We start from the raw sequence: 72,089 nt of genomic DNA, 5'->3' as shown, positions 1-72,089 counted from the left end.
TTCAATGGAGGCTGAAATTCTATAAAATTTAATCACCAACTATCCAGAAAATAGCTATGAAATATGTTATAGTTTTTATTCATGTGTCCATTTGTATCTGAGAGCCTTAGCTTCTTCAGAAGAGAATATTCTTGTTAAAATACTTTTTTGTTCTTTTATGTTACTATTGATGTTCAGAGATTAGTTTAAGAAGTATATATTGACCACTAAGAACGTGCCAGCCACCATTCTAGATCCTGAGGATAAATTGCCAACCAAATAAGATACATTTGCTGATCTCCTGGGGCTTACAAGCTGGGTCAGACGAGAAATAAACAATTTTATAATATGTCCCAGGGTGACAAATGCTGTGAATAAAATTGAAGCAAGGTGGGGTTATAGAGAATTGTAGGAATGCGGTTAACTGGGTGGTCATGGAGACTGTCTGATAAGATGACTCATGGAAGTGAGGAAGTGAACTGCGGGGATGTGGGAGAAAGAGATCTCAGTGAGAGGGAATAGAGAGTGCAAAGGTCCTGAGGCAGCAGCATGCTGGGGTTTTAGAGAAATAGCAATTAGGCCAATTTGGCTGAAAAAGCCTAAGAGAGGAGAGTGACTGAGGTAAGTTGCATATACCTGTCTGATCTGGCAATTTGAGAGCAATCAGCTCTTTTCAAGCCAAAAGAGATTTTGGAGCATTATCCCAAATCAATCAACTTCATTTCCTATGCTGTATGCAAATTATGCAGCTGATACCAAAAATGCTATTAAGAGGACAATTTGCATTCCTGTCAGTAGCAGTAAACTCTTTATATGCTGTCTGGAATGTTACGTTGACTGCACACTTGGGCAAGTCAAAAAGAAAACGCATGCACTGTTAAATGGTGCCCTCTTTCTCTCTTTTAGGAGAGCCCTCTTGCCCCTCTCCCATCGTTATGTTGGAATTTAGAAACACGTTTCCATCAGGCCAAGGCTCAGGGCAGGGTAGAGGTTAGGGATGTAAAACTGAGTTGCAAGCCTCTTTTTTTTTTTTTAAGATTGGCACCTGAGCTAACAACTGTTGCCAATCTTCTCTTTTTTTTTTTTTTTTTTTTGCTTTTTCTCCCCAAATCCCCCCAGTACATAGTTGTATATTTTAGTTGTGGGTCCTTCTAGTTGTGGCATGTGGGACGCCGTCTCACCGTGGCCTGATGAGGCGTGCCATGTCCACGCCCAAGATCCGAACTGGTGAAACCCTGGGCTGCCAAAGTGGAACGTGCAAACTTAACTCTTTATTTTTAAATATGGGATAGTCCTTTGAATTCGGTGAACTCTCTCTTATTTCATATATTGAATTCCTAGAGAGTACTTTTCAACACAAGGTAAAATGTTTAGGAATACTTTGGATAATACTGACTGAGAGAGGGCAAGTTTGTGTCACGTGTCTGTCGCTGCTGAAAATCTTGGGAGGTCCATGGTTTCCCTCAGCCCAGCCTTCTTTCAGCATCTAGAATCTGTCAAGTCACTAGTGTCACAGGGCCTTTGCACGTGCTGGTATTTTCTGCTTTAGATGGACATTGGGGTGACTTGGGCGGCCCAGATCACACTCGGACACGTTAAATCAGGATCTCTGGGGCGGGATCTAGGCATTGTTTACTTTTCAAAGCTCCCCAGGGGATTCCAATTGGCACCAAGCCTGGGACCCACTGTTTCAGCCTTCTGTTTCTCAGCCCCTTCCCACTGCCACACCCCATCTACTCATCTTCGACTTCCTTGCTTAGCAATCCTTCCTCAGAGACACATTCCCTGACATCCTCCTACCTCATCCCCGAGTCGGATCCCCCTGTTGAACTTGTATATTCCCTCTGGAAACTCTTATCCCAATAGTTATTTTATATTTCTTTGTGACATTATTTGTTTAATATTTTTCTTCTCCAAACTCTTTTTAAAGTCATCTTTAAAAGACTTGGTTAGGGGCCAGCCTGGTGGTGCAGCAGTTAAGTGCATGAGTTCTGCTTTGGCAGCCTGGGGTTCAGTGGTTCGGATCCTGGGTGCGGACATGGCACCGCTTGGCAAGCCATGCTGTAGTAGGCGTCCCACATATAAAGTAGAGGAAGATGGGCACGGATGTTAGCTCAGGGCCAGTCTTCCTCAGCAAAAAAGGGGAGGATTGGCAGCAGATGTTAGCTCAGGGCTAATCTTCCTCAAAAAAAAAAAAAAAAGACTTGTTTACTATGACACCCAGCACTTGCATCCTGGAGTCTTAAAGCCAAGAATGATGACAAGTCAGTGTTAAATTCTTATCCTACTGTTCTTTTTTTGGATTAGTCAAATGACCTCTGTAAACACACCAAACTAGTTCTGATTAAGGTCATTTCAGGCAAATTTATCTTCTCCCAAATAAGACTGTGATTCAAGCTTAAGTAATTGAGAGGGCACCCTGAAACATGAGATGCAGTGAAAGCATCTAAGTACTAAGCAAGTGCTTATTTTCTGCCAAACGATCTTTGTGAAAAAGACCCTTGCCTTGTGTGCAGGAAAACACACGGTGTTTAAAAAACGTGTGATCTCCTACTCTTGACTATGAGTTTCATGAGGTAAGTGACTATTTTTGATTTTGCTTACCATTAAATAAATCCCCGGGGCCCAGCACCTGGCACCCAGTAAACATTCAACAACTATTTGTTGAATGGGTGAACTGGAAAGAAGTAAATGACTCTGGGGGTTATTTTATTTTTCAGTTGATTCCAATTCAGCTGAGAAAACAGTGATTCTCATTCCTGGCTAAATATTAGCATCACTTAGAATGGGAGGTGTTGAACCTCCTAGAACCCAACGCAGACCAACTGAAAAACCAGAATCTTGGAGGTTGGGACATTGCTGTATTAGTTTTCTATTTCACGTAACACATTACCTGCTTCGTTACCAGGTTAATTCAGCAGCTTACAACAATGCAAATTTATTATCTTACAATTTCTGTAGGTCAGAAGTTCTGGCAGATAGTCGCTGTATTCTCTGCTCATGGTCTCACCAAGCTGAAATCAATTTGTTGGCCAGGGCTGTGTTCTCTCCGGGGCTCTTGATTCTTGTCCAAGTTCACTGGTTGTGGGCAGGATTCATTTCCTTGTGGTTATAGGACTGAGCTCCCTGTCATCTTCCTAGCTTTTGGCTGGGGATCACTCTCAGTTTCAGGAGGCCCCTCTGAGGTCCTTGTCACCTGGCCCCTCCATCTCAACAATGGAGCCCCTCCTTGGTGTCAAACCCCCTTCATGATTCGAATCTCTCTGACTTCCCTCTTCTGTCACCAGCTGGACAGCACTCTTTGCTTTTGGGCTTGAGTGATTAGGTCAGGCCTACCCAGATAATCTCCCTTTCTTCCTTTAGTTTTATTTTTGCTTCTCAAATTTTTTCATTGTGATTTAATTGGCATATAACATTGGTCACTTTAAGGTGTACGATGTATTAATTTGCCTCATTTATGTTGCAGTATGATTGGTACAGTAGCATTAGCTAGCAGATAATTTCCCCTCCTTAAAATCAGTTGTGCTCTATATAACATAACCTAATCATGGAAATGAAAGCCATCCAACTCACAGTCCTGGGGGTTATTCAGGGTGTGTAAACTGGGGATGGGGTGCAGGAAATTTTGGGGCCATCTTAGAATTCTGCCTATCACAGCTGATATTAGACAACTCCCTAGCTGATCACGAGAACCCCTGGACTAAATGTGTCAAATATTTCAAAGGGTAATGTATTAAGTAACCTTCAAACACAGTAATTTTGTAAAGAAATACATCTTCTAGCCATAAAAAAAAATCTCACCAGTCAGGAGACATTGATAGAATTTCTAATGATGGGGTAGCAGAGATTTACTTACGGCCCACTGTGTGTCTCAGTAGAAACACTGCATGAGAGAAGCCCTGCATGTGGGATTTGCATTGTACCGGTTCTGAAATCTAGTGTAGCTGTCAGGGTTCCACCCAGAAACAGGGCTCACCCAGGTGGTTCAGGTGAAGAGGCACTGGTGGGAAGACTAATTACAGAGACGTGGCAGGGCTGAGGGAACAACCAAGGGATGGAGACGCACGTGGAGACTAGCAAGAGGGGGAGGTCCTTAGCACGAGTGGGAGGAGTTGGTGTCTCTGGAGTCCATGGAGAGCTGGAAGCGTGGAGGAAGCTGTAGATGGGGGAAATGCAGCTACTGTCAAAGACCACATGCAGAAGCAGGAAGGGAGCAGGAAGAAATCCTCTGACCTTTCTCACATCCCATCCTCTCATCTGCTGTTACTCATTAGTGTCCTGACCCAAGTGGAAGCCAGGCAGCAAGTGGATCTAGGAGAGGCTGTCCAGAGGAAGAGACCTGCTAGAATACCAAGCAGGGGAGAGAGCGGGAGAAGGGAACTGGCATAGGCAAAGGGAGACTAACCATCACGTCTTGAAAATGATATATTTTTGCGGCTTGGGGAAAATTTTTTTGAAAATTAACAAGTGACATAACATGGGAATTCTTCATGCCCTATAAAATAATTTACCAAAGTGGTTTCCTATGTAGGTGGGAATTGCCAATTAAATCACTTACTCATCAGTCCTGGGCCCAGGGTTGCCCCTTCCTTTTATTATTAACTTTTCCAGGTCCATGTAGATTAGCCATCAGGAAAAGAGGTTGGCATAGAATAGCGGGCAGGAAAGGGAAGTTGGAGATGTATGTTTTTATTTTCGAGATCCATGATATACATGCCATTAAAATAGTATAAGCACAAAGTTATCATGCTAATAGAATGAGTAATTTTATTGATAAATTAGGACATTCCTTGGTGATATATCTCACACATATGCATAATATGCATAATCTCTTGATTTGTGTGAGTAAAACGAAGATAAAATATTTTTAGCAGACATAGACCTTTAAAATCTTTGTTAATTCCTGATTTTTGTGGAGATTTATAGCATAGACAAATTTTGAATCTTTTTACAGCATATTTCTGATTGTTTTTCTTTTAAACCAGAAAACTATCTAGGCAGCTGCCTGGTATTGTCTGCTTAGATGTTGTCCTAAATTTTATACCTTCTCTCTCTTTCTTATTTTCACTCCCCCTTCTCCCTACCTACAAGTGTGTTTGTGTGTAGTTTATCTCTCAGGTGTTGTAAAAACAATCTTAAGCATACTCCACTATCACTTTAAATTCCCTAGTTGCATATTATTGATATAACATTAATAAGTAATAATTAATATTCAAATGAAAAATTTTAAATATGTAAATTCAAGAATCCTGCCTGACTAAACCTTTTAGTCCTATCTGTTACTAAGAAAAACTCATAAAATAAAGTTAAAAAGCATTGAAATGACAGGAAAGAATTATAACAGGAGAAGGGATGATCAGCAGAACGAAGATGCCGACACATTTCTGGAAGACAGACCGTAGCTGTAATTATGCCAATGAGTGATTGGAATGAGCTCAGGAGAAGTTGGTAGCTGAGTATGGAGTTCTTCATGCTGCAGCCAGTGAAATCAGCGGATATGGGGAGCGGAACTGAGAGAAGGGACAGAAAGTAGGGGGCCAGCTGATTTCTTTGCTAAATGGCTTATAGAATAGCCTCTCCAGGCCTCTTTCATCATCCTTTGAGTGCAGTTGCAGAACACATTCCCAGGATAAAAGCAGGGAGATACTCTCTAAAGAGAAGTTCTAGGCAGAGCCTGGGCATCCAGGACACGGGTTAGCTCTCTAGATTAGGACTCATCTTATGTCATTTGGCGGAGGGGCACAGCTTCCTGCCTGCTCTCTTCTCAGGGAGTGAAAGAGAAGCCTGCCAGTTGACACCCTTATTGACATACAGAGATTTTACACTGAGTCCTCTCCTTTAGTGTAGAAGTTGATAAGGACTGAGCGCACCCAAGCCAGCCGCTGATGTCATTAACCTAGTCCTTCCACAATTGATCACTGGATAACCAACATTTCCAGGTATTTGAAGAAAATGGCAACACAAAGGAGAAAGAACAAGATGAACAAAGAGACCAATAGACTCAAGGGGATACATAAATAACTTAGGAAAAGAGATGTAAACTTACGTTTAAGATCCTCAGAGGTACTTGAGATGCCATTGTACCCACAAAGAGAGAAACATCCTTAGATTGAATCCATAATTGAATAAATTAAATTGGTTACTAAAATATTTAATGAAGAAGGAAAAAAACTCCTTCAGTCAAAGATACCTTCTCCAGAAAATTCTTCCTGATATTTAAGGAAGAAATATTATATGTTTTACACAGACTTTTCCAAAGAGTAGTAAAAGAGGAAACATTTTGCAACTCATTTACCAGACCAGCATAACTTTGATAACAAAATCTGGAAGTCATGTTCCAAGCAAAGAAAAATAACAAGGCAATATCTTACACGGAAATAGATGAAAAAAAATCCTTTAAAAATAGCAAACAATATATATCAATATATAAAAAGGATCGTGACCTAGTTGAGTTTATTCCAGAAATACAAGGTTGGTTAAACACTAAAAAATCAATCAGTGTGTTCTAGCTCACTAACAGACATGGGAAAAAATTATATAGTCACCTCAACAGATGCAGAAAAAGAAGTTCATAGATTTCACTCATTTTATCATTTATGACCAAAAAAAAAAAATCCTTAGAAAACTAGGAATGAAAGGAAGTTTTCTTTCTTTTTTTTTTTTATTAAGGTTATAAAAGTTAACATCCTTGTGAAATTACAGTTGTACATTATTATTAGTCATGTTGTAGGTACACCACTTCACCCCTAGTTCCCTCCCCCCACCCCCCTTTCCCCTGGCAACCACCGATCAGTTCTCTTTGTCCATATGTTAACTACCACCTATGAGTGGAGGCATACAGAGTTCATCTTTCTCTGTCTGGCTTATTTCACTCAACATAATACTCTCAAGGTCTATCCATGTTGTTGCGAATGGGATGATTTTGTCCTTTTTTATGGCTAAGTAGTATTCCATTGTATATATATACCACAACTTCTTTATCCAATCATCAGTTGCTGGGCACTTAGGTTGGTTCCATGACTTAGCTATTGTGAATAATGCTGCAATGAAGATAGGGGTGCATGGAACTTCTGGAATTGGTGATTTCAGGTTCTTAGGATATATACCCAGTAGTGGGATGCCTGGGTCATAAGGTATTTCTATTCTTAACTTTTTGAGGAATCTCCATACTGTTTTCCATAGTGGCTGCACAAGTTTGCATTCCCACCAACAGTGTATGAGGGTTCCCTGAAAGGAAGTTTTCTTAATCTAAACCTGAGTATCTAGGGAAAAAAACCCCAAGATCAGAATTGGGACAAGAATGTCTGATATCATCCCATACTTTTAATCTTGTAAAAGATGTTCTACCCACTGCAATAAGACAAAAACAAACAAATAAATATTGTTCAAATTGGAAAGAAGAAATAAAACTGTTGTTATTTGGAGACAACGTGATTTGATTGTTTTGTTTATGTAGAAAATCTAAAGGAATCTTCAGAAACAATATTTAATTTGGTCAATGGATATAAGATGATCATTAAAATCATTGTATCCTGTATAACAGCAAATATTTAGAATATAATTAAAGACATGATACTGTTTATCAAATGAATAGCATACATCTTATAAAAATGTGCAGGGCCTCTAACTAGAAAATTATAAGATATTGTTAAAAAGTAGGAAAATGAAAATACATAACAATACCATTTTCATGAAAAGGAAGGGTTTATATTGTTAAGGTGTCAATTCTGCTCAAATGTATCTGTATATTCAATAAAATTCCAATCAAAATCATAGCAGGTTATTTTGTAGAAATTGGCACACTAATTCTAAAATTTATATGGAAAATGTGAAGGATCAAGAATAATCAAAACTATATTAAAAATATCGAGTTGGAAGACCTACACTACCAAATCTACCTACACTCTCAGTTTAAAGCTACTATAAATTAAGAACGAGTGGCGTGGTGCCAGGATTAACTAAGAGGACAATGAAATACAACAGAATCCAGAAACAGGCCTATGTACTAATGGCTACTTGATTTATGACAAAGTTGGCATTGCAACCCAGAAGCAAAAGACTTTTTTCCCTTAAATAAATAGTATTGGGTCAATTGGATATCATATGGAAAATTTGAATCTTGACCCCTACTTTTTACAAAAATAGCTTCCAGCTCATTGTAGGTCAAAATGTGAATGGTAAAAGAACAAAAGTTCTAGAAAACAACAGAATATCTTCATGACCTAAGCGTAAGAAACTTAAAGAGCACAGAAAAAGTGCTAACCATATAGGAAAAGATTGATGAAGTCAATTATTTCTGTTCATTGAAACATTATTAAAAGAATACAAAAGGCAAGCCAAAGAATGGGAGAAGATAATTGCCACACATATAACCAACTGCAAGCTCCTATGCAGAATATGCAAGGGGCTCCTACAAGTCAATTAAAAAAATACAATCAACCCAATGAGAAAATTGGCAAATGACTTGACCAGGCATATAACAAATGGCCAACACAGATATCAAAAACATACCCAATTAAAATTTGAAAAACAAAATGCCACTACAATCAGTCAGAATAGCTACAGTTAAACAGACAGACGCCACCAAGTGATGGCGAAGATTTAGAGGAGCTAGAGCTCTCACACGTTGCTGGTAAGAATGACATTGGCACAACTGCCTTGGAAAATGGTTGGTAAGATCTTCTAAAACTTAATGTAATCACAATCTATGATCCTAGATGGAGTAAATAGAACACAAAAGAAATGTTAATATATGTGCACCAAACAAAAATGTCCTTAACAACTTTATTTATAATAGCCAAAGACTGGAAAATACCCAAATGTGTATAAACCTTATAAAGGATAAGTTTTTATATATCCATAAGATGAAATATTATTCATAAATTGAATACATCACCTCTATAAGCAGCAACGTGGGTAAATTTCACAAACCTAATGTTGAGTGACAGGAGCCAGTCACAAAAGAATATAGTATTTTGTTTCTATTTATATGAATTTCAGAAACAAGCAAAATGATTAAAGTATTAGGAATTAGGATAATGATGCCTTATGGGAAGGAGGAGGGAGTAATTGAAAATGGGACACAAAGGGGCTTCTGGGGAACAGATAGTGTTTTATTTCTTGACTAGTGTTGTGATTATACTTTTGTGATCACTTTGAGATAATTTATCAAGCTATAATTTGTCCACTTTTCTGTATGCATATTATACCTAATTAAAAATTTTTAAATAAACACAACTGCATTGCATACTAAAGATTACAAATTGGAGTGGCATTAAAATTCTCACATCAGCACCCTTGTATGTTAAAAGATGGTGTAATTATGCCTTAAAAATTCTGAGGGGAAAATAAACGGGAGCCTAGAAATCTAAGAAATAAAAGCTATATTCATTTATGTAAGGATTCATCAAATTTACCTCTTATATACCATTTCTAAAAGAATCTAGGAGAATTCAAAGCCCGTAGGAAGCAATAGAACTAACCCAGGAGAACAATAAAAAGAAATAAGAAGACAGCTGTGCTTATGGCCTGGAATCATTTTATATCATCCAGCAAGTAGTATGATAAGGAAAGTGGATGCCTTAAGGAATGTAATAAAATACAAATACGTAGTCTCTTTCCAACAACAAGAAATGCAATATAATTTTTCAAGGGATTTATAAAGTTGTATGAGAAAATCATCTTACAAATGTGAAGCAACCCCAAATATGTCGTTACAATGAACAAATGATGGAATGTAATAGAATGCATTTCACCTTGATGTTTGAAATATTCTCCATCAAGTGACTCAGGTTAAGAAATGCAAGACTTCCTCTTTGCGAATTCAATCACAACACTGATTTCTGTGTGATCATCATGTTTTTAGTATTGTTCATTTGTTCATGATTTCCGGAACCAGACTGTGGGCACAACACTTTATTATAAATAGAGGTCAGAATATAAATGCTACGCAACCCTGTCACAGCAATGCAATGCTTGGCAGATTCTGACAAGTGGTCGAGGTAGAGGCTGAGAGAGCCAAGGGGAAAGATGTCAGAACATTAAATTCCCCATCTTGTATGGTGAGAAATTGAGAGCTACAGCTTAAAGCTGATGGGTCTAGAATAGAGATTTTAATATATGATTTAAAATTTCTGAAAATGTGATCAACAAACATAGAAGGAGGAACACAAAGTAGATGGGAGAGATATAGAGAAAATAAGCGAAATATTTCTTGTGTCAGCATGGAGCCTGAACAGACACTGCTGAGTGTTGATAAACCCAGACATAAGGGTGCAAACGTTTTACTTAGTATTACCTCCAAAGGTCTAAGGGGAGAACTACAGAAAAATTATTGTTTGCAAGGAGTGGGGATGAAGGGTTAGCAAAGACATGAAGGAAGAGTCTTTTCCCCCTTACGTTTTCATTCTACATGCTTGTGTTAGATCCATTAAAATAATTACTGATGAAAGTTCTCAGTTAGGGGCTGGTCCTGTGGCCAAGTGGGTTAAGTTCGCATGCTCCACTTCGGAGGCCCAGGGTTCACCGGTTTGGATCCTGGGTGTGGACCTAGCACCACTCATCAAGCCATGCTGTGGTGGGGTCCCACATAGAAGAACTAGAATGACCTATAACTAGGATGTACAACTATGTACTGGGGATTTGGGGAGAAAAAAAAAGAGGAAGATTGGTAACAGATGTTAGCTAAGGGCCAATCTTCAAAAAAAGGGAAGGCATTTCCTTAAGAAAAAAAAAAAAGATCCAGTCCAGGAGTAGCAGAAATGTTTAAATGGTAGTCCATATACAGAACTCCTGATTAGAAGCCCCATGCTAAAGATATTATTTTGGTACCACTATGAAATGGCCCTTGTTTTGCTTTCTGTGGTACATTGCAAAATTAGCCACATGTTTTGCATCGCTTTCCATCTCAAGGTAGATTTTTCCCTTCCCCTGGAATCTGGCTGGCCCTGTGACTTGCTTTGGCTAATGAAATAGTAGCAAACGTGATACAAGAGGCTTAGGAAGTACTTGTAAATTGGGGCTTGCCTCTCTTGCTACTTCTGGATCCTGAGACTTGTGTGTGGAGCACTCTGGGCAGGCTGCTGAATGATGAGAAGCACGTGGTCCCCAAGAGCTGACGGACCTCCAGGATGTGAGTGAGGCTGTGCTAGATTATGTAGCTGGCAGCCGACCTGCTTGCTTGCTGTAGTTTTCTGAGTGAGCCTGGCCAAGGCCAGTCGAACGATCCAAGATCAGATGAACTGTCCAGCAGACCCAAAGAACTGTGAGCTAAGCAAGTGGTCATTGTTTTATGTTGTGGAGTGTTTGTTATGTAGTAAAAGCTAATTGATATACTTCCCATATATAGGGGCATTTTGACTACTACCATTTCATATGAAGTTTGTGAATATTAACAAGATTATAATGGATAAGATCCTTGAGATATGGCCAGAAAATAAAATTTAGTGAATCTTTTGATTAATAGTGTATATTTAATAATATACGTTTAAGTGGGTGATGAGTTTTTCAGTACACAAAATTTATGTGACTCTCTCTTCATTGTACTATGTCTGCTGGTAAAAATATTCTTGCTGAAAACTTTCTCACCTATTATGTTAGCATAAATCTGCCAGTCTGGCCAGGTAATTCTTTACAATGTCTTGAACATCACACCTGCCTTGAGATACACCAGAACAAAAAAGGACTGGGTAACTGAACTGAGATTAAAGACTAGGTTTTGTCAACTGTGAAATTCTCAAAGGAGCAGTAGTTAGGACATTCAGTTCTCCAAGTAGCAGAGCAAAGGAGTTGCTGAGCAACATTCAAAAAAGTCAATGAATAGTTCCAAGAACTTTCACATTTTCAGAGATAGTGAAAATTGGATTTCTTTAGGAAGTAATCCAAAAGTCCTTAAAAGTTTAGGATTGAGGCATTATCTATGTGTTTTAAAGGACTATCAAATTAAAGAAAACTCTAATGGAAAAATTTAACAATGTAGATTCACTGCCATTCAAAACTTCTAGATTAGGTTATTTAGACTTTCCACAATCAGTTCAAGGTCAAAATTACATCGAGGTGCCAAGACCATTCAATGGGGAAAGAATAGTCTTCAACAAATGGAGTTTATTTTTTATTTTTATTTTTTTTCTTTAAAGATTGGCACTAAGCTAACATCTGTCACCAATCTTCTTGTTCTTTTTTTTTCTTTCTTCTTCTCCCCAGAGTCCCCCCAGTACATAGTTGTATATTCTAGTTGTGAGTGCCTCTGGTTGCACTATGTGGGATGCTGCCTCAGCATGGCCTGATGAATGGTACCATGTCTGCGCCCAGGATCCGAACCTGTGAAACCCTGGGCCACCGAAGCAGAGCATGCAAACTTAACCATTCGGCCATGGGGCCAGCCCCAACAAATGGAGTTTAGACAACTGAATATCTACATGCAAAAGAATGATTTGGACCCCTTCTATATACCACATACAAAAAGTTAATTCAAAATGGATTGCAGACCTAAATGTAAGGGCTAAAACTATTAAACTCTTACAAGAAAATATAGGAATAAGTCTTTTTGACTTTGGATTAGACAAAGTCTTCTCAAATTTGACATCAAAAGCACAGTTGCCAAAAGAAAAAGATAAATTAGGCTTCATCAAAATTAAAAATTTTGTCCCTCAAAGGATACCGTCAAGAAAGTGAAAAGACACCATGTGGAATCTGACAAAGAGTTACTGCATCGCCCAGCAATTCCACTCCTAGGTATATACGTCAAAGAAATGAAAACATATGTCCACACAAAAACTTGTATAACAATATTCATGGGAGCATTATTCCTAATAGTCAAAAAGTAGAAACAACCCAAATGTCCATCAACTGATGAATGGATAAATAAAATGTGGCATATCCATATCATGTAATATTATTTGGCCATAAAAAGGAATCAGGATACATGACATAACATGGATGAACCTTGAAAACATACTAAGTGAAAGAAGCCGGTGAAGAAGGTCATACATTGTATGATTCATTTATACGCAATGTCCAGAAGAGGCAAATGCATAGAGACAGAAAACAGATTAGTGGCTTGCTAGGGGCTGGTGGGAGGAGAGAGCAGGGAATGACTGCTAATGGGTATGAGGTTTCCTTTTGGGCTGATGAAAATATTCTAACATTAGGTTGTGGTGACAGCTGCACAACTCTGTGGATATACTTAAATCCACTGAATTGTTTACTTTAAATTTGCAAATTTTATGGTATGTGAATTATATATCGAAGAAACTGTTATGTTTTAAAAATTGTATCGGATGACTTATCTTGACCTCATGTGGATCAATTATCTAAACTTTAAAGTCCTTTACCAAATAAAAAGAGATTTGAGGGATTTTGACATTTAACAGACATTAAAGGAATCCTTAATTTTGAGTCTATGTTTGTTTAAAAATCTAGATATAATAAAGTCAGATATGTTAACTCAGGACAAACTTATTGAATACTGAGAAGAAAGTATTTGGTATTCTTTCCTTGGTCAAAACAATTGTGATGCTGTTCTGAGTCTGACATTAAATATTCCATATCTGGGTTGTGCGAGCTATTATTTAAGAGAAGCATCAAGATAAATTTTGAGGATTTAAAAAATATCAGATGTAAGTGAAAACAAAATAAAAAGTGGTGTTTTTTTGGAAGTTCTTTTTTCCCAAACACATTCATGTGAAAAACACATGCTAATATTTCATTTTTGTTTCTTCCTTTAGCTTGCCAAAGAAGCAGGCAAGGTGTGATATTTTAATCATCTGTGTTGCTTTAATATTCTAGTGACATGTTTTTCTGCTCTAAGTTCTGGAGTCATTTCTCGAGCAGACGCTATGAGAAAAAATGAGAGAAACTTTTATCTTGTTTTGCGTGCGAAACTCATCAGATGAATTGATAAATACTTAATAAAAATATTTTATGGGAAGGGAGTGGGTGTTGAGGAGAGAGAACTGAAATCAAATTACTCATTATTTTTAGAGTAAAATAACATTCATTTAAAAATACAATCAGTGCCAGATTGTCTTCAAATTACTATTATATATCTAGATTAACTCCTAATTTATGTTTGTTAATTTTTTTCCCTCCTACATTGTAAACTTCCCAAAGTCAAGTCAGAAGTAACTAGTTTATTACCCAAATTATCAGCAAAAGACAGAGAGTACTTAATAGTAGTGACAATGGCCACTTGAATCCTGCGTTAGATAAAGCACTCATACTTGGTCTTCAAAGCATTGTCAGGGGGAGGCATGTACGATTATTTCTCACTGTAGATGAAGAAATGGAGCCTCATCCAGAACAAATTATTCAGTAGATTATTTCTGTAAAATAAACGTGTAGTGAGGACTCAAATCCAAGTCATTTGCTGAATTACTTATTGAGCAATTGAATAGTAGGCCTATACTAGTGACTGGCCTACACGATGATAGATGTTTCCATGGGCATGCTTTCCAACTCACTCAAAACACTGGAAATTGGTATATGAACAGGTAAAGGTAAGTTTCCTGGGGAAATTGAACGTCTCCAGTGCCTTCTAAACACATCTAGTCAGGTGTGCAAGTGCCAATTGACTCCCTATTCATGACCCCAGAGTCTTTGTCTCATGATAGAGCTGAAAGTTTTCTCCTAAATTTCATTCTCCTGGATTCTGCTCCATCCATGCTCTCCAGCCTATGGCCGGCTTGTCCCATTTTTTTTAAGAAAACATCTTCTGCTTTGTGAACCAAAATCTCTCTCTGTTACTTCCACTCATTGGCCCTGTGCACAACCTCCAGAGCTGCAAAGATCAAGTCTGTTCCCTCCTTTTCATGAGTAAATGTTCAAAGATAGCTTTTATGGGTGCTCCTTTAGATAACTCCTTTCCTACGCTAAATAGAATGTTTTTTCATTGTTTTGATACATTGCACAATAGATGAGCGCTGTCTATGTGACACCATCCTGGGATAGCTGTCTTTGTGCCAGTATCGTTCTACATATTTGGATTGAGTTGACTCTACCACCAGATCTGCTTTCCTCAGCCTGGCTAAGCAGTGACTTCCTTCCTCCTAGGTGTAGGGATGGAATTGAATCCAAGCCAGGTCAATAGAAACCAATTCTGAGCCTTCTGTTGCAACTATTAGGAAAAAAAGAAGCTTACTTACTACTGGTGTTGCAAAGCAAAGATGATGAAATGTAATCCCAGGGCTGCTAGGAGTTAACACCTGCAGAGACTGCCTGAGGGTGAAGCCCACACAGAGGAAAGTTGTCCCGAGAGACAGAGAGATGGAGAGAGATTGAGGCCATCATATGAATCCCTAGACCATGCCCCACCTAAAGCCAGATACACCTCAACTTTTCATATACATGAGCCAATAAAGTCCCGTTTTAAGAATAAGATCATTTGATTTGCATTCTGTGAATTGCCTCCAAAATCCAAATTTCTGGATTCATCACCATCTTTGTCACTATTATGAACATCCTTGGCTAAGATACTGGGTATGAATGACGCATCCAACTAATACCCACATTATTAACATAACAAATAATATATGAATAGAAGGTGGGGATTTTAATAGGGGATGAGATTGGATAAGCATTTTGGAGGTAGCCTTTGAAGGCCTTGACTAGCATACTAAAGATTTTAGACTTTATTTTATACACAAAGCATCCCATTAAAGCTTTTTGAAGAGAGGAGCGACATGATGCAACCTGTGTTCTTCTGCTTAAAATAACAGCCCCTGGAGGCAGAGGGAGAGCTCTTTTGAAGAACAAGAGGCTTGAAGTCCAGAAAGAAGTTATTCAGACAATGGAGCAGAGAAGCTGGGAAAAGATGAATCTGGTCTGTAGCACTTTAAAGAAAGAAATAATGGAAATACTGGTAAAAGTTGCAGAATTTCGCAACTGGCTAGTCATGGGAATAATCAAATAAAAGGTGTGGTTCTGAGCCAGAGTCTTTTTCAAAATTTCCTTTTCTTCTCTGTACTATATTATTCCCCTCATTGGTACTTTCTAAAACTTCAACTTATTTGTATTTAAGAAAATTATAGAGCCTAGTTTTATGTTCTTCACTGAATTACTTTTCAGGGCACTATTGTTAAAGTAAGTTTCGATTTTGTATTATACCTATGCTTTAATTTCTAGTTATATTTGTAAGTAATCTGAACTTTTTTATTTTATTGAATTATATTCCAATTTTCTTTTTGGCCTGATATTATGATTAATTATTTTCTAGGAACTGTTGCTAAATAAAAAGCCACCAGAAATGAGGCGTCATTCAACACTACATTTCATTTTGTTCATGGATTTCCTCAGTCAGGAATTCAGACAAATCACAGCAAGAATGGCTTGTTTATGCTGCCTGATGTCTGCAGCCTCAGCTAGGAAGACTGTGGCTGGCATGACTTGAATGTCTGGGGGTTGTCATTGTCTAGTGGCTTCCAGAACGTAGGGAGAGAGGACTAGGAGCTGGGCTGGGATGGCTTGAAGGCTGTGCTTCGCTCGGATTTTTGACTTGAACATGTACACATAACCTCTCCAAATGGCTTGGGCTTCTTCGCAACATGGAGACACGGATTCTGAGATGTGGCATGCAAAGAGAAGCAGTTAGAGAATGAGCATGCAAAGAGACACAGGTGGAAGCTGCAAGGTTTTAATGGCCTAGTCTCAGAAATCACATAGCATCACTTCTACTACTCTGTTAGTTAAAGCAGTCGCAAAACCACCTGGATTCAAATTGAGTGGACAGAGACCCTACCTCAATGTGAAGAGTGCCAAGGAATGTGCAACCATGTTTAAAAATTGACACAGCATTCATAGACGTTTTTTGAGTACTTGCAAAGTTGAGCTTTCTGATTGTAATAAGTAAAATCAGCATATGTCTGTAACCTCTATTGCACAATTTATCACATTAACAAACTTTATATTTTCATCTGTCAGATCAATAATGATAAAATAAAAGTCAATTATAGTTAACAATTTTGTAGATTATGTAATTTTAATCAATTCTTGCTTAATGTAGTTTGTTACTCAACTTCATTATTAACTATTCAGTTATAAACATTGCCTCTATCCTCCCATTCATTCATTCAACAAATATTTACTTTATATCTACTGCATGCCAAGTATTCTTAGAGAGCAGCGGTCTGCAAACTATGAGCCATGGGCCAAATCTGACTTGCTGCCAGCTCCTGTATGGCTTCTGAACTAAGAAAGGTTCTTATATTTGTAAGTGCTTGAAAAAGAAATCAAAAGAAGACTAATATTTGTGACACTTGAAAATTATATGAAATTTAAGTTTCAGGGTCCATAAATCTTTATTAGAATATAGCCTTGCTGGTGTATTCGTTTATGTATTGTCCGTGACTATTTTTGAATAGTTGTAACAGAGACTATACGGCCCACAAAGCTGAAAATGTTTACTATTTGGTCGATTACAGAAGACATTCATCGATACTTCTAGGGTATACAGTATTGACAAAACGTATAGAAATCCTCACTTGCTGGAGCTTATATTTTGGTGAGGAAATTTAATGATACACATACCACATATAAATAAAATACATAGTGTGCTAACTAATGCCAAGAAGGAAAAGAAGGAGGGAAGGGGGCTATGCAACCTCAAGACGGGACTGATGTTTCGGGCAGCATGGCTGGGGACAGTCTCACCACAATGGTGAGTCTTCCGTGAACAGCTGAAGGAGAAGCCTTAGGAAAGAGCCTTCCAGGCACATGGAACAGCCAGTGCAAAGAATTCCAATGTGTCTGGGAGTGAAAGGGAGGGTAAGTCATAGAAGATGAAGCCAGATGGGTGAAATCAGGTATAGATGAGTCAGGAGATTTAGGATCCTAGTAGATCACAGAAAGCAGCCATGCTTTTATTCATGAGGTCCAGGGTTTGAGGACAGAATGGCCTCATCTCAATGAAGTTTTAGCAGGATTGCTCTGTGAACAAATATGTTTCCTTTGCATTGTGATCTGTTATTATCATCTCTTCTTATTTCTTTTTATTTGAGGTGGATTGATTCACATTGACCTATGTCTTTACTTTTAGCGTTACTTTATTTTTTCGCCCTAAGTATATCTAAGTGTATGTCTTGTAAGCTGCATATTATTGATTTTTAAATAATTTTGAGTCGTGTTAGAGAGCAATGTAAACTGTTTTACAAGTATTATAACAATTGTTGCTCTTGATCTAACATTTTATCATTTAATTTTCCTTCAAAATAATTATTTTATTTGTGATTTCTAATCTATGTTTACCCAATTAGTGAAAGAAAAACACTTTGGCAGGTAGGGATTTTTTTCCTCTTGGAGTTTTAAGTACCTCTTACTTCTCCATTCCCCTTTGTAGAAGATTACCTTATTGTTACCAATTATTGCTGCCCCTACCAGAGAGGGTGTTGTTCCATCCCACACTGATGCAAGATCAACCAGATGAAGTTCACCAGTACTGAGAGGAAGATCTAAGAGCCATCTCATGGGTCCACCATTGATCGTCTCCCTCTTTCAAGGGGCTGGACATTCCAGATCAGAGGTTCTCTTTCAGCTTGGATCCCAGACTGACGAACCACAGTTTGACCCACAATGCTATGCAAAAAGAAAGCCTTTATTGTGTAAGCCACTGAGATGTTTGGGTTGTTAGCTACTGTAGCATAACTAGCCTAAGCTGATTGATACAGAAATTAGTACTGGAATTAGGTTACACTAATTATGCTCATTTCCCATTATCATTAAGCCCTACATCTACAATCTCCTTTTCTCCCATGGCTCCCCTTCAATCACTACTTCCAAATTCTGAGTATGTTTGGCATCACATTCCACTTCACTATTCAATTATTACCATTTAATTATCTGGCTTCCATTTCTAGTATTTCAAATGATGTTTATTTAACCAGGCTATATTATTTCTTTTTTTCTAACTTGCCTCAGGACAGATGTTTAAATTTTCTCGAAATTCCCTTTTTATAAAAGCTTAAAAATAGAAGGTAATATATATACATACACACACACTATATATATATAATATGTTTATATATATATACACACTATATATATACACACACACTATATATATACACACACACTATATATATATATAATATGTTTATTTTTTATTTTCATGTAAAACTTAATTTTAGGTTAGTTTTAAAATTCTGTTATTTCTTTTACATTAACTAGTGATTTTTTTCTGATTTCCTTCCTGGATTATTCTACCCTGTCTACCACCAATTCATCTCTGCAATAAATACTCTAACAACCTTGATGGCTGGTTTTCCTTATATAAGGCAAGACACCTTATGTAAAAATTTCTTTCTTCCTTTATATAAGGGAGAGAAAGCCACCCTGGAGCTCCCCACAATCATTCCTTGTGTGGGGAGACTTGCTTGGCCTCGTGCGGGTCTATCGATTTCTCAGCTGCCTCTTAGAAACTCCCCTACGAGACAATTCCACCAGCTCCCTTTTCAAAATGGCTGAGACGCTGTGGATTCCTGGCTCTGGGCAGCTTTAAAAAAGTGCCATCAGGTGAGTCTTAATTCTCTTTATCTGCTTGTACTTAAGAATCTTCTAAGGCTTGTGCGCAGCCTGGCCCATCAGAATCAGGTCAGGATGGTGGAGCAGTCCTGAGCCCCAAGAGCTCAGAGGAGGAGCTCAGTGGAGGACTCAGTGGTAAGTGGAGTCTGGAGGTGCAGGCAGATGAGGAGTCAGTGCTAGAAATATTACGTGGCAGAGAAAGGAAAGACCATGGTGCAACCGAAGCAGCATTCTGGTTCTTGAAGGGATGTGGTATTTTGGCTGCCACTTAATTTGAGTACCAGGCCTAGATTAAAAAGAAAACAGAATAAACACAGCAAAACAAACAAACCAAAGCAATTAATTTGGCTGGTAGTCAGTGATGGAGCAAGAAGGTGAAGAATGTAATAAAATAACTGTCAATAAGGTACAATATAGGTACATATTTGCAGATGAATAAGGAAAGAACTAAACTATACCTGAGTATATTAGTTTCTTGGGGCTGCTATAACAAAGTAAAACAGAGTGCCTTATAACAACAAAAATTTACCATTTCACAATTCTGGAGACTAGAAGTCTGAAGTCAAGCTATCAACAAGGTTGGTTGCTTTCTGGGGCTCTGAGGGAGCTCTGTTCCATGCCTCTCTCCTTGCGTCTGGTGGTTGCTGGCAATCTTTGGCGTTGCTTGGCTTGCAGATGAAGCAGCACTCCAGTCTCTGCCTCTGTATTCACATGGCGTTCTCCTCTGTGTGTGCCTCTGTCCAAATTTCCCTCTCCTCGCAAGGATTCTGGTTGTTGGATTAGGCCCACGCTAATCAATATGACCTCATCTTAACTTGGTTATAGCAAAGTTATAGTAAAGACCATAATTCCAAATAAGGTCATGTTCCAGGGGTTGGGACTTGAACATATGGTTTTGGGGGACACAATTCAAATTACGACACCAAAGCACAGGTGTGTAGCCAGATATGTAGCTACTTTTTCAAATTCTTTCAAGTCTCACATGTAGATCATGATTACCACAATATGTGGGGCCAAAAAGAACCCACATGCGGGGCCCAGCTCTAAAAGTTAGGCAGGGAAGAGTGGAAAGGAAGACTAGCAAATCATGAGAAAACGAACAGACAGCACCAGAAACTCTTAGAATGAGCAGGGTATACAAGTGAAGGATGGAAAACTGAAAACAAACAAACAAACAAACACAAAACTGTGATAACTGCTGTGTTTTAGACTGCACGGTTGTCCTCGATTCTGCACCCCTCCTTGCATCCACACACTGCCATGGCTTCGTAAGCTGAGTATATTTCCCAGCCCCTTGACTTTCGGCTGTCCCACCTGTTTTGCTTCAGCCAATGGAATGGGCATGATGCATGTCAATTCCAAATCATATGAAACCTTGAGTGTTTCTGATTCTCCCTCAGCCTCTATCATTCCCCTGAAAAGAAGTCTGCTGGGACAAGGAGAAGGAAAAGCATATCAAGTAGAGCTGCACCAGCTTCTGCACAGACATGGAGTGAAAGGCAGAGCCACCCTGATCCCACAGCCTGAAGTAGAGTTGTCCCCCAGCTGAAGATTCTCTGTGAATATCTGAGAGAATAAAAAACTATCGTTTTAAGACACTGAGTTTTGGATGTTTTTTTATGTGGCGTTATCATGCCAATACTTAAGTGATACAACAGCCATGGCATGAAACTTCAAAAGTATTTTTTTCAGTTTCTGGAATGCTTGCAATTGTTTTTAAAGGACTATTATAAATAAGACACTCTCATAATTACCCAAGGATGTACAGATGTGCTGACTTAAGGGTTAGTACTTCACATAGCTGCAGTAGAGTGGCAATATTAAAGTACGAAATTCTGGGAAAGAAGGAAAATTAGTAGGGCATGTCCATTTGGACAAAGTGCTGAGCATTAAAACCAAGGGAAAAAGGCTGAAGGTTTTTTTTTAGATACTCATCAGTTATCTTGGGCTGCTATAATGAAATACCATAGACTGGCGGCTTAAACAGCAGAAATTTATTTCTCACAGTTCTGGAGGCTGGAAAGTCCAAGATCAAGGTTTATACGGGTTTTGGCATGTGATGACAACTCTCTCCCTGGCTTGCAGATGGCACCTTCTTGCTGTGTCCTCACATGATGGAGAGACACATTTCTTGTATCGCTTCCTCTTTTATAAGGACACCAGTTTTGTGGAGTCAAGACTCTACTCTTATGACTCCCTTTAGCCTCAATCACCTCCTCATAGGCTCTGTCTCCAATATATACATGAGAGGGGTTAGGGGTTCAACACATGACTTTGTGGGGACACAATTCAGTTCATAGATATTCTTTAATTAGGGCTCATGTTTCTACACTCTGCTCAGGTAATAAAGTATAGAAGAGAACCAGCTAATAGTAATAATAATAGTTCCTTACATTGGCATGATACTGTATATTTTTCACTACTTTATTTCCATAATTAATGTTTGATGATGGCAAATAGTTATTACCCTTACTGTATAAATGAGGAAGCTTAAATATTTTATAAAATGAGGAAAAAAAGTGATTTTCTTGAAGTATAAGAATTATGATGACTCAAGGGCAGGAACCTAGAAAGTCTGAGAACTCATCACCAATATTTTTTTACAACGGTAGTCTTTAAGATCAGAGAAAAAAATTAAAATTACATAAACCACTCCCACCTTGGATATTAGATTTGAGAAGGCTCTCATTTTGCAGATCATCTACAAAATCCATCATTTTAGAGAGAAGGATAATGAAGTGCAAAGTTCCATTGGCTTGTTCTCAGTCACATGTCTATGGAATTTGTCTCCATCTCCCCCAGCACAGAGCCTCCAGCGCAGACATCTTGAGCAGATATAAAGGTAGAGATAGCTATTGCTAAACTGTCAATTTTCACTTGTAAATTAGACAGGATAAAATAGCGTCAACTGAAGATTAGTAATGAGTTCACATTTTAATGGAGACTGGCAGGTTAACGAATGTTGAAATAAAATATGAAGAAGTACTGTAGACATATGGCAGTGGGAATAACAAAGTCAAGACTAACTAAAATCTGCTCATATCCAGATTTCTTCTGAAGTTGGACAGTTATCGATTAAATGTACTAACTGTATATTGTCCATTCATTTCTTTGTACATTGGAAACAACTTCTTCCAGGGAGAAAAACTAAAGTGTGAAAAAATAGGGAAAATATCTGGAAGAAAGAAATTTCGAGAATAAAAAAAAATCCTCACAGGGACTATCCTCTCCTAATTTATAATCTTAGAGAAATTAAATATTTTTATACATTTAAATCCTCATAATTTTTACCCATGTTACTATACTTAGGAAATTATTAGGTAGTGTTCTGTAAAAGAGGAAATGACACAAGAGACGTATGATCCAAGAAGGAAGGACTGTGACACACAAGAGTAGTGAGTGGAAGCCCAAGAATGAAGAAAAGTCCCAGATGACAGGTCAAGAAAAACCATATTTGAATTGGAGGAAAAAGACAATAGCTCTAGAAGAAAAGTCTCTATGGGGGAAAAATAAGTAATTGTTAGATTATCTATTATGATATGCCACTTGGAGTAAAGAAAACTTCTGAGAGGTATATGAGAGAGCTAATGAAATATTTGGAAAAGTAATGAGGATAGCTACATAGGTAACTATGTATGGTAGAGTAATGGCTTTGTGTGTGTGTGTGTGAGAGGAAGATTGGCCCTGAGCTAACATCTGCTGCCAATGTTCCTCTTTTTGCTTGAGGAAGATTGTCCCTGAGCTAACATCAGTGCCAATCTTCCTCTGCTTTGCATATGGGATGCTGCTACAGCATGGCTTGATGAGTGGTGTGTAGGTCCTCATCTGGGATCTCAACACATGAACCCTGGGCAACCAAAGTGGAGTGCATGAACTTAACCACTACACCACTGGGCCGGCTGCAATGGCAATTATTAATTCCAGGAAAACCAAAAAGTTGTAAAAGGAAGGACATGTGATTATAATATAATAATTGGTTTAGTGAATAACATTTACTTAGGTATAATGAAATAAACAGATGTCATTGATTAATTGTAAGTGTCAGGTAACTATATTAGGAGTATGGGGGAAATGGTTTTAAAATACTTTGTTAGTAATCTATTGCTGCATAACAAATGACCCCAAAACTTTGTGGTTTAAAATAACAAACATTTATTCTCCTCACACTCCCTGTGGATCAAGAATTTGGTAGCAGCTCAGCTGGATGGTTCTGGCTCAGGGTCTCTGATGAGATTATGGTCCAGATGTTGGCTGGGGCAGCAGTCATCCGAAGACTTGGCTGGGGTGGGAGGAAATGCTTCCAAGCTCACTCACATGGCACCTGGCAGGATGCTTCAGTTCCTCAATGGATGTTGGACAGGTGCCTCAGATCCTCACCATTTGAGCCTCTTCTCACAACATGGCAGCTAGCTTCTCTTAGTGCAAGTGATAAGAGAGAGACAGAGACAGAGGAGAGACCGTGACAGAAGCCATGTTACTTTTCTATGACCTCATCTCCCAAGTCAAACACAGTCACTTCTGCTTTATTCCATTTGTCAGAAGGGAGTTACAAATTCCAGCCCACATTCGAGAGAAGGAGGATCAAGCCAAGCAAAGAGTATCAGGGAATTTATGGACATATTTTTAAATCCACATAAGAACTTTTATAAATTATAGAGTGTCAAAAGATATACTCTAAATTTGATTAATCGAAAAAGTAGCATAAGCATTTTATTTGTATGAAAGTAAGTACTATTAAAAAACAGCTAAAAGAAGTAAAAGTGGTTGTCTTTGGGGAGGAGAATTGTGGAGGTAAGGAGGAAAGACGTAGGGCACTATTTTTTTATATTTTTTTTATAGTCCTTTCATAACTATTTTGTTTAAAAAAAGTTTTTAAATTAAACACAAAGAGATAAAAAGAAAATGGAAAATAGAAAAACTTTCTTACCACGTTTCAGCACTGTTTGATGCCATGTCTATTTACCATCTAAAGCTTCTTGATATAACACTATTATTCCTTGTTCCATGTTTTGAGAATCTCAGACCTAAAGAAAAAAATGTTAAGGAGATTCTCCTTCCCAACTTATTTTTCATGAAAGGAAGGGAAGAGAATGGAAAGGAAGGAAAAGTAAGAGAAGAGGAGAAGAGAGGGGAGAGGGCAAAGGCAGGGAGAGGGAAGGAAAAGGGAAGAAGGCATTTATGTTCTCCTTCCAAGTCACCACTTCTGATAGCCCTTTAACATCCTGTGAAGCAGGGGAACATTAATTAAATTTAAAAGGCATCTTTATAAATCAATTATCAAGGAGATTGATTAATATTTGTTGAATGAATTAATGAATTTCCAACGACCTTACCGTACAAATGCTGTCAGTTCTCCAATATTATCGATTTTCTCACAAGGATAGTAGATGGAAGCTATCCCTGTATTCCTAGGGAAAATCTTACATGCAAGCTTTCTTGTCTTTATTTCTATTTTGTGTACATTTTTGTCTTTGTTTCCATGGCGCCAAATATTGCTTCAGATGTATAATTTTTGGAAAGGCATCTACCCAGTGCTAGGCTGTGCTCTAGAACATGCAGCCATCACTTTTGTTCGAAGGTGAATCCGGGTGGGCTTGTCTCCCCCATGTGTCCTTGTTCTATTCAATGCTCATCCTTCTGTCAGACACCTGTGGTGATCCAGGGAACCCGTCTGGAAACATGTTTTCCTGTTTTTTCTCCTATATGGCCGCACCATTTTAAATGTGTTAATTGAGTTTCTTACATTGCGACTGGCCGTATACACATTTTTTTTTGTATCAGTGAGTATGTACCTTCAGCTCTCAGTGACAGAAATGACCTACAGTGGGTTAAAGAAATAAGGAATTTTCTTTTTCTCATGTAAAAAGTGGTCCAGAAATGGGCTGCATTTGTCTCCTTTTTCTTTTCCATTCAGCCATCTTAGGATGTGGCTTCCAAGCTCATCATTGTTACCTCAAGGTTTCAGAATAGCTGTTTCACCTCTGGCATTGCTTCTGCATTCCTGCCAGGAGGAAGTGGAAGATTCAAAGGAAAAGTGGTAAGCCAGCCAAGTCTCTCCGCCATTAAGGAGCTTTCTCAGAAGTTTCACTATCTGTCTAGACCAGAATTGGGCTATCTGACCACCGTTCAATGTAAGGAAGGCTGGGAATTATTTTTTCGTTGTTGCTGTTTGAGTGTTTGTTTGAGTGTTTGAGTGAGTGTTGCTGCTATGGCAAATTGCTTGCAAAAATGACAGCAATTATCTTCCTCTTTTTTCCGCCTCCCTTACAATGTGACTCTGAACCTCCTCCCACTAAGAGGTACAGTCTGTTTCCCCACTCCTTAAGTCTGGGCTTGCCTCATAACTTGTTTTTGCCAATGGGATCAAGTGGAAGTGACGTCAAGCGACTTTCTAGCCTAGACCTCAAAGGAATGTACATGCTTTGTCTTGCTCTCTCAGAACTATGTTGATGCACTATGTGAACAAGCCGAAGCTGTCCTGCTGGATGCGAGATGAAAGACACATGGCTCGATCACCCCTGCTACCCCAGGCAATAGCCAGCCCATCCTCAGAAACAGAGTTGCCTGGCTGACCAGCAGATGATCTCAGACACATGAATGAAACCCACAGAGACCATAAGAACCAGTAGCTGAACCAAGCCCATATTACTGACTCAAAGAACCATGAATGGTGGTTAAGTCACTGAGTTTTTTTATGGATTATAATACATCAAAAGCTAACTGATACAGTTACCCTAAATAAAAATAGGGCTGGTGCTGGCCCAGTGGCACAGCAGTTAAATTTGTGTGCTCTGCTTCAGTGGCCTGGGGTACACCAGTTCATATCTCAGGCATGGACCTACACACTGCTTATCAAGCCATGCTGTGGCAGGCATCCCACATATAGAGGAAGATGCGCACAGATGTTAGCTCAGGGCCAATCTTTCTTAGCAAAAAGAGGAGGATTGGTGGTGGATGTTAGCTCAGGGCTAATCTTCCTCAACAAACAAAACAAAACAAAACAAAAACAAACCAAAAAAGAATAGGGCTATAATTGTAAGGGAGAAGGTAAGAAAGGATATTAGTTAGACAGCTAGCTGTGTCTATCATAGAGTGGACCAATATTTCCTGACTCTATGGTATTCTGTGGGCTCAAAGGAACTTATGTCTCTTTTAATTGATTTTTTTAAAAGAAATTCAATACATAGGATAATGATTATTTTAAAATAAAGCTGAGAGATTCAGGATGCATATTGAGTGGGTATGTACGACAGTTAGTGGAGAGCAAATGAGCAAGCAAGGCCCTGTGCCTCCCTTAGTTTCTTACTCAGATGAACACCACCCGCCACCATGGTGGTTTGGACCATCATCGGTTTTAGGTGTTTGCATTTTTAGTCATATACTGTTTAATTCATGCTCCAGTTGCACTGATGGTTAGAAGGGAGGACAAAGGAATGCTGGTTTGGAAAACAAGAGACAAATAAAAATCCCATTAAGATCATCTTCACCAGATCTGTGGGCTGCAATCATATTAACTATTTCTCATATAGCAGGGACGCCTTTCATGGCACTTCAGGAACCAATGCTTAAAAGGAAAAATACAGCAATGATTATTATATCCAAGTTGGCATATTATGTATTGAAATAAGAACTAACCATACTTACACAGTGTAATTTGGAAAGAAATACTTCTAAATATGTCAGAAGCCTTCTCTTGCATTTACTCATTTTGAAACACAAGAAGAAAATTGTAAAAATAAACTGCTTTATTTTTATGCAAAATGCAAGCATCCCAAATATCAGGTCATAAAAATTAGTACCTTTTGGTGTCCATGTTGAATGGTGTGATATGAAATTATATTTCAAACTATAGTTTTATATATGTTCATTACCAAATCTAGTCATGATATAGTTTTGATAATTAACTTAAACTAAGTCAATGTGTCTCTTAGTAAATGAGGAAATTTAAAAGCAATACTTTATATAGGATATATAATCATTAAATACTTCAAATGCAATATGTATGTATATACGTATACATGTGTACATCTATATAAACATATATACACATATATTAAGTAACTATGAGACCTATTTATTTATCTATATCTCATAGTTACTGAATGTTAGTTCTTTAACACAAATGCATGAGAATAAATAATGGCTCCATGGGTGACACAGGGTATTACCAACCAGACAGCAAAGATGTAACTGACGAAAAGAATGCTGCCATGGAGACATGTTGCTGCAGGGGTGCTGGGCATCTTCTCAGGCTTTGTGCTGCTTATCTCATTCATGGCTTGGTTCTGCATCAGCCGTTGCCATTGACAGAGGGTGAGGCATGGCCCAGGTAATTATTGTGGGAGCAGGATCCGAACTAGCTGCCCCCTCACAGGTCTTGTTGTCCTCAGTCTTGGAATTTCACTTGTTCCCTGTGTTTCACAGCAATGTGTATCTTCTTTGTTTCCAAAATGAGCTCTCTTTAGAAAACCCTCTTCATGTTGTAGACTCTTTGGGAGTCGAGGGCAAAATTTATTTGTCAGGTATGTTCTTATTAGAATTGATTTCTAATAGGCTAGCATGTGATTAGGAGGGACCAACCCAATGGAGAAGTGCTGAAATTTTCAGAGGTTAAACAGGGCAAAAAGTAATGGAGGCCATCTTCTCAAGCCTGACCAGAGGGGTGATGGAAGTTTGGAGTCCCAATCCACTTTGATGTTCTCAAATGTTTTGATGATATCCAAAAGGCTATTCAAAATTAATTCATATAAAATAATGATGCTCCGTACAAAGGCAGAAAAGCCTGCAAATAAGGAATCCTCATGCTTCAGAACTAAGAGCTGACGTAATTCACAATGGCCTTGCTCTGTGAACATCCCCATCTGTAGCAGGCCCACTTTCCTTTTTTAGTACCAGGCACTGGGCAGAGAGGAGTCATGTGGTTTCCCCAGCTTGCCACAAAGTTGTAGAGAATAATTAATGAAGGGCCAACACTGGAACTTATTTTCAGCTCACTTGATATAACTGTGTTTTCTGGATGCACAGCTGATATTTTCCAACTAACAATAAATGCGCATTCTTCAGGTCCTTAGCCTGACCTACTGAACTGCCAGGAGTGCATACAGGTAAGACTCCTCTTAGGAAAGCCAGACTTTAACATATCAAAACAGCCTTGTGCAGTGCTTGTGTTTTCATACACGTCTTATTTCTGAATTGGATTTTATATCTGTTGAGGACCTAGGCTGCTTTTTATTTTTCATTCTGATCCCAAATTTATATTGGGAGCATATGTATTTGTCTATATCAGGAACATAAAAAATTTGTTGGTGAGAATATTAAAGGATTAAATTGCTATGTTCGTAATTAGAGGAAAGAGCTCCTGATACTTGCACATCAGAGGCATCTGGTAGGAATTCCAGGACAGATCAGAGTATCAGTACAAAGGTCTGGGCAGCCGTGTGGCTGAGAGTGTTTTAGGTTAAGTCACCATAGAAGCAGACCCTTAGGGGTAGGGTGAAGATTAGTACATGAGAAAAGATGGAGGAGACAAGAAGGAGCAGGAGGAAGGATGGCAAATTTTATAACACAAAGTCTAGATGTGGTGACACACCACCATCGCCATGGCAATCTCTGAGACATGGTATGATGCAATCTGTGCAAAGCCCTTAGCACAGGGCCTAATGCACAGCAAGCACCCGGGAAACAGTTATTGAAGGTCTCCTACAAGGCAGGCACTCTGCTCAGTGCTTTTTACGAAACTCATTTAATTTTCAGAACCTCTCCACAAGAGAGATACTATTATCACCATATTACAGCTGAAGCAACTGAAAACTGAGGGAGTAAGTGACTTGCCCAAGGTCACGTGACCACTAGTCATAAATCCATCATTTAACTGCTAGATGGTTCTGCCTCTTTGTTAGCTATTATCATAGTTAATGCTAATTGGCTGTTGTTATTAAGTATTATTATTATTTGTACTCCATAATAATACTTCATGCTACCGTTACTGCTCTGTACCACCTCCAAACGCTCACTATTATTATTAACAGCAAAGTGTGAGTATGATTGCACTGTTTTAAGAGTCTAGGACTTGGAATTCAGGCTGCCAGTGTTCAAATATTTTTCTTCTTTCATTTCCTAACTGCGAGTGTAAATCGGTTACTAAACCTTTCTCAATTGGTAATCTCATCTGGAAAATGGGTATCATCCTTGTATTGCGATCTTTAGGGCGTACAACAGAGATCTTTTTTTATTCTTTTCTGTTGGGCACATAAGATTGTACTTCCCCAGTCCATCTCAAGGTAGGTGTGACCATGTGACTTGCATTTGGCTAATGAAATGTGAGTGAAAGTGATCAGTATAACTTCCAGGCAGACGTTTTAAGTGCAAGTGAACAACTTGCCACATCCCCTGTCCTTGCACTGGCAATCACAAGGGAGGGTTGTCACCCCAGTCCCTGACTGACCATGTTGATCAGACCCCCAGACAGCCCATGACTGGCATGTAGCATGAGTGATAAGTAAATCTTAGTTGGTTTAAGCGCTTGAGATTTTGAATTATTAGTTTTTTATAGCACAATCTAGCCTACTCTGATCTAGCTGCAGAATAACCCAGTAAGTCCCGATTGGTTAAGCTACACTGCAGTAACACACAGCCCTGTGATGACACGATGTAGCTTATGCTGCATGTACATCATGGGTTGACTGCATCCTCTTCTCCACGTCGTCTTCATTCAGGGACCCAGGCTGACAGAGTAGCTGCCATCTTGAAAATTCCTGGTTGTCATGGCAGAGAGGAAAGAGAGCGTGGCAAACCACACATTGGGTCATAAAGCTTCTGCCTGCTGATAATGCATGGCACTTTGCTTACATCTTGAGGGCCCCACCTAAGTGTAAGAGTGCAGGGAACAGCAATCCTACCTCTACTTTAGAGAACAAGTCCTAATATATTACGTATAACCTCACAGATTGCTCTATATCTACGTCATCTAACATGTATATTACCTGTATTACCAATATTAAACTTTGTGTGTTTATATGTAAATATCCTGGGTACAGAAAGTGATTTGTAAGCAAGTGACATTTTAGTTCCAGAATTAAAAAAAATATTTGGCCAAATCTTTGCAGGTAGAATTTTGTTTGGGGTCTGAACAACCTCTTCTATTAATTTTTACAAAAAGTATTCCTTTGGAAAGAAGAGACTATGCCTCTATCCTCTGGAATATTTAGTTATCAAAACCCTTTTGGAAAATATTAAGCATTGAGCCCTCTTTACTTTAGGTTCAAGGGCATTTAAAGGGACATCAACACAACTTTTCTTTCTCCAATTTTCATTTTCCTTTCATTCTAGTTTATTCAGGTAGTGATCATTGTGGTTATGCTGTAATGGAGTTATAATCATTTGTGTATTCCTATCATGTATACCTCATTATTACTCTGCAAAGGAATGACTGTACCAATTATTAAATTTGCAAGATTGACTTAACTGAAGTTTGGCTTGATTTCAAATCTATACCTTATTTCTGTATGCTCAAACTTATCAGTTGGTTATACATGTCACATTGGCTACTAATTTGATTTTTTTTTAAATAGAAGAAGAAAAATAGAGGGAATACTGTCCCTCATACCATCACCATGATTTTTCTCATTTTGATAATAAATCCATCTAATGTGTGTATAAATCCATCCCATATGTAACTATTCATCTAGAACTTTCAATAATGTGACTACAATGCCTGCACACAAAGCTCTAAGCCAGCTGAAGACCAACCAGCTTTCCTGCATAGAAAATTGAATTCTTCTCCCTAGAAAACAGCAGAGACAAGCAGAATGTGAGGATCAATGAAGATTAATGGCATATTGCTTGATACAAATTGAAACAGACAGAGGAAATGTTGTCTCTTGGGGTTAATCAGGGGCTGATCAGGGTCCAGACTTTTGGTCTAAAATCCAACTCTAGCACTTTTTCTCTGAGATGCTGATGCTACTTATGCAGCCCCTTCTGGCTGGCAGTGAAAGAGGCACATGAAGGATGGAGTTTTATGGCTTTGAGGTTAACAAAAGGGAACAGAATCTCTCACAGCAGTATTTGTCAAGGTCTCATGTTTGTCAGACTGTAGTGACAGGAAAACCTGTGCATATCTCCAAAACATCTTGTGGCTAGAGTTCATGAATGGTCTCATGTGTCTTGTCAGTGAATGCGTTTCCTCTTGACTTGGCTGCTGGGAAGCTCAGAATTGAATCTGTGACACAGTTTAAACGTTTTTGCAGAACTGAAAACATTTTGGGGTACTGTTCAGCCTTTGCTTGGTTTTATCTAACCTCATTAACTGTCTTTTGTTAACTATTTTGACTTTTTATGGAGCTATGCAGGGAATGCATCAATCAGTTCATTGACATTCTTATGGCTAAATACCAAACTTTAAAGTTACAGTGATGAGATGAAGACTCATCGGAGGCTAAAATAAGCTGGAGAATACATAACCTATAGCTATTGAGGAGGTCGTTGAAATAGAATCTAATTGGATTGACTGACGGTCAATCTCAGGGCTATTTTGAGCCAGAAATGCATTGTTTCTCGGGGAAATAGTAGGAAGTAGGGTCAAGCCCTAGAGAGAAAAGAAAAGGCTAATTGACTTGGAAAAATAATCCTGTCATGGCTACTTAGTCTATTAAAAATATTTTCCTCATCTACAAACCACTCAGCTACTGGTCCAATATAAATGATAAAATATAAATATATTTTATATTTGCAATATAAATGATAAAATATAAATGATAAAATTTCTTGAGCACCATCTCTGAAAGTAGAAGCCAATGCATCATTGTGAGGAGAAATAGAGTGTCATTGATATTAATGAACTTCCTTGCACGTCTCGGGTAGCCCACAACTGCTGGGCTCCTGGTGCAGCATAACTAACTTGCTTAGTGAATTCATTGGGGAAGACAGAGGTTGTATTTCGGGTGGCGGGGTCTATGACTCATCCTGTGTAAACTACACTTCCGTGTGGTGAGAAAGACAGGTTCTTATCTGCAGCAACTACGGCAGTGGAGTTAAGCTCCTAGGGCTGGTGTTCCATCTGCCTCTTAGTCTACTTGTGGTGTACGATGAATCCATAGAAGGATCTGAGGCACCTTGGAGAGTGCTCCTTAGAGATAGTAAATAGGCCAGAGGTTCTGACTGGGGACCAGTAGCTGAGTGGTTTGTAGATGAGGAAAATATTTTTAATAGACTAAGTAGCCATGACAGGAACAAACTGTGTGTGTGTGTGTTGGGGGTGGGGGGGGGGGGCGGTGTTGGTGGAGCTCCAAACCAAGGTGGAGTTGTAATAATGGAAGGTCGGTGGGGCTGTGACAGAATCTCTGTGAAGATATCCAAGCATGTTTGGGCTTCCAGAGATGACGTAGCAACTCTTGGCCCAACCACTTATTAAAGTACTTTTCATATATTAGCTCACTTAATTTTTTTTTAGCTCTGTGATATAGATGCCATTATTATACTCATTTTACAGAAAAGGAAATTGAGACATTAAACACTTAGATAACTTTCCCACAGTCACTCAACTTCTAAGCCCAGTAACTGAGATTCAAACCCAGGCAAGGGGCCTTTAGAGTTATCGGCCTCACCACATCAGCTTTGCTGCTCTCAATCCCTGCTTAGAATGGCAGTGGAGCCCGCATGCAGCTATCAGGATATATTCCGGAGTGGCGGAGTTCAGAAGACTCCCCAGAAGCAACCACAAGCTGTGCTCAGAATCAGCCCTCCATCCCTTTTCCATCATCACCCAACACCTAGGCCCTATTTTTGAGCTTGGCTCTTAAACACAGGATGAATTCCCCTTTCCGGAAAACAAACTCATTCGTGGAGAATTATTGCCTTCAGCTTCCAACTAGTTGGTCTATGAGGAGCAGGTTCCTCTACTTATATGTTTCAGGGAGCAGAGTGAGTCTTGATCTTTTTTCTTATTTAAGTTGATCCATTTCCTCTGCAGTGACCATCTTGGCAACAAGTGTGACATCTTTTGCTAAGCTTCTAAAAAAGAATGAATTCCTTTTCTTTCTGTTTCCAGGAAAATGGGTCCTGTACCAGCCCTAGAAAGGGCCGGTAATAACACAGGGAAGAGCTCACGTGATCCTCTGCAGAACAAAGCAAGTCTGTCTCTCTCAGTTAAGCCAAAATTCAGCAAAAACCTGTACCCACTTCATGGTTAAGCCCTGAGAAATTGGACTCATTAGAGTCCCTAAGTGCTGACACTACCACCGATTATTTCATGACTCCTAGAGCCTGGCTTTTGTCACAGATCATGGCCAGACAACTGCCTCCTTGGCAGGGAACATCCCTCTGTAATAACTGGCCATAAAGACCATTAATGGTGACACTCCTTCTGCCTCTGATCTGCAATCTGCTCCAATTACCATTGATGAGATATCAGAAGATAATCTACTACCAGGCAGGAATATTGAGTGCTTCAGCTCTGCTGCTTGGGAAGCGAAGAGGATAGGAAGAGTTCATTTGACCCGACAAGTTACCTTTACGTGAAAGTGAACAGTGGAGGTGCAAGTGTGGGAAGAAAGCGAAAAAGAAGAAAATAAGGTGGCAGTGCCTATAATTGCTTCCTAGATTTTCTCTCTCTCTTTTTTAAACCACTCTTGACCTCTTTCCCTATGTTTACTTTTAATTGCCTTTATCTTCCCCAGGTTTCAAGATAGCAATTAACACCAATTCTAAAATTTAAGAAATGTCAGTTACCTAGGAATTCTAACAGCAATTAAAATGTTATCAGGAAAATTTTAAATTCTAATTGAAGGAAAAGAAAAACAATATCATTAAGAAATCTTCTGTGACATTTTAGTGCTGGAAACAAAACTCTTCCCAGATCTCACAGGTAATGCTTTGTGCCTGGAGAGACCTTTAAAATAAATGTCACATTGGACAGGAAAGGCCCACTGCTTGGAGCAGACCAGGCAGCTTTTCAGAGGCTCCAGGCCACAGTGCTGGGCTCTCAGAAGAATGAGGATTTACATGTGGTCTGTGCCTGGAGAACTGTATCAGTCAGGGTTCAGCATGAAAACAGAGCTACTGTGGATAGTACGAAATGAGGGCTTTATTTTGGGAATTAGACCTTATGCAAATGTGGCAAGACCTGGGGAAGTGCAGATCTGGAGGAGGAACCAGAGACTCAGAGAATCAGCTGCCAACTAGTCCGACTGTACCTCTGGTATGGATGACATCAGAACTTGCAGGAATATTCTGTAGCGATGTTCAGGCCGTTAGAGTGGGATGCTAAAAGGAGGAGCCCAAGAGGGCCTATGGGAAGCTGTTGCTTCCGTGCAGATCTCACGTCCATGGGTCCGCAGCCAAGCACCTGGTGGCAGGCCTGGGGGTGCAGTGACGAAGAGGAGCAGGACAAGGGCCCGAGGAGATGGGACAAGTGAGGCCTGCCAGGTGCCTCGCTCCATCCACTGCTGCATCTCCCCACCATGACCTTTGGAGAGTGATGCTTCTGTTTCACTTCCTCCTCTGGCTCATGAAAGTTCTCCCTTTGGCTTAATCTAACCAGATCAAACAGAGAAGGAGTTCTCAAAAACATGGTCCCCGGTGTTAGCCAAGTTGAGATGCACACTTCAGCACTCTGACTATCCAATAGCTCATTTACCTCAAGCTATCTGGCTATTTAACATTTCAATAAACACTTACTGAGTACTCATCACTATTCTAAGCATTCACATATCACAAAAAAGCATGTTTTTGACCTTTAAGGAGCTCACAGACTAGTTAGCAGAGAAAGACAGATATGTGAATAAAAACAAAAATTCAGTCAATTCAATGTGTTAAATGTAGTATTTCTGATATGAACAAAATTATTTAGGAATACCAAGGAAGAGTCTCTTTCTAAGGGAGTCAACGAAGGCTTTCATTGGGCATAAAATTGTGGCTTATGCAACCCAGGAATTCAACTCCTAGACATCTACCCAAGAGAAATTAAAACATGTCCAAGCAAAGACATATATACGTAACAGCATCAAAAATAATAATACCAAGCTGAAAACAATTCAACGCCCATCAACTGGTGAATGGATAAACATAATTTAGCATATTCATATAATGGAATAGTATGCAGCAATTTAAAAGAACAAACTACTGATACATGTAACAACACGGGTCAACAGCAAAATCATCATACATGTAATAAATGCTAGAAATACTAAAAGCAGATTTGTACTTCCCTGAGGCTGGAGCTGGGAGCATGGATTGATAGCATATAGGAATGAGGGAATTTAGGGGTTGATAGATGTATTCTACATAATTGTATAAATTTACTAAAAACCATTGAACTGTACACTTACAATGAGTGAATTATATGATATGTAAGTTGAACATCAATAAAGCTGTTAAAAATGTTACAGTTTCCCACTTGGAAGCCCACGGCAGTGACCCTGAGGTGATAAATACATCCCAAATGCACTTATGTGTGTGAATTCTTTGAAAGTCTGGCTTCATTAGTTGGAGACCCACTATGTTAGTTAGGCTAATGCTAGCAGCTGTAACAGATAAATTCCAATAGCTCAGTGATTTAAAAGAAGAGGAATTTATTTCTGGTTGCTATAAGTCCATAATGGATGCTCTCTGTTGGCAGGCAGACCTCCTTCAGGTGCTTTTTCAGGGACCCAGACCCCTCCTGTCTTGTGATTCTTCTATTTCCAATGTAGATTCTAAGCCTGTGCTGTTCATCGGCATCGAGCTGAGGGACGACAGAGCTTGGAGGAACACGTTGTGGTGGTGGTGATGGAGGTGGTGGTGGTGGTGTTTACAGGCCAGGCCTGGAAGTGACAGGCTTCACTTCCACTCACATTCTATTGGCTAAGACCATCATTTGGCCACATCTAAAGGCAAGGAAGGTTGGAAAACAGTCTAGCGGTGCGCCCAGGACAAAGAGGAACTGTGTTTGATGGAATGCTGGCTGAGTTCAGTTACATCTGCCTGCTGTGCTTCCCTTCTCATCCCTTTCTCTCTTCACTTGCTTGTTTGAGGTTTGCAACTGATATACAGAGACACACTGGGCAGACTCTAGGATGCTATTTCCAGTGATAGGCTGATGCTAAAGAGGGAGTCCTCCCTGATGCTACTGGCCATGAGCATGGCAATGCTGATCAGACAATACTTTTTTTGCTGTATTCATTATGCACAACCCTTATCTTTATGTGGAGTGGGCAGCAGAAATTGAGGAGCAAGATTGCACTAATACCTGAATTGCTCTGTGTTATAAATTAGGCTGCGGCAGAAACTACAAGCATCATCCCTCTATGACACTTCTTTTATCTCTGGGGACTTGGGAGTTAGTGTGTTATGCCTGCTACTCTTTAACAACTGAGGGGAAAGGACTCAGCTGAGCCTTTCAAGGACTCTTTCCAGTGACAGAAAAAGCTTGATGATGGCAGAACTGAGCAAAGTCCCCGTCTGAGCAAAGGGATGGCTGCTATTTAGAGAGCGGATCGATGTAACCGCATATGTTATCAATATTCCAGCTAATTAGAGTTTTCTGCCTGGGGATCATTGGTAGGAGTCACAAAAACAATGGTGACCCCTTTGTTGACAGACCCTAACCTATTTCATGCTCAGCTCTACTAATTCCCCACCTCATAAAGAAATTATCTAAGAGCGTTTATTAAAGCCTTCAGCATCCTCATAAGACAGTCCTAGTGTGGCGGGAAGAGGATATTGATGGATTGTCCATTATCAGCTGTGCATGGGATCTTGAAAAAGAGCTGGATGTTTGTTTCCTCTTCATGATGGAAGAGCAGAGGTGCTTAATTACACTCAAGCACTATTATCCCAGCAGCACTTCTGTTATCACTATAAACACTTGAAATCTTTAGGATGAACTGCTCTGACTTGATAGTGGTAATTGACTGAAAAGGAGCATTTAAAACTGGTTCTGCTTGTACATTTGCACTTGGTTTAGGACCTCAAGTGCTCCTGCCTAAAACATTTTGATGACATCCCTCCACACTAGAAATAATGTCCAGCCTCAGCCCTGTGTGATCTGGCCTCACCTAACTTCCCAGCCTCCCTCTCCCCTCCCCTCACTCACCACATCCCCTCCACCCTGGGCTTTTCTGTGTTTCTGAAACAAAACCAAGGGTACCCTCCCCACTGCATTTCGTACTCACCTTTCCTTCAACCTGGAGTCTCTTCCCCCAGCAATTCACAAGACTGGCTCTTCTTTACCTCTTAGCTTTCAGCTGAAATGTCGCCTCCTCAAGGAAGTTTTTCTTCGTTATTCAGTATAACAGTATCCACCCCCAATCAATTACATCATCCTGTCTTATTTCCTTCATAGTAGTTTATTATCATAATGCTTACTTAATTTCTCTCCTTGCTTATTGTCTGTCTCTCCCAAAAGTATATTAGCCCCATAAGGGCAGAGATATTTTCCTGCCTTGTTCAATATTATTTCCAGCACCCAGAACAATGCTGGGTGCATAGAAGTGTGGAAATAGACAAAGACTATCCAAATGAGAATAAGCAAAGTCTATTTATTCAGAGTTTGTTATAGCAAGGGAGTCAGACTCCATCACTTGCATTTGGCAGAGACTCAAAAGCAGGCAGAGGAGTGCGAAAGCTTTACAGTGGAAATAAAACAGGAAGGCGTCGGATATGCCCTGACCGGAGGCTGTTGGCAAGGGGAGGCTGTGGGTGGGCTAATGAGAAGCAGGGCAGCCTATGTGATTGTATAGCAGGCATTTTTGGCTTTCTCCAGTTGGTCCCAAGTTGGAAGTAAAGGCAAAAATTTGAGAAGCTGCCAGTTATTGATCAAGTCCTGGCCATTTGGGGCTGATTGGTACAGAGGTTGTGGTTTGGCTTCCTGGGCTGGTTGCTGTGGGTTTTGGGTCAAAGGCCTATTTTTTAAATATATGGTCTTATCATTTTCCCTTTGTATCTTCAGTCTCTCAGAAGCAACTCAATGCATGTTTGTCATTTTAGGGTCCTTCTGAGCTTTGATTTTGCATCTGGCATTCTTTTTCTTACTCATTCTCACATCTTACTCTTTTTTTTCCAGAAAGGCCTCTCCCTTCCCTGTGGCCTCATCTCAATGTTAGATTGATCATTTATCTCAAATGGCTATTTATTCTTTGGGCTGCCACAACCATCATGCTCAACTTCCTGCCAGTATCATCCATCCCATTGTTCTCTGAATGGAGAGTATACCCAGGCACTAGTCTGCCTCAAACTTTCTATTCCTAGTCCTTCCTCTGTATTGCAAACTCAGGATTTCCATTTCAAAATCTACCCTCTTTTATTCCTTCTCCATTTTATACTACCTCCTCTGCCAAATGCCTACTGCCCTACTATGCACAGGATTTCTTTCCTTTCTTTCTTTGATGGGACTACACCCAGCTTTGAGTCTTTTCTGTAACAGTCAGACCACATTACTGCACTTGGTTTCTTCTATAATGCAATCTCTTTACTCCATCTCGACAATTATTACTGAGACTCTCCAGATTATGGGTAACTCGAAGGGCCAATATATTTCCTTCCCTGGTCCTTTCTTACCACCAAAAACGAAACTGTCTCATAAAAGACATAAATGGAAGTCAGCATACTTCTCACTAAATTCCTTTTAATTCTTGAGATTCTATGATTCTCCGTGAGATGTTAGCACAGCAAGAGAGCTTTTTCTCACTCATCAAAGACTTCCTCACTCAAAGAGCTTCCCTTTCACAGCTGAGTTGAAGCAGAACTGAGTAAAACAATCTACACTGTTAGATGGTTAAAGCTTTAAAAAAGAGAGAAAAAGATAAAGAAAAAACCTGTGCAAGGAGAGCTGGGGGCTCCTCACAGCGCCCCTTACCTCCCAGGTTTCAATGGCTTATTGCCCTGGTTGGCCAATTAGGTAAGCGTCACTTGGTCAGTCGTAACTATCTTGATGAACACTGTATATATGTTCTCCCTTTTCCTCTTTAGAGTATTAGGACTGGGAGGGCAGGAATGAAGTCTGACATAGTTTATTTATAGAGCAGAGTCAGAGCTGGCTCACCATGGGCACTTAAATGCTATTGATAAATAATGCACACAATGGAGCTCTGGTTTGGGATTGAATTAAACCTTGAGTTCAAGCACATTCTCCCTCTGGTTATATCTGCTTCATATCCTAGCAAAACGCATCAGTGAAGTTCGATGTAAGTGACTAGAAGAGTGAGAAATAAGCCCCAGAGAAATAAAGTCTGTGCATTTTGAGCTATTGAGAATCTTTGCCCTAGAAACATAAATTTTCAGCTTGATACGAGGTTTTTGTGGCAGGCGCAACATTTGCCTTCTTCCAGATGGTTCGAAAATGCATAGATGGCTCCATAGAAGAGGCTGATTATTGCATTCTGGGCACTGTGTGTATAATTTTATAGCTGGCAATTCAGATCAAGTTGTTACTGCCCAAGGGGGGTTGTCTGCTTGCCGCAAGACATGCCAATAGTCAGGAGGCAAGGTGGTAGGAGAGAAAGGGTTTCTTTATTACAGCTCATTAGCAAGAGGGGAGATGGCTGACTCATGTCCCAAAGAACCATCTTACAGAACAAAGCCTATAGGCCAATTATATACGGGGCTGGTCTCCAGGTGGGGGAGGTGGCTGGTCTCTGGGTGGGGCCTCCATCCGATCTCTGGGTGGGGGTAGACATCTGGTCTCAGGTCCTGATAGTCCTTGATTTACTGGAAATGCATCAGAGACTGGAGCAACTCCCTATACCCTGATCTTTCAGTTGTCCTTGATGATGGCCATCAGCATAGACTCTTTGCCTGGGGGTCATCACATTCCTAAGGAACTCCAAAGGACAAAGTTGTCATTGTAAAGCAACTGGGAGGGGCCACGATAATCTACAGAGCATGTCTGAGTTAGTTAATCAGAGGTCATTCAAAGTTACAATATGGTTATTTTTCTACAATATGGCTTCCCTTATGTCAACATTGTGTTGAGCTGGTATCAAAGTGATGTGTTAGATAGGCTATGAAGAAGACACAGTAATCCCTACTCTCAATGAGCTTATAGTTTATTACACATCAAGTTCTGAAAACCTGACAAAAAAAACCGTGGCCTACCTTTACTTACCTTTTACTGTCTTATCTCTCGTTACTCCCCAGCTTACCATTTACGATCTAGCAATATTCATCACATAAAAAACACCACTTCTTGCCTCCCTGTCTTTATGTCATCAGTTCTACCAATCATGCTCTACTCCTTTTCCCTCTTTCTCCAAGTGACTCCTACTCAGCCTTTAAGATTGAGCTTGGATGTAGCATCCTCCAGGAAGACTCAAACTGAGTCAAGTGCATCTTCTTGTGTTTCTGTATCATTCTGTGAATGGGGCCAACATGATCCTTAGCTCACTGTACTGCTGGCATTATTCTCTATGCTTGTCTTCTCTGGCTTATGAGATCCTCAGGGGCAAGAACTGTGTCTTATTCATCATTGTCACCCAGAGTCTGGTGTGGTACCTATAGCCACTGGAGGCTTACCAAAAATCTGATGAATGAATGAATGAATGAATGGCTCTGGTGGTTGCTTCTATAGGGGTCCACTTACTGTTGTGGGTCCACATACCCACAAGATGTTTTCTTTAATGTCAGAATTGCCTGGGACAAAACTATGTTCGTTGTCAATTTGGTTAATATTTGGGAGTCCTTAGTCACTGAGGGTATTTGAGAAGACAATCAGAATTTTGTTTTTAGAGAGTTAATCTCATGGAATATAACATTGACTTAAGTAAGGAAATATTGGAATTGGGATGATCAATGAGAGATGATAAGAGTTTTAAGTATCATTGTGAACACAGAATTAGAAAAATGAGAGTAGAATATAAAATAGAGACATAAAAATGTATAAAATATTATAAATGTAAAACTAATGTAAATATAAGTAGAATATAAAAAGATAATTATATTTATCTTCTGTATTATTTGTTTATATCTTTTGCTCACTTTCCTATAGATAGTTTTTCTTGTTGATATATAAGCACTTTTAGTATCTTTAGGATATTTTCTCTTTCTCGTATGTTTACAAATATTTCCTAAATTATTTGCCTTTTAATTTTGTTTATGATTTTTAAACATACATTCTGATGTACGAAGTGGAGCCCTTTGTGTTTAATACCCATTATGCATGACACTTCAGGATGAATTCCTCAGTGTCAACATGATCTGAGTTAAAGGATTTGCTTTAATTTGAGAAAGGGGAAATGAGAGCAGAAGACTTGTGAGATGCCTGTGATTGTTGGTTATAAGACAAGTATTTTCCCACATCAGGAAAAGACTTTTCTACCAATAATTCACAAACGTTTCCATCCTGAAGGAGGGCTAAATTTTATTGATTTTTTCTCATTTTAACTTATGTTAAGCTGATTATATATATATATATATATATATATATATAAAACTTCTCTGACTTATTGATATATTTTATCAATAGGTTTCCTAATACATCATCCTTGTATTCTTGGGATAAACTCTACTTTATCAAGGAGAAGGATTTTAAAAATATAACATTGAGTTTAATTGGCTAAGATTTTATTTGGATTTTTTGCATCAATATTCATGAGTGAAGTTAGTTAATGAGTGTTTCCTAAATTGGTATTATGTGGCAACAAGTATTAAGAGAATCTTTTTGAAAACAATGATTCTGTGGTCAGGAAAGTATAAGAAATGTATACTGTTAGAGATTCAAAATGAACAATTTAGTAGGCAAGAATTCTGCTTCATGTACTTGTAACTTGGAGTTTTCCAAAATTGTTGGAAAATAATTTTTTTTCCTGTAATAGTTTCATTCAAGCAACAAGTACTAATAGAACTGGGGCTAAAATGACAGAAAGAGAGACACGGTCCTTGCCCCAAGTAATGTGGAATCAATTGGGTAGGGGATATAGACAAGTAAATGTGCTATTATGACACATTGTGATAAACGTTACAATAAGGGAGACCAGGGTGCCGTGGGCGCACAGAATTTCCTACACGAATTTGATGTGCGTGGTGTGTGTGTGTGTGTGTGTGTAGGGATGTCTAGGGGGAGTTAATTAGGATTCTCAAAAACGATGAAGCTAAAACTTATTAATATTCCATGGTTCTATGACAACTAGGAAACATGCTTTTGAAATGTGTTGGCCCATAGTGGTGTCTCTGTCAGGTTTTGATATAAAAGTTACTTACACTTGTTCATTAAAAAGGAAAGATTGGTGTGGCTTTTTATTTTTGTGCTGACACAGATTACTTAAAAAAAATTATCTGTTTTCTAAAAGTCTAAATATATTTGACCAGTTTAATGGTCAATTCTGGCAGTTTATGTCTCTTTCCAGAAAATTAAGTTTTTGAAGAAATTTTCTACTAACATACACATTACACAATGTTGTCTTGTAGGTTTTAATATCGCTCTATTATTCTGATGCTCTTTTATGTCAAATTCTATTTACTTGTCTTTTCCTCTTGTATTTCTTGAAGATTATAGTAAGTAGAATAACTACCATATATTGAGCACTCGCAGTACGTCGGGCATAGAATGCTAAGTGGATTTCACACAATTTATCTTTCTATGAAAGGGGGACTATCATTATTGCCATTTTTGAGATAAAGAATCTGAGCATCAGGGAGGTTAAGTAATTTGTCTGATATCACACAGTTTTGTAAGTGATGGAGCCAGGATTGACACCTAGACATGTGTGAACTTAGGGATGGTTCTACTGTAGCTCAGATTTGTAAGGTTGCCCTATGTTTTCCACTATTGGAGGACGTCATTGAGAGGACATGACTGCCAGTTGACCCACGAGCTGGACTAGGGCAATTGGAGACTCTGCGTCTCCTCCCCGTCCCTGGAATGTATGTTCTACCCACTGTTTGCACAGCCAGAGCTGTTTTCCAGGATGCAGCCTTGAGAGAGTTAGGTGTTGTTGAGCCCATCTAGACAGTGTACATGACTGAGCCCTGGTAAGACTTCTATATAAACTTTTAAGATTCTGGAGGGTGGGTGCATAGATCTACTCATCTGGAGCAGTCTGTCTCTTTCTTCAGCTTCTCCCTGCCCTTCATGTACAGGGCATTTGTGAACCAACATCCACACACACAAAAATAATCTAGCCCTAGAAAGTGTCTATTAATTCTCCTTTTCTCTTTTCAAATCCATTAATTGCTTTTTAGTTGTTATTTTTCTTCCTGCTGTTTTTCATCATACTTTTAATTTTCATTAATTATTTCACTTCTTTTATTTTCTTTTTTAACATCAAAACCAGTGAAGGGTTTGACGGTATAATGAAGTACAAGTTTGCAGTATTCCATATATGGGCATATGAAATAGTCTCATGTAACAATAATCTAAATATTGTCTAATTGAAATGTTTATTTTCTCTGTGACCCAATAATTAAGGAACATATAGGTCATTATTAATTTTCAAATAATTGGGGCTTTTGCTTCTTACTTTAACAATTTCTAGTTTGATTGAGTAATGTTAAGAGAATGTGGTTTGCAATTTTTCTGTTCTTCTGAATCCGTTAAGGTTGATTTTCTATTGTTTTTTGTTTGTTTATTTAAATATTTGTTGTAGTCTTGAATATGGTCTTGGATATGGTACTGGGTGTGGTCAAATTTTTCACTTAATCTAAAAATATTTTCCTTTCAATAGGGAAAATTAACTTCATTACATTGTTCATAAAAACTAATACTCGGCTCAAACTCTCTTCGTGTTGAACTTCCCCTATTTTCTTTTGATTGTGCTTTTCTCTACATATAGACTATATTTTATTTATGCTTACATTCAGCAGTTATTTTAGAAAGAAACCTATTGTCTTAAAGTATACTTGTGGATAACTTTAACCTTATCAAATTTCCTCTTATCTAAAAGATTGACTCTCCTTCATCTCCATTTGGAGAAGGGAGTATGGTACATGTTCTATTTTTCTCCACTCCGCTCAGCATACAACCTTTAAAAATGGCAAAGACCAAGACTATTGTTAAATAATTTCTTTTTTTGACAAAAAAAATTCATCTTCAGGAATTCTTTAGCTTATGCATTCAATTTTGAAACATCACTTGCACTTGTTATTTAACTAATATATTTATATCATTTCAGCATTCATCACAACTCGCCTTCTGGAGTTGGATTCACAAGTTTTCTCAGAAATATTCTGAAGAAGCGTTCATGCCTCTTACATTTTCTGAGTCATATGTAGCTGAGAATGTTGCCCTGAAAATATCATGCTTCAGCGATGCAACTTTGCTGAGTATGGAACACGGAAACAACGAGCTTTTCCACACTGTTTTACCAATCTGATGTGTGCAATATTGAAGAGATGTTAACACTAATCTAATTGATTTTATTTATCGATTTTGCCCTGCCTGAATGCTCCAGGTTCTTTTGGTCTTTACCCTAGAAAATAAACATCTGGGATTGGTCCAGATGTAGGTTCTTGTGATTTCTCTAGAATTCAAAGAGGTCTTTCTGTATGTATAAAATCCTAGGGCCTGCTTTATGTCAGAACATTGTTTCTTCCTTCATAGTTGAGACTATTGCATTTGTTCTGATGCTCTGTTTTCCGTCCTAGGAATATCTATAATTCTTCCCTTGAATATGTTTTCTCTGTATGTCTTCATTTTTTTTCAAGTTTTTACTTCTATTTGCTTTGCCTCTTTATTCTGAGACAGCTTTTTAACTTGATCCATTAAACAATGCTTTGATGTTTTTTGCAGTGACCACAGTATACTTTATTGCTTTCCATTTTAATTACGTGAATTGAATTTTTCTTTTATTTTTAAATTTTATTTTAGCCAGCCCTTCTTGAATCTGTTTTGATTCCCCTTTTTGTACTTATTTTCCTAGTTTTGGTTTATTGATACTTGCCTTCTTCTATGAAAAGAAGTGAAGATACATCTATAGATGTAGATACAGATATATTCTAAATTTTATTGTGGATTATAGAAAATTTTTTTCAGATATATACTTTTCTGAAACATTTTATATCTTATATACTAAAGGAAGAAAAGTTTATATTGGTGTTTTCATATGAATTGTTCTAGAATGAAGAGTTCAAGTGTTTACTAATTAAAATGTGATTGACTGTGTTTATGGCCTACCCTCCCCTTCCCATAAAATATACCCAGAGAACTCAGAGAACTCTTCTCCCTCTCCCCACTTACTTTTCTCTTTCCCTACACCCAACCGGGCTTATGTTGAAGGTCCTCCTGTTTCCACCCTGTCTTACAAAGCTTGTCCTTATGTAACTAAACATTTCAGGAAAGAACCATCTGTAAGCCTCCAGCTTCACCTTCTGCCACAGTGCATGCTGGGAGCTGTAGTCTCCTAAGCATGCAACAGATGAGCAGCTGACAAGGCCAGAGGTGAGGCAGGACTCTCAGGATGGCTCAAGAAGTGATTTCTTAGCTTTTGGGACATGGCTGCCCATCCTTCTGAATGGTTCAGCTCCTTCATCCAGGATGTAGTGCAGAGAGTAAGGAGGAATCAGTCTTTTTCTAGCTTCTCTGGGCCTGTTTTGCATTTGTTCTGAGTGTAAAGTAAGTGTTATGTAGTCTAAGCATAAAGTCCCTAACCCAACCCCCCATCACTGTCGTTGGTAGAAATTTCTCTCCCACTCGGTGACTTGTCTTCTCTTAACTTTTGTTTGTATTATTGTCAATTTTTATCTTTTCCTTTAACTTGTTTATATCCTTGGGTATGTTTATAAAGGTAGAGAGAACGTGTGGCAGACTCCATTGCTTTGCTACCACTTATCCTAGAAATCACGTGTACATATTTTAAGGAAAAATCTGGTAGAGAGAAAGTTTTAATTAAATGCAAACAATAGCATTTGGACAGGCCCCTCTTTGATTGAATTTCAACCATCACTAAACACAGAGGAAGCCAAACCACCATTCTTTACCCTCCTGTCAAAAAGCTCTTCAAGTCTTCTCTTCTGCTCACAGTTTATTTATATTTGCGAACGTCTGGAGATTTTGGTACCAGTCTTGGCAGACAGAGATTGTTTTCTTGGCTCCAAGGAGAGGTGGTGCAGTGTGATGCTTAGGCATGAGACTCCAGAGCCAGCCTGTGGGTTCAAATCCTGGCTTCTTCACATACTGAATGTGTTTCTACTCTAGTTTTCTAACCCTTCTGCGTCTTGTTTCTCCAACTATAAAATAAAGGCAATAAATAAAGTACCTTCAAAGTATGAATATTGCGATGATTTAATATAGTTACTGTAAGTAATCAATACAGAAAAATGCTGAGGGGAGTATCTGGTATTCTGTAAACACGCACCATGTGTTCCTTGCTCTTATTAAGAGAAGTAGGCTTTTATTCTTGAATATTTTAAAAATTATTTTATGACTTAAAATACTTAAAAACCCAATTAAATGATTTTTGTCTGGAATACTTTCTCCAGTTGTTATTCTAACCTCTTTGCATACTTCCAGTAAAGTGGTTGCAAAAGGAACTGACTAGTCTTTCTTACAATTTGATACTTCTTGGGGTTGCATTTCCCTCAAGCTTAAGTGACAGTGAAGAGCTGTTTGACTTTGCCCTCCTCCCCTCCCAGCCATGACATGGGAGTAACGTTACTGACTACAGAGTTTTCATAAAATTGCTCACTGTCATTCCTGAGACACCCACAGCAATGAATGATTAACCTAGCGTGAGCGTTGCATTACCAAATACCCTGATGAGATATATGCAAAACTTTTAAAATAACTCCCTTCCTCTTCTCCAACCAGTGCTCCCATTAGGCAAAGAAGAGCCTAGAAGTTGCTGAGAACTGGGCGGTATGGAAGTACATGGAACCTGCTCTGATATTTTAAAGAATTTATTGTCTTCTTCTAGATTTGTGTTTCAAAGCACTGCCTTCCAACCGTGTGGCACCATAATAAAATATACACAGCTTCTGGAGGCTGGTGGGGTAATGACTTGCTATAGAGCTGTAGGACACAGGTCAAGGAGAATGACTTGCATTAGGGCCTGGAGAAAGAATCAACTCCAGAGTCCTACTCTAGCTGTGGCAGCCTACCAGAGATTACATTAAGTGGACCTGTTGTTAGGTTTAACAAGATGACATGGTCTGATTGGGACTGTCCTGGTTTTAGCACTGAAAGTCTCACTTCCTGGGAACCCCCAGTACAGTGGGTCACCCTACTTGGAACTAAGTTCCAGCTTTGCCATTTGGAACAAGCCATGTGCACTTGGACAGGTCATATGGCCTCCTATGGCCTCTTTTATAAGGTGGAAATAACAACATCCACCTAGTAGTACTGCAAAAATCAAATGTCCATTAACATGCTTTGTGTCTTGTGAGGTGCTATGCCAATGTCAGCAAAGGCAGTCATTGAAGACGTTGTTTCTTTGGTCCACAAGGAACTACCTGGAGAATTCCAGAATGGAAGTACTTAAACAGTGCTGAAACCTTGTGTCTTGAAGATTTCCCCAAAGCAACAGTGAGCATGATTCCAAAACCAATTTTCTCAGAGTTGGGAGAGATTTGAAAGAAGTTTGGATGTGGAGGGAAAATTGAGGTGTCACAAAGAGTGACGGCATGGGCACCTGAGGACTCCTATTACTACTTGATACTTGCAGTGGGCTCTAGGCATTGGTGCCCACCCAGACTTTTTCACGTGGCCAAATCTGGCTTTTCTGTCAGACCCCGCTATTCTTATATGCAACATGAAGGATCATTTTATGTAGAATCAGTGATGTCTCAACTCCCTTTCAGCTGTACAGCCACATCATGCCACTGCATTTCAGGCATCAGCCACTGTCGGAGATGGCGGTGGTCTCCGGACCCCAATCCCTCTTAGACCTTTCACAGTTATCTTTTTTACTTCACCACCTATTTCTTTTATTTACTTACCACATTCTCTAATTACCTTCTTTGTATATTGATTTGCTCTTGTTTCCCTGTTTACCCCTAGAATATTAAGTTCCATGAGGGACGTAGAATTTGCCTATCTTCTTGACTATCATCTCTCACTCCTAGCATGGGGCGGTGCTTGGATGAAACATGTTAAACAAATGAGTGGACTGGACATTCACAGTGATCTTCTATTGATCACAAGTCACACCAGCTTCATATTTTTTGAATGAATAAATAAATTATAGATAAATTAAATAATCCAAATATGAATAGAAATAATACAAACGTTAAATCAGCAGTATTTTAATTTCTTTCAAAATCAATCTTTTTTTTAGAATCGATAATGAGGAGAGCAAAAGATTTGAATTTGGGGTTCTCAGATATCTTTAATGTAAGTATGTTGTACTTTTAGATATGAGGCCAGTGGATTGTAGTTCAAACAAGAGATCCCTTGTTGGAAGTTTGAGATAACCTGAAGTACTTACTGAAAAATTACTTCGATTATTAGATAACACTTAGCCCCACACTCTTCTTTCTTCATATCACAAGTTATAGCCTTAGCAAAGGATGGTAATTCAGAGTATGAATGTAGTGGATTCTAGCTCTTCAGTGGCAGTAAACTGCCTACCATGACTCTCCTCTTCTTTCCCCCTCTCTCTCCCAATTCAGCCGTAGGATGCTGACTGGCATTAAAACGGGGGGAACAACAGGGCAGCCACCAGCAGGGGATGAAAGAGAAGGGAGGGTGTGTGTAGCTCTCAAGTTAGTTCAGCTCCCTCTGTATGATTCGCAGCAGATGTTCATCCATTAAACTCAAACAACCGATCCTTGATTTAAAGATAATTTATTTATTATTATACTAAACAGAGCCCACAAATCTCTGTTACAGGCTGACGAGAACTGAAGAGAATAGTGTGTGGTGAAAGCACCAACAGCTCACATTTTCCTAGCTTCATTTTCGTCTATCATCTGAAACACCGATAAGAAATATTGACGTTTTCAGAGAGGCTTATAAGCAGTAAACTGTCCAAGTTTTCTTGTGTATTAAAGATGTCTTGAGTTACAGTTCCAAGTGGAAATCAGGCTCATGTTGGTAATCCATGAAGCCATGAGTTCTGGTGCCGGCTGAGTCTTGTCCTGAAGGTCTGTGTTCCTTCAAGCTTCTCGTATGCGTCCAACTCCACCAGGCCCATATTCTCAGCAAGGAAATTGGATGTGCAGACAGGGGTTGCACAAGCCTCTCTGTAAGCCCAATTACGGCTATTTACACAGCTGTAATCATTACAAATAAATTACTTCATAAATTTCAACAAATGATATCATGTTATTTTATTTTGTCTGCTTTGTCTCTTCTTTGTGCTGCCAAGTCACCAGCGTGTCATTTATTTTGGCTTATTTTTTGTTGAAATGAGATTTAAAGAAGAGCCCAATGATAGCATCTGAGAGCACTACTCTCTCTTACCCTAACTTTTTTTTCCTCAGAGGAAAAAATAGGCAAAATTAAGAACAGTTAATGGATTGATATGAGAACACATGTATTAATATTAAGTTCCTGGAGCGCACTTCTTTTCTTTTGTCAGGTATACTGAGGTATAACTTACAAGTAGTAAAAGTCACACTGTAGAGGAGAACACTTCTTGGAGCTTGGATAAATGAGTAGTTGTATGACCACCACTATAATTGCCGTGTAGAAATCTTCCATCACCCCAAGGACTCCTTAATTCTTTGTAATCAACCCCACTCCCTATTATTGCTGTATTTTCCATCCCTATAGTTTACCTTTTGCGGAATGTCATAGAAATGGAATCATACAGTGTGTAATCTTCTGAGTCTGGATTCTTTTACTTAGCTTGATGTTTTTGGGATTCATCCATGTTGATGCATGTCTCAATGGTTCACTCTTTACTGCTGAGCAGTATTCCACTGTGCGATGTCTCACAGTTTTGCATCCATTCCCAAGTGATGCACATTGGGTAAATTTCAGTCTTGTGTTAAGAATGAAGCTGCTGTAAACATTCTTGTACATGTGTTTTTGTGGACATGTTTTCATTTCTCTTGGATAAATACCTAGGAGTGGGATTGCTGGCTCATATGGCAAGTTAACACTTAACTTTATAAGAAATGCTAGACTGTTTCTGAAGTGTTCCATCTTACATTCCTACCAGCAGTGGATGAGAGAGCCAGTTGCCTCTGACTTCTTCCCAGAACTTGAGGTTGTCAGGTTTCCTTTTTTAAGGCCGTTCTAACTGATGTGTAGTGGCATTTCGCTGTGGTTTTAATTTGCATTTTCCTAATGACTAATGATGCTGAGCACTTTTTATGTGCTTATTGGCCATTTGTATATCTTCTTTGGAGAAATGTCAACTCAAATCCTTTGCCCAGGTTTCCCAAAAAGTTAAACATGGAATTATCATATGATCCAGGAATTCCAGTCCTATGTGTGTATTCAAAAAAACTGAAAGCAAGGACTCAAACAGATACTTGTACACCAATGTTCATAATAACATTATTCATGATAGCTAAAAGGTGGAAAAAAACCCAAATATCCACTGACAGATAAGAGGGATAAACAAAATGTGGTATATAAATACAATGGAATATTATTGAGCCTTAAAAAGGAATGCAATTGTGATACATGCTACAAAATGGATGAACCTCAAATTTAATAGTAATTTAATATTTAATTATGCTAAATTAAGCTAGGCACATAATGACAAGTATTGTATGATTCCGCTTATATGAGGTAACTAGAAGGGGAAAATTCATAGAGACAGAAACTGTTAATAGAAGTTACCAGAGACTGAGGAGAGGTGAGGAGGGAAGTTATTGTTTAATGGATACAGAATTTCTATTTGGGATGATAGAAACCTTCTGGAAATGGATAGTGGTGATAATAGTATAACATTGCGAATGTACTTATTGTCACTGAATTGTGCACTTCGAAAAAGTTTAAAATGGTGAATTTCATGTTTTATATATTTTACCACTATAAAAAGAAATCCTTTGCCTACTTTATAAATGGGCTTTTTGTCTTTTTGTTTTTGAGTTGTAGGAGTACTTTATATTTCTAGATACTAGATCCTTATCAGATATATGATTTTCAAATATTTGCTCTCCTTCTATGAGAATGTCTTTTGATGCAAGAAAATCTAAAATTTTTTTGTTGAAGTATAAATAATGTATAACATTGTATTAGTTTCAGGTGTATAGCATAATAATTCGATATTTGTATATATTGTGAAATTATTTTCACAATAAGTCTAGTCAACATCCGTCACTGTACAGAGTTACAAACTTTTTTTCTTGTAATGAGAACTTTTAAGATCTATTCTCTTAGCAACTTTCAAATATGAAATAGTATTATTAACTATAGTCACCATACTGTACACTTATTTTACAGTGGGAAATTCATACATTTTGACCTCCTTAACCCATTTTGCCCATCCCCTCATCCCCCATCTCTGGTAACCACCAATCTGTTCTCTGTGTCTATGAGCTTGTTTTGCTGTTGATGTTTGTTTGTTTTTAAGATTCCACATATAACTGAGATCATATAGTATTGTCTTTCTCTGTCTGACTTATTTCACTTAGCATAATGCCCTCAAGGTCCATCCATGTTGTCACAAATGGCAAGATTTCGTTCTTTGATATGGCCGAATAATATTCCATTGTGTATATATGCCCCATCTTCTTCATTCATTCATCCCTTGATGGACACTTGGGTTGTCTCCATGTCTTGGCTATTGTGAATAATGCTGCAGTAAACGTGGGGTGCAGATAATTTTTCGAGTTAGTGTTTTCATTTTCCTAAGATAAATGCCCAGAAGTGGAATTAAATTTTGAGGAACCTTTGCACTGCTTTCCATAGTGGCTGGACCAATTTACAATTCCACCAACGGTGCAGGAGAGTTCTCTTTTTTCCACATCCTCGCCAATGCTTGTTATTTCTTGTCTTTTTGATACTAGGCATTCTAACAGGTGTGACGTGATATCTCATTGTGGTTTTGATTTGCACTCCCCTGATGATTAATGCTGTTGAACATCTTTTCATGTAGGCCATCTGTATGTCTTCTCTGGAAAAATCTCTATTTAGATTCTCTGCCCATTTTTTAACTGAATTTTTTAGGTTTTTTGCTATTGAGTTGCTTGAGTTCTATATATATTTTGGATATTAACCCCTTATCAGATATATTATTTGCAAATATTTTATCCCATTTGGTAGGTTGCCTTTTTATTTTGTTGATGACTTCCTTTGCCGTGCAGAAGCTGCTTAGTTTGATGTAGTCCCACTTGCTTATTTTTGCTTGTTTTTCCTTTGCTTTTGATGTCGAATTCAAAAAATCATCACCAAGGCCAATGTCAAGGAGCTTACTGACTATGTTTTCTTTGAGATTTATGGTTTCAGGTCTTATGTTCAAGTCTTTCATATATTTTGGGTTAATTTTTGTGTACGGTGTAAGATAGTGCTCCAGTTTCATTCTTTTGCATGGAGCTGTCCAGTTACCCCAACACCATTTATTGAAGAGTCTGTCTTTTCCCTACCGAGTATTCTTGTCTCCCTTGTCAAGTATTTGTTGACCATATATGCTTGGGTTTATTTCTGCAGCTCTGGCTTTCTTATTGAGTTGGATGACAGAGCCAATCTCTGGGAAGACACATCATGTGGCTCCCATTCAGACTGATTGTTACCTCCAACCCAAACTATGCCTATTGTCATGGAAATGTTATGAGGGGTAACAACACTAATTGGTGAACATGAACATATTTAAACTATATTACAATTGTTCTATTTGAGCATTTATTACCTGGGTAGGGCACCACTATTTGAATGTTTGACCACTGTCAGTAAGACGAAGAACTACATTCAGTTGGCTCCTTAAAAAAAGATAGTCCCATGCTCATTTCTTCAGGCAGCCCAAGCCTTACAATCGTTACAACTGCTGCGACCCTTTGGCTGAAGTTCTTTTCCTCCTCTAGATACTGAAGAAGAATTAAGTTTCATTTGGTCTCCTTCTCTGCACCCTTTCACCTTCTCTGATCCTTCTCATCGCTTTCTCCATTCCACGCTCTGTCCACTGTGATGAGATACTGGAGTTCTTTATTTCACTCTCTGGTTAAAGGCCTTCCTTTTCTTCCATGCCGGGTCCAGGGGAGATGGAGGTAGCATGGAAGCTCGTTTTTAATCATATCTGTAAGTATATATTTTTGTGTAAAGCCCTATCAGTTTGGAGAGGGAAAAACCCCAGCTCTTGGCTCCACTTACATCACTAGGAATTTATTGCTAAATCAGACTGGCTCAGCAAGGATGAATTAATTCATGATGTTCAGCAAACAAGTAAAAATCATGCAGAGTATTGGAGGCTCTACTCTGGAGAGAAGTGGAGCTAAGCATAAAGTATGTGAGCTAATATCTCTTGTGACTGACTTGGCCCACATTTATGAAACGATGGCTCTTTGTATTTGGTCCATCAATTGACTAAGTTTAAACTCTGATTAACCCAGACATGGATAAATTACATTCATCTTGAATCCAGATGGCAAATGTGCTTGTGACTTCTGGTACTCGACTGCATTGCCATTCCAGTAAAGTTGTATGCAGCTGTTAACCGAATAATGTTGTGTTGCACATGTGGGAGAGAGGCAAAATATCTGGAATGTGAAGAATTTATTTGGAGTGTAAGTTCTTTGTATGCCATTGTTAATGTCTAGCCAGAAGACACTGTAGCCGGGATATGTTTGGTCCAATAATTGTGCCCATCTGAAAAGCTGAATCACATTGATGCATAATTGATATGAATTGTTGTTTCACTTTTGGTTACTTGTATTGCAAAATGTTCTGAATTAGGAGCTAGGTCAGATCATTGTATATGCAGCAGACCTAGCTCAGCTGAGCAGAGTACATAGTATTCATTCATTTATTTTTCTAGTGAATATTTATTAAAAGCCTACCATGTGCCAATAGCTCTGCCTGGTGCTGAAAGATAGCAGCAAAGATAATGCACAGTGAACAAACGAAGGGTCGCCTTGTGCTTGGATCAGAAGCTGTTACTCTTAGAGGAACCATCAATATAAATTTGGTAAAAGCAGTTGCTATGAGATAAATAAACTGAACGACTTTCTCTTTCACCAGAATTTTCATATATTATATAGAGCTGCTCTGTCCACTATGGTGGCCACCAGCTGTATGGAGTGCTTTAAATTTAAATTAATTAAAATTAAATAAAATTTAAAATTCAGTTTGTCAGTCATCCTAGCCTCATTTTAAGTATTCAATAGTCACATGGTCTAGTGGCTACTGGATTGGACAGCAAAAATATAGAACATTTCTATCATCACAGAAAGTTCTATTGAGTAGCCCTGATTAGAAGATGGAATGAAAAAAAAACCTAGTGACTTCATTTACAACATAATGATTAACATCAGGCCCAATTTATGAGTTAACACTATTTCTTATGACACATTTATGAGGACAAGAAATTTTCTAAAGCAGGTTTTACAAGCTTTGAAGTTACAAAAAGGCAGACATTGCAGTAAATTTAAAAAGTTGTTACCTCATGTGTCCTCATTTTCTTTCTACTGAATGTTAGAAAAAAATAGTGATTCAATGCAAAACTAATAATAAGGATTTTTGGCAAGAATTGCTGACTCTTCACCAAAATCCCTTCTCCTGTTTTTTTTTTTTTGCAATAATATAATGCTACTTGGCTGACCAGCTACCTGGCAGTTCCCACTCTCCCTTATAGCTGGGTGTGGTAACTTGGTTCTCACCAAGGGAATGTGAACAGAAGAGACATCACTTCTGGACAGAGCCTTTAAAGGGGCTGATGTGCGTCCTCAGTGCTCTTTTACTTTGCTGCAAGCTAGCTTCTGTACCATGGCTTCCAACACGCAGAAAAGAACACCCCTCTGAGTAGGACATGGTGGAAAAACACGAGAAGCCTGAGTCTTTAAGATTCCATGGAGTCAAATGGGCTGATAACCTGGCACTCCAACTGATACATAAAAGAGAAATGGACTTCCACCTTATTTGACCCATTGCATTTTGAGGTTTGTTTGTTACAGCAGCTAACATTAGCCTACCTGACATAAGAGCAAATACAGACTTAATTTTGCTCAGAAATATTCTTTCAGCCTTCAATGTCAGAAAGAACCATATTGTCATGAAAAAATAAATTTATAGCACTTTCCCTGAATACACACCACTTTTATCCATGATGAAATTACTTCCCATCTTTATAAGGCTCTTGTGTTAGGCTGGGTTTCCTAGAAGCAGAGCTTGACTTTGGGATTCTCTTGCATTTATTGAAGGAAGACTCTCAAGAGAAACATGTAAAGCAGTGAGGGGAGCAAGATGGGCAAGGAGAAAGAGCCAAGGAAAGAGGTGGATGCAGCTGGACATCAGCTCCAGCTTGATTCCAAGGAGAACTCTGGAGTGTAAATCTCATCCCAGAGTCATCCCTGCTTGAGGCAGGGGGCAATTTTTTGAGCCTCCATATTACTCAGTCATTGGCTGGTGGAACTTCTCAGGCATTTCTAGGATGGCGGGTTCTTATTGGATGAGGGAGATCCTGTGGAGAAGAAGGCAGCTGTGAACTGATTCCAGCCAACATTCCTATAGCTGGGCAATGGGTGCACCAGCCCAGTAAGGGCCCCTGTGCAGCCAGCACCAGTATCCACTACAGCTCCCTATCCTTAAACATGGACATGAACTTGTGATCTATGGTTCCCCACTAGACAAGACTGGTGGGAAGCTTCTTTTCCCAAAGGGAAATCTCTCTCTCTCTCTATTTTTAAAGATTGGCACCTGAGCTAATGACTGCTGCCAATCTTCTTTTTCATTTAAATTTTCCTTCTCCCCAAAGTCCCCCAGTACATAGTTGTATATTCTAGTTGTGAGTGCCTCTTGTTGTGCTATGTGGGATGCCACTTCAGCATGGTCTGATGAGCTGTGCCGTGTCCATGCCCAGGATCCGAACTGGAGAAACCCCTGGCTGCCAAAGCAGCACTCACGAACTTAACCACTCGGCCACGGGGCCAGCCCTGGGAAATCTATATTTTTTATGACTCCAAATATGGTTCATAATTTTGCAGAACAAATTCTTTCATAGGAAGATGGACAGTCAGAAAGTAAAGGTTTGGAATAAATACAAACGCGTGGACCGTGGTCTGCGTAAGAGGATATGGGAGAACAAGAGAAGGAAGGAACAGCTCTCCTTGGGGATGCCACACAAGCCTGTCCCTGATGTGAGTAGGTGATGTGAGAGCAATAGTTTGTGGTATGACAGAGACTGAATTCTGGAGCCAGATGGCCTCTTCTTGAATATAGATTCTGTCACTAATGTGCTGTGTGACACTGAGCAAGTAACTTAACCTGTCTGTACCTCAGTTTCTTCATCTGTAAAATAGGGATAATGATGAACAATAATAACTATACACTGTTGGGTGGATTAGTATTCGAGTATCCAAAGGTCTTGGAACATTGCCTGGAACCCAGGGTGTGCCATGTAAAGGTGGCTCTGTTGGGGAACTAGGTCTTGAAATGAGAGGCTAAGCATGCTAGGCACAGAATAAGACAAGGCAATGGTTGGGCCAGCCCCAGTGGCCTAGTGGTTAAGTTCGGTGTGCTCCACTTCAGTGGCCTGGGTTCAGATCCTGGGTGCAGACCTACTCCACTCGTCTGTTAGTGGTCAGTGGCAGCGGCTCCCATGGAAAGGTAAAAAAGAAGAAGACTGGAAGATGGGCAATGGGTGTTAGCTCAGGGCAAATCTTTCTCAGCAAAAAGAAAACAAATATTAAAACAGAGATGGCAATGGTTAAACAAGGCCTCAGCCTCTGGAAGCAGATACTCTAGGACTGTATCTCTGCTACACCACTGCATGACCTTGGGCAAATTACTTAAATTCTTTATGCCTTTTTTCCTCATCTTCAAACTTGAAAGAATGATAGCACTTGACATGTAGAAGTGTGGTGAAAACTGTGAAATAATAGTAGTAAAATTCTTAAAACGGTACTTAGTGCATAACATACTTTACACAAATGTTGTTATTATTCCGTAAGGAAAGGCCGGGGGACATTTTCAGAGAATGGAGAAAAGTTCATTGGGGCAGGTCCATTGCTTGTGTGCAGGAGTTTACGAGATGAGTCTGAGACTGTAAAGATAAGGAGAAGCTGAACTGGAAATTTCTACCATATAGAGCTGAGGGGCTTTGATTTGTTCCTGAAGGCACCATAAACCGATTGAATGTTAAATTTATTTTCCCAAGTTTCCTTTAGAATAAGGAAGTGATACTAGTTAGCTATTGCTGCATAACAAATGACCCAAATCTTAGTGTCTCTCACGATTGTGTACATTGGCAATTTGGACTGGAACAGCTGTCATATATTTGTCATATATAATATGACATATTATATATATGTGTGTCATATATATATATATATAATAAATGTCATATATTTGATAAAGAAAATTACAAAGTCGTATATTTGAACTCTACATTAAGCCATACATGTTTGATATAATTTATACACATTGTTAATTTTCATGTAGCCACTTGAAGTTAATATTGGGAACATACATTTTATTGAGGACTGCTACCCTGAGAGAAAAGAATCAATTGAGGATCACAGATTAATAAGAAAGATCAATGGCTATGTTGTACTAATGTTGAACTGAGGAGCCCAAAGTAGGTTCTGAATCCAAGCCTTGCCTAGATCCCTTGGGTTACTCACCTAAGCTCTTTGAACAACAGTTTACTCACTTGTTAGTGGAGGTGTTTCTTTCAGTGTATTATTGCTTTTAGCACATGGCCTACAATTTCCTAGGCCCTCAGTAAGAAGTCATTCCTTCAACATTCAATCATTAAAAATAATTTAGGAGCTGGCCCCATGGCCAAGTGGTTAAAGTTCCATGGGCTCGGCTTCAGCGGCCCTGGGTTTCCAGGTTAGGATCCCAGGTATGGACCTACTCTCCTCATTAGCCATGCTGTGGAGGCATCCCACATCCAAAGTAAAGGAAGACTGGCACAGATGTTAGCTCATGGTGAATCTTCCTCAAACAAAAAATGAAAATAAAAATAAATGATAATTTAGTTTAATTTTATCTTTAAAGAGAAAAAAATGTAAAATTTAGAGAAAACAGTATAACATTTTTTGCTTTGAGTATCCAATTTTGATCTGTACATTGAATGGAACTGGGCTACGTCTTGGTTTGGGTTGCTCCAGAAACTGACCCTGAGATGAAGATTTGTGTGCAAGTAGTTTGTCTAAAAAGAGAGCCCAGGAAAGATTGGTAGGGAAGTGAGGCACAGAAGGGAAAGCAGCTAATAGGAGGTGTATTATCAAACTTTTACCATTGTGGGCACCTGGACCCTAAGCCCACTGGGGAAGCTTGGGCCACAGGGTAGACCATATGCCCAGAGAAGTCCCACCTGAGAGGTGAGGGAGCTGGGGCATTTATACACCCATTGCCCTCAGTCTGTGGTTGAGGGCTGCTCCCAGGAGGTGTGACTTTCCTGGCATGACCAGCCAGCCTGTGTGGCAGAGCAGGCTCCTGCAACCAGAGAAAATCTTTAGGTAAAGATATGCAAGTGGCGTGCATAGAAATAGTGAGTGCTGAGGGAATATGGAGTGTGACTTGCAGCATCTGCTCTAAAACGAATCCTGGTTTTCAGACCTTTGTTTTTTAACCAGCTGCTCAGATCCTTTTAAGGAAGATAAAACAGCATATGAAGCCAATAAAGCATGGAGCTACTGTGATTTCTGTGATGGTGAGCGTGTGCGTGGGCCCAGTGTTTTCTCTTTCTCTGGAGCTCTGGAAACTAAACCGGAGACACCTCTGAGGAATGCAAGGGCTCCTGAGAAAATAAGTAGAAAACGTGATTTAGATCTTTAAGGATGTTTCCAGTTCCAGCTCTCTGGTTGACATCTCTGCAGTGGACTACCTCCTCTGTTAATACCTTCTCTGCCTGCGCTCCTCCTAAAAAGAAAATCAACACAAGATCCTTCGAAACCTCATTAAAAAAATCCAATTGGATTTCATGGTGATAAGAGCAAAAAGAAAACAAACAGACTGGGGAGGGGTGGGGAACCACAACAAACTGTCACAAAACAGCTGATTGGATGGCTGTTTAAAACCCACGGAGACTATCCAGAATAGGGTAGCCATAGTAACACAGTCAGAAGTATCATCCCCTGGGTGTGGCTACAAGCTGGAGGCTGAGGGATGGGGGTGTGGAGGGCACTGGTCTGCTGGGCAGGGGGCTCTCCCTACAGCTTCACCACTGAGACTGGAAATGAGCAGTCCTAGCAGAAGCTGAGAAGCTCCTCAGCGAACATAAAGGTTTATCTATATTTTTGGCAACTTCCTTTTGGAAACAAAAGTTGGCTTCTTTAGAGATAACTTAAATGGAAACATATTTTTTAAAAAAACCTTTGACAAAACTCACACTATGGGGAAAAAAACCAGAAGACCAAATGGAAACTGTGGGCGGTAGCTGTGATTGTGCCTTTTCAAGCAGTTCCTTAGGCACTGCTCTGGGTTTGGGCTCTCAGGGTGTGGATAATCACATGAAGAGACTGCAACTGCCAGGGAGCCCATGAGATGTTGTGGGAAAAGCTATCGGTGCCTGCCCATTGCCCCTCTGTTCAGCCCTTCCACCAGCTGCTGTGAGTGTTGAAAACCAATGACCCACAGCTGCTTCCTATCCAGAGACCTGCCCTTGGCCACCAGGAGCTGCCTCTCCAGGAAATGCCTGCAAAGCTGTGTTCTCCTTACAGTCCCAAACCGCTGACTGATTGATACTGGGGTACAAAATCTTGGTTCCTTGCCTCCGTTTAGGACATGACTGTGGTACCCTTCCCCATGGGGTCAGCCTTAAGTCAGACATCAGAGGAGACTGTTTTCTTGCTCAGCTTCTTCCTCTGCTCTACCTGTTTCCCTCACTTCCTTGCAAGTTTCTGCTGACATCACCCCCTGAATACAACACTTGCAAAATAATCTCTTTTTCAGGATCAGCTTCTAGGGAACCTATCCTAAAACAAACATCATGAGAATAGCCCTGGCATAGACATAAGCCTGACTGCCTTCAAGCCTTGGTCCACCACAGGGGAGCTGTGACGCTGTGGGCAAGTGTTTTGACCTCTCGGGGACACAACTACACAAGGGTAAAGTTTGACTAGATCACTGTGTTTGTTTGTTTGTTTTATTTGAACCCACAGGTTTCTCCTGAGACAACACCATCAATACATCACTTGCAAGAACCCCAGTGTGAACCTTTTCTTATAGAGAATCTGACCTAAGACGTATGCTAATAATTGGAGGGAAAATGCACCCCTTGTACCCTAATAAGAACCACCAAAGTCTCTGAGGGATGGATATCTATCCTCCACCCTCCAACCAAAATGAGTCCCCTTTCATTGGATCTGCACATTGGATTTCCATGAGATTTCTGGTGAATGAGAACTCTTGGATACCAGTGTCTGAAAGCTGTTGGACCAGAAGATCTCCAAAGTTGGGTCTACCCAACAGTTCTTGGAAGGCTTTCTCTCCTACTCACTGCATAATAGTGCTCTGGATTTATTGGGATTGGAGAATTAAGGGGGACAGGCCACGCATTAAAGCAAATATGGTTGGCTGGAGAAGGCTTTGGGCATCATTAAGAAATTCTGTAGACCATTTCTCTAGGAGAAAGGATATTTTCATCCTGTAGCTTTTCAAAGTCTACCACTTTGTGGTTGCTTCACTGAAAAATTCAGACCTTTCAACAGCCAGGGTAGATGCTGTTGTTGCCCTGCATAGATCTCCTCTACCGGATTTGGGCATCCATCCTCCAGTTGTCCTTAGCTAACGAGAGCCACCTTGTTGGAGATGCCTGGGAGTTTTTCCCTTAGTCTCCATATCCCATCTACCCCAAGTCAGAGTAGCTATGGCCAACACTGAATAATGTTGGAATTTTAAGCCTACCCTTTTGCTTCTGGCTGAGACCTCTCTGTGGTGTCATGAACCCTCCAGAGCTCCTCATAGCATCAGGCAGAAGCTTGACTCCAGCCGAGACCACATTATTATTCAGCTCCTTTCCCTGCTCCATCTTGCTTTCCTTACTCCCTTACTGGTTTCTCTTGACAGCACTTCCTCAAAAAAAAATCATTGAAAAAACAACTCCTAGGTAAGTCTTTGCTGCTAGAGAACTTGACGTGCTAATAATAGAGATATCTGAGGGCCACAGAGAGTGGGATTTGCCTGGGGACTAAACACCAACTGATAAAAATTAGGCCCACAGTAAACAATTTGGGGGTGGTTGATTTAGAAAAGCTTGTATTTCATTCCCTTTTCAGATTTCCAAAATAGCACTTCAATGTGTGAAAATAAGGAGAAAAATAAAGTAAGATTTCTTACTAGTGTGGTTTTTTATTCAAGAAATTGGAGATATTTTTTTTCTCACAAATGTATCCTCAGTGTTTGTATCAGGAAGTGCTCAAATACTTGTTAAATAGATTTGAACAAATATTTCAAAAAATCTTGTTGGTGGACTTTTCTATTTGTAAGTGCATTTGGAATACAATAAAGACATAAAAAATGGCAGGCTTAAGGGACAAGATAGGAGATTGACCTACTTTTAGGTTTATTAACTTTGCTGCTTTTCACTGAAGTGGAACAAGTCTTATTAAATACTAATTATCTTCCCCATTCTTCTGCATTCTGATTATTTTGTTCTTTAAGACAGTATGCTTCTTTTAAAGAAATTAGCTGTTTTCAGAATTGTGCATTCAAATATCTGTCATATCTGGTCTCTAAGCTACAATTTCTATGAACTGCGCTCTTACTCAATTCTAAATGCTATTTTAACAGCCAGTTTTGGTGTTTATTCAAATCATCTGAGGTCTCCAGGCCTCTGGGGTGACTGTGTGTGGTGCTGAATGACTAATACAGATCCCTCTAACCTTTGACTGGTTTGTGGAGCTGGATGTGACAAAGGATCTCTGGAGATGTTCAATGAGGTTAAATCTGGCATCATCTTTGCTGGTGTCTTTATTTATCAAGGACCAAATATGCACATTTCTTGTTGGGTAGAGAGAGAAATGAAAGGAATCTGGAGAAATTTGGGCATTTTTCACCAACAGAATATCTTTACTTTAATTTCCTTTCCACCACTTCAGAAAGCACGCCTGGCTGGTGAGGGAGTGCAGAGCTGGGACTCGGGTGGGGCATTCCCCGACAGTGCAAAATTTAAGTGAGTGCCAAAAAACTCGATAATCAAGATAAATAATATTTTGATGCCATATTTTTTATTGTGGTAAAAGACATATAAAATTCACCATCTAAGCATGCGGTTCAGTAGCGTTAAGTATATTCGTGTTGCTATGAAACAGAGCTCCAGAATTTGTTTATCTTGAAAATCTGAAACTATGCCAGCTGAGCAACTCTCCCTCTCCCCTACCCCAGTTCCTGGTAGCCAAAATTCTACTTTCTGTTTCTATGAATTTGACTACTTTAGATACTTGGTATAAGTGGAATTATGCAGTATTTGTACTTTTGTGACTAGCTTATTTCACCTAGCATAATGTCCTCACAGTAGATCCATGTTGTAGAATGTGACAGGATTTCTTTCCTTTCATAATGCTGGATAATATTTGTTTTTTATGTATATAACATTTGGTCTTTGTCCATTCACCCATTGACGGACATTTGGGTTTCACTTCTCGGCTATTGTGAATGGTGCTTCTATGGACATGGATTTGTAAATATCTCTTTGAGACCCTGTTTTCAATTCCTTTTGATATACAGCCAGAAGTGGGATTGCTGGATTATAGGGTAATTCTAATTTTAATTTTTTGAGGACCCTCCGTATTGTCTTCTATAGAAGTTGCACCATTTTACAATTCCACCAACATGTACAAAGGCTCCGATTTTTGAACATCCTTGTCGACACTTATTATTATCTATTGTTTTCTTTTTTTGATACTAGCAATCCTAACAGGTGTGAGGTGATTCACATCATGGTTTGATTTGTATTTCCCTGATGATTAGTGAGGCTGAGCATCTTTTCATATGCTTGTTGACCGTGGCCATTTATATATCATCTTTGCAGAAATGTCTATTTAAGTTCTTGGCCCATTTTTTAATCAGGTTATTTGATTTTTTTTTCTTATTGCATTTTGAGTTCTTTATATATTCTGTATGTTAACCCCTTATCAGATCTATGATTTGCAAATATTTTCTCCCTTTCCATAGGTTGTTCTTTTACTCTGTTGTTTGTGTATTTTGATGCAAAAAAGTTTTTAAGTTTCATGTGATCCCATTTGTCTATTTTTGCTTTTGTTGCCTGTTATTTTGGTGTCATATCCAGGAAATCATTGCCAAGTCCAATGTCATGAAGCTTTTCCCATATGTTTTCTTCTAGGAGCTTTATAGTTTTAGGTCTTATGTTTAGGCCTTTAATCCATTTTGAGTTAATTTCTATACAATCTTGTGTGGCATAACAACATTTTGGTCAGTGATGGACTGCGTATATGATGGTGGTCCCATAAGATTATAATGGAACTGAAATATTCCTATTGCCTAGTAACATTTAGCTGATCTAACCAAATAGTGAAATGCATTACTCATGTTTGTGGGGATTCTGGTGTAGACAAACCTACTGCACTGCCAGTCATATAAAAGTATAGCACATCCAATTATGTACAGTACATAATACTTGATAATGATAAGAAATGACTATGTTACTGGCTTATGTATTTACTATACTATACTTTTATCATTATTTTATAGTGTACTCTTTCTACTTATAAAAAATGATTACTGTAAAACAGTATGCCATGTTACACAGGCAGCAGCTTCCTACATTTTGTGTTTACCGTGTCTCTTGGTTGCAAGATTTTCTCTTGTGTTTGATTTAATCTCATGTGGTTTTGCTTATCATGGCCCCTAAGCATACAAATTTCACTGCTAATGTTGCCAGTAAGAGGCCACATTGAGTGATTAACCTGGAAACAAAATTAAAAGTGATTAAGGACTACAAAGGTGGAAAATCAGAGATGGTTACTGCTTACCAGTCAGGCATGTCCCCTTCCACTATAGCTACAATCTTGAAGAATAAGAAGAAAGTGATGGGAACTGTTAAAGGATCTGTTTGACCGAAGGCAATGATACTAACAAAAATTTGAGAAGGGCTTATATCAGACATGAAGAACCTGCTAATCGCCAGATTAAAGACCAGACACAGAAGTGTATCCCTCTCAGCACAATGACGATTGTGCCCAAAGCAAAAAAAATGCAATGTTGAAAGAAAAGGCTGGACCCAACTATGATGTTGAATTTACTGCTAGCTCTGGGTGGTTTAAATAATTCGAGAATTGTTATTCATTACATAATGTGAAAGTGAGTGGTGAGTCTATGAGTGCTGATGTGAAGGCAGCTGAAGAAATTTTGGAAACTCCAGATAAGCTGATTGTGGAGGAAAATTACTTGCTAGAGAAAATATTCAAAATGGGTGAAAACTCCCTATTCTGGAAACAGATGCCTGAAAGGACTTCTATCCATAAGGAAGCTAAGTCAATGCCAGGTTTCAAGGCTATTAAGGACAGGATAACAGTCTTTCTTGGGGGCGATGTTGCAGGCTATAAAATGAAACCCTTTGTGATCTGGCACAGTGAGAACCCAGGGCCTTCAAGCATATCAATAAGCACACACTGCCAGTGTACAGGAGCAACAAGAGGTCATGGATGACCCAGCTCCTCTTCCAAGATGCCCTCATGAATTGCTATGCCAGTCAAATGGAGAAGTACTGTTTGGAGAATAACATACCTTTCAAGATTTTGCTTATTGTTGATAATGCTTTTGGACATCCTTCTTTTATTGATGATCTCCATCTCAATATCAAAGTCGTGTTTCTCCCTCCAAACACCACCTCTTTGATCTAACCAATTGATCAAGAAATAGCAGCAACTTTTAAGACCTACTACCTGAGGAAGACCTTTGCCCAGGCTATTGTTGCAGGTGAGGAAGACTCTGAAAAGACACTAATGCAATTCTGGAAGGATCACACATCTATGACTGCATCAAGAACATTTTTGGGCTTGGAGTGATGTCACTAAGAAGTGCATGAATGGCATCTAGAAGAAGACACACAAGAGGTTCATCCATGACTTCAAAGGATTTTCCAAGGATGAGGAGGTTGTAAAAATCAACAAGGCTGTGGTTGAGATGGCAGACAACTTTAACCTGGATGTGGGTGAGGATGACATTGAGGAGCTCCTAGAGGTAGTTCCTAAGGAATTGATTAGTGAAGAATTGTTGGAACTGGAACAGGAACACATAGCTGAATAAGAGGCAGAGGAAAAGAAACTACAAGAGAAGAAAAAGAAGAAGAACTTCCAAGAGAATTCACAATGGAGGGTTTACCAGAGGCTTTGCAGAACTCAATAAGCTCCTTAAAATGTTTGAAAACATGGACCTCAATACTGAAAGGTTTTCATAAATAGAGAGGAATGTCCATGGTGCATGGACCTCAATACTGAAAGGTTTTCATAAATAGAGAGGAATGTCCATGGTGCATTATCTGCTTACAAGCAAATCTATGATGAAAAAAGAAACAGACCACCTCAGACATATTTCTGAAAAGAGTGACACTTCCTCGAGAAGAGCCTCAGGCAGCTCCTTCAGGAGGTGTTCCAGAAGAAGGCATCATAGGAGATGACCGCCCTGTGTGTTTTATTGCCTTTGAAGACCTTCCAATGGGACAAGATGTGGAGGTGGAAGACAGTGATATTAATGACCCTGACCCTCTGTAGGCCTCTGTGTCTTAGTTCTTAACAAAAAAGTTTAAAAAGTAAAAAAATAAAAGTTTTTAAAAATAGAAAAAATCATAGAAAATAAGTTTATAAAGAAAATATTTTTGTAAAGCTGTACAATGTGTATGTGTTTTAAGTTGAGTGATTCCAAAAGAGTCAAAAAGTTAAAAATTAAAAAGTTTATCAAGTATAAAAGCTACAGTAAGCTAAGGTTAATTTATTATTGAAAAAAGAAAAATATTTTTCATAAATTTAGAGCGGCCTAAGTATGCACAGTTTATAAAGTTTACAGTGCTGTACAGTAAGGTCCTAGGCTTTCTCGTTCACTCACCACTCACTCACTCACTCACCCAGAGCAACTTCCAGTCTCACAAGCTCCATTCATGGTAAGTGCCCTATACAGGTGTGCCAGTTTTTACCTTGTACATCTTATTTTTACTGAATGTTTTCTATGTTTAGATATACAAACATTTCCTGCTGTGTGACAATTACCTACAGTATTCAGTACAGTAAGGTAGGCTTGTAGCCTAGGAGCCATAGGCTATAGCACACAGCTTTGGCGTGTAGTCAGCTATGTCATCTAGGTTTATGAAAATACACTCTATGATGTTCACACACTGACCAAATTATCTAACGATGCATTTCTCAGAACATATCCCTGTCGTTAAGCAACGCATGACTGTCCATGTTGAAAGAGAAGGGTCCAACTTCATTTGTTTGCCTGTAGACATCCTGTTTTCCCAACACCATTTGAAGAGTGTCCTTTCTTCTTTGAGAATCTTGACACCTCATCAAAGATCATTTGACACGTATATATGAGGTTTTATTTCTGGGTTCTCTATGGTATTCTATTGGTCAATTTGTCTGTCTTTATGCCAATACCATACTATTTTGATTATTGAAGCTTTGTAATATGTTTTGAAGTCAGAAATGTGAATCTCTCAACTTTGTTCTTTTTAAAAAATATTTTGGCTTTGGTATCCCTTGAGATCCCATATGAGTTTTAGGATGAATTTTTCAATTTCTGCAAAAAATGCCATTGGGATTTTGATAGGAATTGCACTGAATCTGTAGATCATTTTGGGTAGTATGGACACTTTTTTTAATTTTATTTTTTATTTATTTTTTTTTTCCTTTTTCTCCCCAAAGCCCCCTGGTACATAGTTGTACATTTTTCGTTGTGGGTCCTTCTAGTTGTGGCATGTGGGACGCTGCCTCAGCGTGGTTTGATGAGCAGTGCCATGTCCGCCCCCAGGATTCGGACTGACGAAACACTGGGCTGCCTGCAGCAAAGGGCGCAAACTTAACCACTCTGCCACGGGGCCAGCCCCAAGGGTAGTATGGACATTTTAACAATACTCAGTCTTCCAATCCATGAACACAGGATGTGTTTCCATTTATTTGTGCCTTCTTGTACTTTCAGCAATGTTTTATAGTTTTCAGTATAGTTTTCCTTGGTCAGGTTTATTCCTAAGTATTTTGTGATAATATCCAAGGCTATTACAAATTGAATTGTTTTCTTAATTTTTTTTCCGATTGTTAATTTTTTGTGTATAGAGACACAATTGATTTTTGTGTATTGGTTTTCCGTCCTGCAACCTTGCTGAATTTGATCATTAGTTTCAGCAGTTTTCTTTTTTATATATGGAATCTTTAGGATTTTTTGTATATAAAATCATGTCATCTGTGAACAGAATAATTTTACCTCTTCTTTTCTGATTTGGTTGACATTTACTTCTTTTTCTTATGTAATTGCTCTGGAATTCTAACACTGTGTTGAATAAAAGTGGCTAAAATGGACTTCCTTGCCTTGCTTCTAATCTTAGAGGAAGATTTTTCATTCTTTCAACACTAAGTATGAATGTTAGCTGTGGGTTTTTCGTAAGTGGTCTTTATTATGTTGAGAAAGTTGCCTTCTAATTCTACTTTGTTGAGTGTTTTTATCATTAAAGAGTGTTGAATCTTGTCAAATGCTTTTTCTGCATCAAATTCAGTGATCACGTGTTTTTTTTGTCTCTCATTCTGGTAATGTGGTACATTATATTGATTGATTTTTGTATGTGTTGAGCCATACTTGCATTCCATGAATAAATCCCACTTGGTCATGGTGTATAATTCTTTTAATATGCTGTTTTCTCCTTTTTGCTTCTCTGACTTGATTTCAGAGGACTCCTCTTAAATTTTGCTGATTCTTTCTTCTGCCTGATCAAGTCTGCTGTTTAACCCTTTTAACGAATGTTTCAGTTAAGCTATTATATTTTTCGGCTCCACGATTTCTATTTGGTTCTTTTGTATAGTTTCTATCTCTTTGTTGATATTCTCATTTTGTTCATGCATTGTTTCCCTGATTTCACTTAGTTGTCTATCTGTAATCTGTTTTAGCTCATTGGGCATTTTTGTGACAGTTATTTCAAATTCAATTTTGGGTAGCTCATAGATCTACATTTCTTTAGGGTCAGTTTCTGGGGATTTATTTTGTTGCTTTTATTGGGCATTATTTTTCTGTTTCTTTGCGTGCTTTATGATTTTGTTGTTGTTGTTGGGATTTGGGCATTTGAAAAAACAACCACTTCGCCCAGTCTTTGTGTACTGGCTTCATGTAGGGAAGATCTTCAGCAATCAGTGTGGCTGAAGGTTTCAGGACCTCTCCTACCTTTTCTGATCTTTTGCTGCCCTTTAAATCTGCCTGAAGAACTGCAGCTCTAACAAGCTTGTTCAGTGGCTTCCAAATCCCTTTAGCACTCTGAGTCAGGCAAGACACAAACCATTCCCTCAGGTTGCCCCCAGACAAGCCAGAATTTTGGATGCCTGGTCTACTTTTTCATTTGCATCCCAAGGAAGGAGCCCTACTAGGGGGTTAGTCCTCCCAGCTGCTCGGTGCTATGCCACATGGGTGGAGGGCACAAACGAATGTGAAAAATACGATGAATTTTCTTACCCTTTCCACTGGAATACTATCTTTGTTTTACAATAGCCTAGGTGCCGTAACTTCTCAATTAATTTCTAGAGTACTCACAGGGCTATTCATAGATTGTTGTTAACTTGGTGTCTCTGTGGGAGAAGAGGGCCTGTGGCTCCCAGTCCACCATCCTGCTGATGTCTTAATCACCTTCATCTTTGCTCAAATCTGCTCTCAGAAAATTCTACCACGGGGCCACCCCGATGGCGCAGCGGTTAAGTGCGCATGTTCGACTTTGGCGGCCCGGGGTTCACCGATTTGGATCCCGGGTGTGGACATGGGACCACTTGGCACGCCATGTTGTGGTAGGCTTCCCACATATAAAGTAGAGGAAGATGGGCATGGATGTGAGCTCAGGGCCAGTCTTCCTCAACAAAAAGAGGAGGATTGGCAGCAGATGTTAGCTCAGCGCTAATCTTCCTCCAAAAAAAAAAAAAAAGAAAGAAAGAAAGAAAAGAAAAAAAGAGAAAATTTCACCCTAATAGGAATGTAAACCGTTGCTCTCCCCTAACTGTGCCTGTGTTTAAATCTGATTTTGCTGCAAGAGTGAAAGAATGAACAATATTTTTAAAAATCAAAATTAATGTAGAAAAGTCTTAAACTTTCAAAATTTTAAAAAGACAGTATCAGAGTGTTTATCATATTTTTAAGGTGAAATCTAAGAGACCACTGACTTGTCATAGGGAATGAATGTTCACTACAAGGGGAAAAAGTTACATGTGACTTAGTGAGTTGTCACTATTTGAGACTTCCAGGCTAAAATGGTCACAACTACTTGAAGCTAAAATGATGTAGTCATCACGTTTAAAACAAGTGTGATAGCAGGTAGAGTACAAAAGTAGGGAAGGTAGAAGAAAAAGATGCATTTACTGAAAGTCCAGAGGTACGCTTTGTCTTGCTTAATATGCACAGACAGCCTACGGTCAATAGCTAAGCAAGAACAAGGGGAAATCTCAGACAAAAAAGTTAGAGATTTAAAGTGCAGGTTATGCAATTCATTCCTGAAGTTTAAGGAGATGTTTTTTGTCTTTGTACTTCTTCACTCTAAAGTGAGAATCTGAATTTTGAAACCCAAAGCATCTTTTCCTTTGCAAAAAGCATCTTCCATTTTGCAAGACAGTTTGGAGACAGGTGGTAACTGAAGATTTAAAGAGCATAGTTTCCACTCTGTGTAAAAGCTACTGTGTGTTTAAATTGTCCCTGAATGGGTAGAACCCCCAAGAACCCCCTGGATAGTTCAGCAGGAACGGAGGCATGCAAAATTGACAGCCTTTTAGGCAGAGTTAATGGTTCTCCCTGGAGTAAGAAGGATGCTTCAAAAAATATTTTATGAACGTATTCGTACAGTTCTTTATTCAACACATACTTATTGAACTTGTAATATGTGTCAGGCACTGTTCCAGGCTCTTGGTTTACAGAAGAAAACAAAACTTTGCAGATATCTATGTCACCTAGGGATCTCAGGGCAGGAAGACATTTAGCTTTAGAAATATGATCTTTGATTTAAATTGTAGAGAATATGAATAACTTCTGAAAAAATGGAGCTTGGTGTAATAGGTTCTAAAAGCTGTTTTATCTGCATGTATCAGTCTGAAATCTTGCTTAGCTGGCAATTGATTTTCCTAATAATGATGATTAAGTAACTTAAGAGTAAAAGTGCCCTCTGAATCATCAAAGAAAATTAGATTCTGTTTAACACAAAACCCGCATTAGATGTATTTCTTAATTATTTGAAAATCTGGGCATCTCAATTAATCAGGCAACGTGATTAACTAGACAAAGTTCTTCCTTGGCCTAGCATGATAACACTGAGTTTACTGTAACGTAATTGCTCAAAGCCAGCAAGTCTGTAAAAATGTCCAAGAGGGAATGAGAGACAAATATATTTTAACTATTTAATAGACTGATGTAAAAGCCTATTGTATGGAAAGTTGGGACCAAAAAAATAACCAGTCGGACTGATCCTTGGTAGTTCAAAGCACTTAAGCTATTCAGTATGACGCTACAAAATTGCAGATGACAAAGACTCAGTGATGTGCTACCATGCATCGCCCCTACCTGGGTTTTATTTCTTCCTCTGGTGAATTAACAGAGAAGATTCCTCAAAAGAGCCTTACCTGGGAAGAATGGGGTTTGGAGGAAGGGAGTAAACAGATTGACGTTGCTCCAGGCTGTCCAGAAATAACCAAATGGAACATCTAGCTCATTGGGTAGCAAGCCAATCAATATCTTTTTTAGTTCAAAATTCTAAAAATTAGGAAACAGAAGAGGTGCTGTGTGAGATGGGCCAGCTGAGGACATACAAACAGCAAATATCGGAGTTGAAATGGCCATGACAATTCGCTCATTGCTTTTTTGTCCTATAATTGCAGCATATGCCTCCTAAGTCTTTGAAATGATGCTATGTAGTGTATCACTGTATAGAGAAAGAATTCCTAATGCCTGTGTCACTGTGACAGGTTTCTTTATAAGTAGGGTAAGGAGAACACTTGAGATGTAATAATGAGTTTTGGGTCCAATGCACTTGGGGTAGAGGAAGTTAATAACTATAACCACAGGGAAGAAAACACTCTGAAAGAAGCCACTTCTAATGAGAACAATAAAGAAGCCTTCCTCTCAGGAAGTCCAGAGTGGAGAAAGAAAAATAAAGGGCAGGGGAGAAAAAGGAGCAGCCCATCTACCTCACCATAGAAACATAAAACTTATTTTAAAAAGTGCCAGCATACAAGGAGCTTGGAAGTGATCACTCCATTCTAACAATAAGAGAAAAACTGAACAAACTGAAAATCAGCAGCTCTTCTTAGATCTATCAGAAAATTGAGGTCACAGGGCAAACCACTGACCCCAGAATTGGTGAAACAGACAGAAAATAACAACTTACCAGAGCATTAACCCGTGAGCAAGAATCCCTGCCAGAACCAGTAGCGGGGTAGGAAAACCCAAACGTAATTGATGAATTGCTGGAGGCTCGGGGTGATCAAATCTGAGAATTAAAAACTCCAGGGGACCCGGT

This window comes from Equus asinus, chromosome 15, assembly GCF_041296235.1.
Source record: "Equus asinus isolate D_3611 breed Donkey chromosome 15, EquAss-T2T_v2, whole genome shotgun sequence".
In the NCBI taxonomy this organism is placed as follows: domain Eukaryota; kingdom Metazoa; phylum Chordata; class Mammalia; order Perissodactyla; family Equidae; genus Equus; species Equus asinus.
Note: the sequence above shows the minus strand (reverse complement) of the source record.